At 30.6% G+C, this 65,676-nt stretch overlaps 5 protein-coding genes and 2 non-coding genes across 7 annotated transcripts; 4 read left to right on the forward strand and 3 right to left on the reverse strand.

Moving 5' to 3' along the window:
- Positions 1-18,208: 18,208 nt before the first annotated feature.
- LOC124935098 (vacuolar iron transporter homolog 4-like) lies at positions 18,209-18,925 on the forward strand. Its single transcript, XM_047475559.1, has one exon. The coding sequence runs from the start codon at positions 18,209-18,211 to the stop codon at positions 18,857-18,859; it is 651 nt and encodes a 216-aa protein (XP_047331515.1). The 3' UTR covers positions 18,860-18,925.
- A 2,558-nt stretch (positions 18,926-21,483) lies between these two features.
- On the reverse strand, positions 21,484-25,154 carry LOC124919168 (floral homeotic protein AGAMOUS-like). The gene is made up of 7 exons (XM_047459335.1): positions 24,887-25,154; positions 22,599-22,683; positions 22,433-22,494; positions 22,254-22,353; positions 22,144-22,185; positions 22,019-22,060; positions 21,484-21,943 (listed from the first exon to the last, which is right to left on the reverse strand). The coding sequence occupies exons 1-7, from the start codon at positions 25,120-25,122 to the stop codon at positions 21,758-21,760; spliced, it is 753 nt and encodes a 250-aa protein (XP_047315291.1). The 5' UTR covers positions 25,123-25,154; the 3' UTR covers positions 21,484-21,757.
- A 9,912-nt stretch (positions 25,155-35,066) lies between these two features.
- LOC124919170 (integrin-linked protein kinase 1-like) lies at positions 35,067-41,425 on the reverse strand. The gene is made up of 12 exons (XM_047459337.1): positions 40,975-41,425; positions 39,992-40,066; positions 39,779-39,874; positions 39,602-39,681; positions 39,393-39,513; positions 38,812-38,891; positions 38,659-38,721; positions 38,349-38,467; positions 37,134-37,219; positions 36,426-36,547; positions 36,190-36,301; positions 35,067-35,329 (listed from the first exon to the last, which is right to left on the reverse strand). Exons 1-12 carry the CDS (start codon positions 41,308-41,310, stop codon positions 35,270-35,272), a joined length of 1,350 nt encoding a protein of 449 aa, XP_047315293.1. The 5' UTR covers positions 41,311-41,425; the 3' UTR covers positions 35,067-35,269.
- Positions 41,426-45,255: 3,830 nt separating this feature from the next.
- Positions 45,256-47,872, forward strand: LOC124919169 (seipin-2-like). Its single transcript, XM_047459336.1, has 2 exons — positions 45,256-46,672; positions 47,247-47,872. Exons 1-2 carry the CDS (start codon positions 45,365-45,367, stop codon positions 47,724-47,726), a joined length of 1,788 nt encoding a protein of 595 aa, XP_047315292.1. The 5' UTR covers positions 45,256-45,364; the 3' UTR covers positions 47,727-47,872.
- Positions 47,873-50,962: 3,090 nt separating this feature from the next.
- Positions 50,963-54,684, reverse strand: LOC124919171 (probable alpha,alpha-trehalose-phosphate synthase [UDP-forming] 7). Its single transcript, XM_047459339.1, has 4 exons — positions 54,493-54,684; positions 52,262-54,295; positions 51,801-52,074; positions 50,963-51,711 (listed from the first exon to the last, which is right to left on the reverse strand). Exons 2-4 carry the CDS (start codon positions 54,244-54,246, stop codon positions 51,397-51,399), a joined length of 2,574 nt encoding a protein of 857 aa, XP_047315295.1. The 5' UTR covers positions 54,247-54,295; positions 54,493-54,684; the 3' UTR covers positions 50,963-51,396.
- A 1,933-nt stretch (positions 54,685-56,617) lies between these two features.
- Positions 56,618-56,701, forward strand: TRNAY-GUA. The gene has a single exon. It is a non-coding gene; the product is annotated as a tRNA-Tyr (tRNA).
- Positions 56,702-56,802: 101 nt separating this feature from the next.
- Positions 56,803-56,876, forward strand: TRNAD-GUC. The gene has a single exon. It is a non-coding gene; the product is annotated as a tRNA-Asp (tRNA).
- Positions 56,877-65,676: the final 8,800 nt, after the last annotated feature.

Consider the following 65,676-nt stretch of genomic DNA (forward strand, 5'->3'; position numbering starts at 1 on the left):
AACACCAATTTACGATGAATGTAACGAGGAGGGAAATATCACTTATGAAGATCATGGGAAAGCTTTAGTAATACGACGTATCCTCAACACCACTTATGTTCCAGATGATTCATGGCTTCGTAATAATATTTTTCACACTAGATGCACGTCAAATGGCAAGGTGTGTGACATCATTGTCGATGGAGGAAGCTGCGAAAATGTTGTGGCTACAGCTATGGTGGAGAAGCTGCAATTAAAAACCGAAAATCATCCTCGACCCTACAAACTATCATGGCTTCGTAAAGGTAATGAAGTTAAGGTAAATAATTAATGTCTCGTTCAATTTTCTATTGGAGACAAGTACAAAGATGAAGTTTGGTGTGATGTTATCCCTATGGATGTTTGTCATTTTCTTCTTGGAAGACCTTGGCAATTTGATATGAAAACGCAACATGATGGATTCAAAAACACATATACTTTTATAAAAGATGTCGAGAAAATAATTTTGGGACCTTCAGGAATGAAGGACATTGTTAAACCATCAAAGGAAAAAGGAAATAATTTGCTCGTCAAATCACAATTTGAGGATGTAATGAATGAATCCTTGGGGACATTTGCATTGGTGGTTTTAGAAGAAAACAAGGAAGATAATATCATTCCTCTACAAGTGTGGCCTCTTTTACAAGAATTTGTTATGTTGTACCTAAGAGATTCCTACGAGCCTTCCTCCCATGTGAAACATTCAACATTGTGTTGATCTAATCCCTGGTGGTCGATCCTAAATAAAGATGCTTATAGAATGAATCCTAAGGAATATGAAGAGTTGCAGCGACAAGTTGAAGACTTGCTGGAAAGAGGTCTTACACATGAAAGTAAGAGTCCTTGTGTCGTGCCAACACTTCTTGTGCCAAAAAATGATGGTTCGTGGCGTATGTGTGTTGATAGTAGGGCGTTAAATAAAATCACGATCAAATACCGATTTCCTATTCCTCGCCTCGATGATCTCTTTGATCAACTTCATGGATTCAAAATTGGTTCTAAGATTGATTTACGGATTGGCTATCATCAAATTCGAATGCAGCCTGGAGATGAGTGGAAAACCGCTTTCAAGACAAGAGATGGTCTTTACGAGTGGCTGGTTATGCCATTTTGACTTTCTAATGCACCCTCTACTTTTATGCGACTTATGAATCACTTATTTAAACCATTTATTGGGAAATTTGTTGTTGTCTATTTTGACGATATTTTTGTGTACAGCTCCAGTCCAGAAGAGCATTTAAAATCATCTTCGACAAGTTTTCAGGGTGCTAAAAGAACAGAAGTTATATGCCAATTTGAAGAAATGTCACTTCTTCACTAACAACCTCGTCTTTTTGGGATACAATATTTCTTCTGATGGTATCAAGATGGATCAGGACAAGATTGAAGCTATCTTAAGTTGGCCAATTTCAAAGACTATTTATAATATTCTGATTTTTCATGGCTTGGATTCATTTTACCGCAGGTTTATAAAATAGTTTAGCACTGTCATTGCTCATATAACTGAATGTTTGAAAGGTGGCAGTTTCAAGTGGACGGAGGAAGCATTAAAAAGCTTTGAACTTATCAAGAAAAAAATCACGGAAGCTCCAATTTTGCAATTTCCAGATTTCAGAAGGGTATTCGAAGTAGATTGTGATGCTTCTAACGTGGGGATCGGAGGAGCTCTTAGCCAAGAAGGCAGACCCATTGCTTTCTTTAGTGAGATGATGAATAACTCTCGGCATAATTATTCTACATACGACAAGGAGTTATTTGCCTTTGTTCGTACCTTGGATAATTGGTAACATTATCTACTACAAAAGGAGTTCGTTCTCATCTCGGATTATGAAGCTTTGAAGTACTGAACTCACAACAAAAGTTGAACCCGCGACATGGAAAATGGGTCGAGTTTCTGCAGACATTCAATTTTGTGATCAAGCACAAGTCTGGCGTGCTAAATCGAGTGACAGATGCTCTTAGTCAAAGACATTCTTTGTTGTCTACGTTGCGATTACAAGTGCTTGGATTTGAGGTTATAAAAGATCTCAACAAAGATGATTTATATTTCGGTAGAATTTGAGAGGAATCTTCAAAAGCTCCATTCAAGTTTTTCTTGATTGATGATGATTATCTCTTTAAAGGTACATTATTATGTATTCCAGATTGTTCATTAAGGCTAAAAATTATCGACGAAGCACATAACGGAGGTCTTGCGGGACACTTTGGAAGAGAAAAGACTCTTACACTCGTACAAGAAATTTTTTATTGGCCACGTATGGATTGAGATGTCAAGAAGTACGTGGAGAGGTACAAAGTGTGTCATATTGCTAAAAGTCATGGGCAAAATACGGGTTTGTACACTCCTTTACCAATACCATTATGTCCATGGGAAGATGTGAGTATGGACTTTGTTGTTGGGCTGTCACGCACTCAAAAAAACAAAGATTCGATTATGGTGGTCGTTGATCGGTTCTAAAAATGACACACTTTGTTCCTTGAATCAAAACAATGGATGTCACTCACGTGGCTGTTCTTTATTTTAAAGAGATTGTGAGGCTTCATGGCATTCCAAAGACAATAACCTCTGATCGTGATTCGAAATTTATGAGTCATTTCTAAAACTTTAATTTAGTTCTTCTCACCATCCACAAACTGATGGACAGAAAGAGGTTGTGAATCGGAGCTTGGGAAATCTTTTGAGAAGTTTGATTGGAAATAATCCTCGCCAATGGGATGAGGTTTTGGCTCAAGCAGAGTTTGCTTACAATCGATCATCGAGTCAAACTACCAGGTCGAGTCTGTTTGAGGTTGTTTATGGTAAGAATCCTATCACTCCCATAGATCTAGCTCCAATACCTATTACTCATCATATAAGCAAGGATGAAGAAGATCGTGCTAAAGATATTAAGCAATTGCATGCGAATGCGAAAGTTCGTCAAGAAATTATTAAGCACAATGAGAAATATCAAAGGGTGGCGAACAAGCATAGAAAGCGTTATGTTTTCAATGAAGGAGACTTGGTCTTGATTCACTCAAGAAATGAGTGTTTTCCTCGAGGTCGGCATGGAAAATTACAGCCTAGAGTTGATGGTCCTTTTAAGATTTTGAAGAAGATTGGTGATAATGCTTACAAGGTGGAGTTAGCAGGAAACTATGATGTCTCAACCACGTTCAATGTTTCTGATCTTTCACCATACATTGATGACGAACAGGTTCCATATTTGAGGTCGAATCTTCTCCAACCGGGGGAGAATGATGATGGAATTGGGAAACCCCTAGAAGTCAAAGAGATAAGATCAAATTAATGAAGTGTGGTGGAATTCAAATAGTCACTTTTGGAGATCAGTCGTCATAGTATTTAATTATCTAATATTAAAGTTTATTTACTTCTTTTTGGGAGTTGTTCCAACTTTCTAGTATTAAAATTTATTTACGTTTTTTTGGAGAGTTGTTCCAACTTCTTAGTTTTGCATATTTATAGGTCTTTTTGTAATCATGAAAGACAACTCATTTTGAATAATAATTACTTGAGCTCTTAATCTTGTTTGGAAGTTTGATCTTCTATTTCTCTTGCTCTAAACTCTTTTGATGGATTCCTAGAGTGATAAGTGTCAAGTGACTTCTTGTGTTATTTCATATCTCTCTAATTTCTCGTTGTCAAATTAATACGTGACACATGTGTAAACTATAGGTGAAATTTATTATATATGAGTTTAATCTAGACATAACTAATTAGTTAGATATGTATTCTTGTATCAAAATGTGTTACTAAATAGATACGTATTCTTGTATCAAAATGTGTTACTAAATAGATATGTATTCTTGTATCAAAATGTGTTACTAAATGAGCAAAATAAGCTTATTAGGGTTATCAAATAAGAACAATTACTTCAATTATCATTTCGTTTCCAAGCTTGATAGGAGAAGGGAAAACACGGTCTATGCTGCTAGCAGTGATGATTATGATCCACGGAGCGACATTCCTCACAGACGAGATGTTCCCAGCACTACAAGACACGACAATGTCACGTTTCTCTACATGCAAAGCCCCGATGGCAATGTAATCCTCTACACAAGCTCTCAGATCGAACGAGACAATAGATACACTCAATATGTCAACACCATCCGCTATGGCATCGTCGAAGGCGGTCAATATGTCTTCATCGAAGCACATGTTACACTCAACCTTCGGTCGACCAGGAACAACCAAACACACCTTGTAGATCAGTAGATGGCCAATCGAACTCATGAGGCACCTCCCGAGGCACAGCCTCGGACAAAAGCCACCGGAGAGTGACACGGCAGAAACCTTTCGGCCACCAACCGTTGAGGCCGTGTGTCCCATGACCATCCTTGACCTATAATTTTTTTATGGGACATCAACATCTATCTTTATATTTGCATCACTTAATTGTTGGTTATAAGGACCATAAAATAGTTTTTAAATAATACAACTTTCACATTTTTATCACTAATTGACATGTTACTATTATATTAAGTATTTGTTTTAAGACATAAAGTCTTCTAGTTTTGTTTGTATTTTTTTTTTCAAATTGTCAAAATCACCTTTCATCTTGTAACTATTTGTTAACTTTAGACTTTCTAGATGTAAAATATAATTTTGACCACCTCTTAAAAGTAAGTTTTTTTTTTATAAAGAGAAACCTGGACAGTTTTACGTGAGTCTCCCAACTCACAATTGAAAAATAAAATGAGACAAATTGGGAAAGTTGACATTTTCTATAGGAAAAATATTTTTTTAATTAGATTTAACCGGGTCAGGGTAGACATGATGGTGAGAAATTGTGTTAATTTCCTAAAAATAAATAAATAAAAATAAACTGACTACAAAAACTTTACATGCCTATAACAAATTGTGTCCCAAATTTGATAGAAATAAAAGTAACACGGTGTAGATAAAAAGAGACATCTAGAAACTAGCTAGGGGAAAAATATTATTTTTTGCTTAAAGTTTTGTTTTATTTTCTAAACTTGCATTCGACCAGTTTAATATATGAACTCATGGCTCAAATTAATTATATATTGTCCCCATTATTTTTTGTTATGAAATTTTGACAGAACTAGAAAAAATAAATTGAATTTGTTTGAAATACTTGGAATTAGAAATAGAGTGACGAAAAAACATTACTAATTTTTTAATATATATATATATATATAATATATTTCATAAATATTGGAATGAGTATTTAACCCACCCAAAAATATGTTTTCAAATATATATATATATATATTCAAATCCAAATTCATTCTAAACCATCTAGCTAGGTTCTTAAAAAAAAGGGTAAGAATCAATTTGAGCCATTTTTAAGAGGAATCATTAAAATTAGCAGAATCTAAGACTCCAACAAAGACATTGCTGTCATAATTAGCTTAATAAGACTTTGAATGTCGGCATGATGTTACATCTTCGATCTTCCTCTTAAGAACTAACGAAATTCCATGATCTGTAGTCTGCACAAGCTATTGTTTTTCCTAGGCCGACTTTTAAATACCATATCACATCTTCTCTTCCTATACAATAATATTAATTGAAGTTCATCGTGGTGATAAATGTAATAATTGTTGAAAATAATTTCCTCCTTCAAACTAAATCATAAACTGTAATGTCCTAAATCATAAAACTTGTTCCTGACCTATGAAAAACAATAGCAGAATACATACCTGTATCATTAGACATGATGCTTGGATGAAATGGTCTTTCAAAATGGAAGAAATCATTAGTTTCCTTTATTCTCCGATGATGGGGATTGAGAGAGAGAAAAAAAACTAATTGATCTATTATTTTATCACTTTATTTCTTTTATATTCTCTTCAGCCTTTTGAAACCATAACCACATTATTAATAACCGTCTTATTAATAACATAATGCTAATTTATAATTTGGTCCCTCATTAAATTAGAAATACCATAAGGTATCCATAGTTTAACATTCATGATAATAATGTCCTTAAGTCAAATCCCAAATAACATTAGATCACATAATATTGACTTATTGTATTCAATGACCATATATATCCATTTAAATATATAAATGTCTCATTAAATTCTAACAATCTCCCACTAGACATATATATTTAAAATGAATAATATACCTTATTGTGCACAATATTATCATTGATTCCGAGAGCATTAACAATCTCGTCCATTAGTCACATTAACGTCATAGGATCAAGGTGGTTCTCGTTGTATCAATCAAAACTAAACCTTCAATGGTCACAAACATTAATATGAAAAAATGACATAGATCAATCATGAATTTGTGGCATGAAAAATTACATGCAAGGTGCTCTATTTATGCCAATTTTCAACTGGTCTAACCTTAACTTTAGTGAGATCAAACTTTAATTTGATTGTACAAAATGCAATAAACTGAATAATATTTTATCTGATAAAAAACTGAATACATAATTATCTATAAAACAAACTGAAAGACAACTGAATTTATAAACTCCCACTTAACCTAGAGATCATTCATCTCTAAAACACTCATGTTAGTAGTGTGCTCAAGAAAGACATTAGGCGGCAAACCCTTTGTCAGGGATCAGCTATCATGGAGTTTGTAACCAAGTATTATATAGAAATTTGACCACTTTGTACCATTTCCTTCACAGCTAGGAACTTCATATCTATATGTTTTGACTTAGTCGAGCTCCTATTGTTGTTCAAATATAACACAACTGATTTATTGTCACAAAATAACTTAATGGGTCTTTCAATCCTTTCGAGAATGCGTAGCTCAGTGACAAAGTTCTTCAACCATATTGCTTGAAGAAATACATATTCATCCGACATAGTACTTCTCCCTACTCTTGTGGATCTCCACAATGACACTTGTTCCTCAATAATACTTTCTTCTTGAGGTTGTTGAGTTTGTATCTCTAGGAGATCAATATCGTCTTGATTTTCTGGAATTTTTCTAATATTTTCAATGACCAGATGAGAATCTTGATCATTATCCATACAAATCGGAATATGAGTCAACTTCTCATTAACCAAATTAGAAGTTGACTCTTCCTCAAAGACAAAATCCTTTATTTGATTCTTCACCCCCAAACTCAACATCCTCAAAGAATACAACTATACCTATCTCGAAAATTGACTTTAAGTTGGGATCATAAAATTTATATCCCCTTAATCGTTCAGAATAGCCAATAAAATAACTACTAACTATTTTGGGGTCCAATTTGTTCATATGAGGTTTATAAGGTCTTGCCTCCATTAGACATCCCCAACATGAAAATACTTTAGACTGGGTTTTCGCCTTAACCAAGCTCATAAGGGATTTTAGTCGTTGCTTTTATTGGCACTCTATTCAAAATGTATAATATAGTCTTTAGTGCTTCACCACAGAGTGACTTTGGTAATGATGAATATCTAACCATACTCCTCACCATATCCTATAAAGTGCGTTTCGTCTTTCTGCTACACCATTCATGCTTGGAAAGCCCAACATGGTGTATTGTGGAACGATACCACACTCCTCTAAGTATTTAATGAAAGGCCTCCGACGTTGTTCATCTTATCTGTCATACCGACCGTAGTATTCACCACCACGATTGGATTTAACTTTCTTTATCTTTCTATTGAGTTGATTTTCAGCTTCAACCTTAAATGACTTGAACACATCCAATATTTGAGCCTTTTCTTGAATAATAAATATGTGTGCATATCTAGAGAAATTGTCTATGAATGATGTTACGGTCCACGAATAAGAAACAACACCCTCCACGGTCCTATAGAACACTTGGGCTAGAGACTCGGTCAGGAATTCTATTTTCGTAGCATAATAATATTTTAATTCTATTTCCAACAAAACTGATTGTTGATTAAGTCCCTAAAAGTTGTTGTAACAGAATTATAACAAACTACTCTTGGGTAATTCAGCCGCTATATATGCTGATGCCCACCTCCCTTTTGGGTATGAATGAAAGATTTGTGAAAATTCTTACTCTTAATTATATTCCATGTCTTTAACCTCTATCTTGGACTGTTAGGTATATTATAGAAGTATTCTCTTCTCATCTTTGTTTCTTCTTTCTTTTAACCTTGAATTCTCTTCTCATATTACTTCCGCTGCGCTTTGATTATAGAATTCTCCACTCGGTCCCAGTGATCAAGAACTCGATTCTTGAAATAAAGAACTCGGAAAGCTAAGTTATAATTCAAGCCATAACATATTGGTATCAGAGCTGGACGGTTCTCCAAATGGTAAAAACCTGCCAACAGGCAGAAATGGATGCTCTTAAAATCCTAATTGAAAATTTGTCCCAACAAACAGCTGTTATGCAAGCTGCAATGGACCAAAGATTTGATGTTGCTAAAGAAATAATGACAGCCTTTGAAAGTGGGGCGTCTGGAAATGACCAAGATTCCCGCAACAAACCCTATGATGATCCTTCTTGCCACGGTCCTTCCCCGTTTAGGCCCTAACACACTGGCCAGAATCGCGACCCACGCTATGTTCCTCCAACCCGGCTAACCAAGGTCGACTTTCCTCGATTTGATGGGTCCGATGTAGAGGACTGGCTAATATCCGCTGAACAATTCTTCAGGGTGGACAAGACTAGGGATGCCACTAAACTAGAAATTTCTCCCATTCACTTTTCTAGTGAAGCAAGAATGTGGTATGGATCTTATCTCCAGAACCGCAACCATATGGAAGCCTTATCTTTTGACGTGTTCAAGAGAGACCTTATGAAGCAATATGGGCCCACTATACAGGATACCCTAATGAGACAATTAATGAATCTAAAACAGGTTGGTTCTGTTCACGAATACAATCTGCAATACATGTCGATCTCTCAAAAACTCTACAGCATGCCAAGGGAATACGTTATAGATTGCTACTTATCTGGTCTGAGGGAGGATATTGCAAACTGCATCAGATTGCATTTTCCTAAATCTTTAAATGAAGCCATGGCAATGGCCAAGGTTCAATAAGCAACATATAGATCCCTGATGAGCAACGTACACTTATACAACACTAAACCGCCGTTACTGTCCAATCCAATCAATGTTAAACCAAGTTGGCAAAGCACGAATAGAACTCCATACATCAAGCCGAGCTCATCTTATGAATTCTCTTCAAGTGAAAACTAGGGCCAAATTAAGAAATTAGATCTCGTCTCAATGGATGAAAAGAGAAAGAAGGGCATATGTTACACTTGCGATGAAAAATGGCAACCCAACCACATGTGTAAATCAAAGTTATTATTGATCTCGGCCAATGACCAAGAAAGCGTCCCAAGCTTCCAAGAACCTGCTCTAGAGATAATTTTTGATGACTCCCCTTTGCAGCTTGAAACAGGGGAAGAGTCTGCCATTTCGCTACATGCATTAAACAGTTCAAAAAAATTTCAAACACTCCAGATTCTTGGTAAGATCAGGAACCTGCCAGTTGTGATTTTAATTGATACAGTCAACACTCATAACTTCATTAATAGAAGGATAATGAAGAACATTAGCCATAACATCCTTCCCACCTAGGTGATATCGGTTCGAGTGGCAGATGGCTCTAACATTCTATGCTCTAACTTTTGCCAAGATCTGAAATGGTCTATGGAAGTTAAATTTTATCAAACAAACATGAATGTGTTAACCATGATAGGGTACGATATTGTGTTGGGCATCGAGTGGTTGATTACTCTAGGTCCTTCTAAATGGGACTTTGAAAAACTAACAATTTCTTATGAAAAGGAAGGATCAACCTAATACAGGGTGACCGCCTAGAGAAGTTATTAAAGAAAGGCAATGTTGTTGCCATGGTCCAAATAAGAAGTGAAAACGAAGCATAATTTTTCTCACTCACTACAATGACGCCAGAAGATATTCCTGAAGACCTTCAACAAATGCTAGATGACTTCAGCCCAATATTTCAGCAACCTGAAGACTTACCACCGGCCAGGGAACAAGATCACCGCATCCTACTAAAGGAAGGCACAGAAGCGCTCGCGTCCTTACCGGTATCCTACCCTGCAGAAGACAGAAATTGAACATTTGGTCAACGATATACTGGACAAGGGAGTCATAAGGAGAAGTCACAACTCTTTTGCCGCCCTTGTGGTACTGGTCCGAAAGAAAGACTTATCTCGGAGAATGTGTATTGATTATAGGCGGCTAAACTCAGCAACCATCAAAGATAAGTTTCCTATCCTGGTCATTGAAGAATTAATGGAAGAATTGCATGGGTCCAGGTTCTTTTCCAAGCTGGATTTGCCTTCACCGTTCCACCAGATAAGGATGCACCCAAGTGACTACCACAAAACAGCATTCTGGACTCACGAAGGCCTGTATGAGATTTTGGTGATGCCTTTCGGCCTAACCAATGCTCCATCCTCCTTCCAAAGCTTAATGAACGCAATCTTGAAACCATTCCTAAGGAAGTTCGTGCTAGTATTTTTTTGATGACATCCTAGTATACAGCCCAAGCTGGAAGAAACATATCCACCACTTACATAAGGTACTTTCAATATTACAACATAATGAGTTATTCCCTTAACAGGGGAAAATGCAATTTTGGGTGCAAAAAAATTCCTATCTAGGCCATATTTTTTATGAGAATGATGTACCCACTAATCTAGCGAAATTAGAAGCAATGAGCACATGACCAGTTCCAGAATCTACTAAGCAATTGAAAGGGTTCCTTGGTCTGACCGGATACTATAGAAGATTTATAAAAGGCTACGTCTTTATAGCACGACCCCTCACTGCCCTGTTGAAAAAAGGTCAGTTTGTATGGAATAAGTAAGTTGAAGATGCATTTCTGTTGTTGAAACAACGTATGCTTTCCCCTCCAGTCCTGGCGCTTCCCAACTTCAATATTCCATTTGTAGTAGAGACCGATGCAAGTGGAGCTGGTATATGGGCAGTATTAATGCAAGAAGGACGACCCATTTCATTCATAAGCAAGGCAATTGAACTAGAGAAGTTACCATCATCCACGTATGAAAAGGAGTTAATGGCCTTGACCTTTGCGGTGGAGAAGTGGAGATCCTACCTTAGATACAAGCAATTCATTGTGAAGACCGATCATGAAGCTCTCAAATATTTGTTGGAACAAAGAGTTCAAACCCCGACACAAGAAAAATGGCTTTACAAATTGGTGGGATACGATTTTGTTATTCAATATAAAAGGGGAAAGAAAACCTAGTGGCGGATGCTCTGTCCAGGCGGGTAGTGTGGGTCCAATGTGCAGGAATTTCAGTCTATCACACTACCATCCAAAAACAAATTCAGAAAAGCTATGAAGAAGATCCCAACTTAGCCAAAGTCATTTGTGAAATTCGTGCTAATGTTGATTCTCACCCTGAATGCTCATATGACCAAGGGATGTTTAGAAAAAAGGACCGACTAGTGGTGGGAAAGAATAACGATCTCATAAATACCTTAATTGCAACCATGCATTTGGGAGCAGAAGGGGGACATTCGTGGACACTGGTCACTCATAAAAAAATGCAGCTAGTTTACTCCTGGCCAGGGATGCTTAAAGATATTAAGAATTTGTTCGAACTTGTGAAGTTTTCCAAAAGAATAAATCTGATAACTCAGTGTATAAGGGTCTGCTTCAGCCCTTAGCAATTCCCAATCGATTTTGGGAATCGGTCTTCATGGATTTCATTGAAAGTTTGCCTAAGTCAAAAGGTAAAAGTGTTATATTTGTGGTAGTTGACAGACTATCGAAGATGGCCCACTTTATGAGTCTGCAACACCCTTTTTCTTTTCGGACCGTAGTTGATTTATTTGTGGACAACGTTTCCAAGCTCCATGGAATGCCAACAACCATCATCAACGATCGGGACAAAGTGTTTTTAAGCACCTTCTGGCGGGAATTCTTAAGAGTAAAGCAAGCTTTATCCACAACTTATCACCCCAGACGGATAGCTAGACCGAGATAGTCAACAAATGCTTAGTCACTTATCTACGCTGCATGATCGGCCATATAAAAGTGTGTTATAAATTAATGATAAATATAAGTTTAATTCAAAATTCAAAATTTTGTAATAAAATATTTAAAAATAAATAATATTCTTAAGGTAAGAAATATGTAAATAAAAAACTAAATAATATTTTACGCATTTATACTTTAAACTAAAACTTATATTTTATTTTATAGAAATCATATTTATATATTAATAATATAAATAAACAAAAATTAAAGGAATAGTTTTTAATTACTTCTAATGATAAATTTAATAAAATTTGATTAAACAAGAAAAATGCAATTTTAATAAATAAATACAAATGTAAATTTAATAAAAATATATTTAATACAAAATATAATATTGTATTCATGAATTAAAGATAAATATAAATTTAATTCATGATTTGAAATTATTAATAAACAAATATTAAAAAAATAAATAATATCTTAATACAACTTAATATATAGAGAGAGAAAGAGAAGTTCGATCATTTATGGATATGATTTATGAGAGAGAGGAAAAGGGATGGAGGGATATAAATGATATAAATTTAAAGAGTAACGATAGGGGTCGCGAAAAATTTGTAGCGAATGAGGCAGCGAACTAGTTGGAGTGATTAGACATGCTGACTCAACTCAGTATTTATTTAATTTTCTCTTTTATATTTATTAATAATATTCTCTTTTCATTACTTACATTTTCTCTCTCTATCTTAAATAAGACGTATTTAATAAAAAAAATCAAATTTTAATATTAAAAAACACTTAATAATTTATATCTTTAATTTTTATTATTATAAATATTTTTTTTTAAAATTATTGTAAATGTCACTATAAACACGCATTTTAATTATTTCTCTCTTTCAATAATTTGTTTTCTTTTATTTTTTAAAAAAAATAAAATTTATTTTCAATAATAAAAATGACTCAAATTAAAATAAATAATAATTAATTATGTTAATTAAAATTTATATATAAGAGAATAAAAAAAATATATTTTTTAATTCAATTAATTAATTCTATCATCTATCAATTTAATAATATATATTAATAATAATAAAAATAAAAATTATTAATCATTTTACTCAACAGATTAATTCTTTTTTTAAAACTCTTAAGTGTTATTTCTTTCTTTTCTCTCCTTAAAAATCTCTTTCTTTTAATATCTGTTAATCTTTTTAGAATTTATTAGAAACTCAATCAACAACATTCAACTAGCAATCAACAACATTCAACTAGCACACGAGGTTAGTTATTCTTACATTCAACTAGCACACCATTTAACTGGGTTTTCTTACTTTTGATCAAACAAGGGTTATTTAAAAATCAACTCCCATAAAACTCAAATAAGCCATTCATCAAACAAGATAAGTGGGTCGGGTGAGCCTAAAAGAATTGTAAGAAAATAATAGCTTGAAGTAGGTCGGGCCGTACAAGGCTAAAAGTATTGTAAAAAATAAAATCCCTGAATTGGGCCGGGCCATAATAGGCTAGAGGACTAATAATAACTAATATAGCATTAGCATATTGATAAAAAAAAAAAAAGGTTTGATTCATTGTTGGAAAACAAAATTTGTGATCCAAGTTTTAATTTCCAAGTCCTAGTCTTATTAATTTTAATTAAATTATACAAAATTAAAATAAAAAAATATTAAGGTAATCTTTCATTATATTTGAATTTTGTAATACTGATTAATATAAGTACAAGAATCATAATATATTAATGTGCGGTTCAATTTATCTTCCGATTTTGAATGTTAAAAAATATAAAAATACATTATTTTTTCTCCCTCGTCATGATAAATATTCTCACGCATTATATTTATTGTTATCATAATATAAGACTCAATAATTTATGTAAGTCTTTGTTATTGAGTTAAAAAAAAATCTCAATTAAAAAAAGTCATTTCATATTTATATGTTCTATAATCAATCCAATCACTAATTCATTAATTAAAATATTATTTTTTTTGTTAGGTTCCTCGTTAGTAGATCTTCAAAAAGAAAAAGCGCTACATATTGTCGAATCCTATTCGAAGCATTTACCGTCGTTTTGGAAATTCCATTTTCTCTACAATCCTTCTCTCCGGTTTTTCTTTTCATGTCTTCTATAAAAAAGTATAGGTCCCTACTCGAATCTTTCGTTGAAAAGGAGGCGGGGCTCACTCATTTTCTTTCTATAGAAAAGGGTTCAAATCCTTTGAATTATCCTTACTTTTCTTTTTGTTGGGGACGCCTCTCCGATTGCTGGTTAGTTCAATACTACCAATACATGTAATGTTTGTATCCATTAAGACAGTGCTACATGTAAAAAAAAAAATTAACAAATAAAGAGGGTGATGCTTTACTTTTTTTTTATATATATGTGTTATTTTATGAGTGGGATACATGCACTGCCTGTATGAGTTTCATTGAAATAACTCCAATTGCTCTAATCATAAGCTATGTGGTAGCTCCAGTTCGCAATGTTAGTTTGATGTTATTCATACCGGTAGTGTCTGTATTCGCGTCACATGTACAAAGAGAAAAAAAATCAACAAATAAAGAGAATGATACTTCACTTTTGTATATATATATGTCATTTTATGAATGGAATACAAGCACTACATATATGTCCGCCAAGCGAAATCAGAGTAGGGGCAGTGGTTTAAGTTTTTATAAAAAAATTTAAAAATTTAAAATTACTACCAACAAATATTTTTTAAATGAATTTAATTTATTTAAATACCCTAAACCAAGCAAACCATAATCGGTGTGTAATCAGTATTGTACATATTACTATGAAATAAACACATTGATTTTTATATATCTTTTAGCTTTAAAATTATATTTATAATTTATTACATTCAAATATTTAAGATCTTATTTGGGCGAAATTTTAAAATAAATTTAAACATAATTTTATCCACTCTCTCATCAATTATATTACTAAATTCATTAACCAAAATATTGATTTTTTTTATTATTATTTTATTCTTATATATTCTCATACACTATAAATTGTTTAAATTGTTTAAAAGATATATATATCCTCAAAATCAATACCATCAATGTGTGAATTATTTAAAATATCTCAATACTAAAAAAGTTTTAAATTATTTAAAAATCAATGTGTAAATTATGTGTGCTAGAATTATTTAAAAAAATCTCTAACCTAAAAAGTTCTTAAATAATAAAGCTAGAGTTGATTCAAATGTTACAAACTATGTGTGGATTCCACACTCTCTCAATATAAAATTGCTAGTTTTTCGTGCAAACCACACTCCCTTCATATATAATAATAAAAATAATTCTGCATATATAATAAACAACCCTAATTATCTTCTATGGTGCATCAAATGCTTTCCAATTCACAAAACCACCATCCTCAGATCATGTCTTGCCAATAAATAACACTTAGTACTTGTTTGGAATAATTTATTATTTAGATTTATAGTCTAAGTGTAAGAGTTTTATTGCAAATTAATGTGTGTTCCACTTCCATATACTTTTCATATTTTTTTCTTCTTCATTATTGTACCCTCCAGTATTTTCTGTCATATTTGTGATACTTATAACCTCACATATATGTTACATTACATGTAATTTTAGTAAGAATCTTTTTAGCTTACAAAATGATTGAATAATTTATTATTTGAAATTTGGTGTAAAAAAAACTTGTATATATAATTATTCATATATAGAAACTAAATATCATCTACAAGAATTAAATTAACTAAGAAAATTAATAAATTAAAAACAAAATAAATTAAAAAAATTATAATAATATTTATTCAATTTTTAAAATTATTAAAATAAAAAATATAACGCTTTCATTTCACATTTTATTCACTTCGATAAAACAACTTATTTTCTCACATGTTTCATCACATATTTTTTCCGAATAAATCTCTCATCTCCTGACTTTACACTTTCACTTTGTCAATCAAATATTTGATTCATATTTTTTAATAATTAGCATCATGACCTCACACTTTGGTCAATTAAATATTTGATTCATATTTTTTTAACCACTTTCAAATGATATCGGTCTATTATCTATCGGCAAACCACATCTCAATCACACTTGGTTAAAGATTGTACTTATTTTGTTAGGTTGCAAGTTCGAAACCTACAAATAACATTTTTAAATTAATTTTTAACCGTTTTAAATTTATGGGTGAGTCAACCCACAGTCTGACTCAAGTATTCATTTACTCTCAAATAAATATCCAAATTAACCACAGCTCTCGACCCGACAATTCAGACACTTTAAAAATTAAGCATCATTATATATATATAGATTAGTTAGTTAAAAATTTGAACTTTTATTGTTAACATGTCTCGCACTCATCAAATTTAGTGTTGAATTTTAAATATAAAGTGTTGTTAGCCTAGTTGGTTAAAGGGTTGTACTTCTTTTGTTAGGTTGCAAGTTCGAAACATACAAATAACATTTTTAATTTTATTTTTAACCGTTTTAAGTTTATGGGTGGGGGTCAACCCACAATCCGACCCAAGTATCCATTTACTCTCAAATAAATATCCAAATTAACAAACAGCTCTCGACTCGGTAATCCGAACACTTTAAAAATTAAGCATTATATATATATATATATATATATATTAGTTAGTTAGTTAAAATTTTGAACTTTTATTGTTAAAATATCTCGCGTTCATCAAATTTGGTGTTGAATCTTAAATATAAAGTGTTGTTAGCCTAGTTGGTTAAAAGGTTGTACTTGTTTTGTTATGTTGCAAATTCGAAATATACAAATAGCATTTTTAATTTATTTTTAACCGTTTTAAGTTTATGGGTGGGTCAACCCACAATCCGACCCAAGTATCCATTTACTCTCAAATAAATATCCAAATTAACAACAGCTCTCGACCAGACAATCTGGACACTTAAAAAATTAAGCATCATTATATATATATATATATATATATATTAGTTAGTTAAAATTTTGAACTTTTATTGTTAAAATGTCTCGCGTTCATCAAATTGTGTGTTGAATTTTAAATATAAAATGTTGTTAGCCTAGTTGGTTAAAGGGTTGTACTTGTCTTGTTAGGTTGCAAGTTCAAAATATACAAATAGCATTTTTTATTTTATTTTTAACCGTTTTAAGTTAAAAATTCAACCACTTTAAAAATATATATATATATATGATTTTATATATATATATATATATATATATATATATATATATATATATATATATATATATCACGTCAAATTTTAAAACTAAGTTAAAGAGAATAGGGATTGATAATTTTCATTAGCCAGTAGTAACTTCATTCGGTACACAAGCCTGATTATGCAATAAGAAATGGAAAGTTTGTTATTTATAGGTTTATTTAATAATTTATGAATAATTTAAAAAAGATTGATTGGAAAGTATTTTTTATTTTTTTTTAAAATGACCTAAATGTATTATTTAATAAACTAATAATAATAATAATATAATTTTTTTTTTAAGATATATGATATTTAATTTTTTTTATTAATGAATTAAGTATTATAATTGATGAGACGATAAAATAATATTTGATTATATTGTTAATTTTTTTTTTTTTTAAATTCCAACTGAATATATAAGTACTTCTTTGATTTTAATTATTTTAAAGAACTATATTATAATTTTAAAATTTTGTTGAATGAAAATGTGTATTATTTAAGTTAATTATTTAAATGTAATTTTGAATTTAAATTTATAAAAAATATATTTTAACTAATTATAAATGATACTTGAATTGAAAGTGGTTTTTAAATAATTAAATAGCATCGATCAATTACACTATTTAATATTTTATCAATGAATAATTTAAATCATTAATAAAATAATATTTTTTTCTATTGTAGTTTTTTTTATAAAATTTAGTTATTAAATACAAAAAATAAAAATTAACACAAATAGTTCTCTTTTTAATCTAACAATTTTAAAGTACATCATCCAATTTTTTCTCAAATAATTCAAGATCAAACATTTTTTTGTTAGGTATAACAAAAAAAAATACTATTTTGTATTTTTGTTTTCATACTCTAAGGATATGAGATGCTCTAACACAGAGTTATAAGGCTCTGTTATCGCCACTACTAATATTATATTTGTATAAAATTGAATAGCCTAATTAATAATAAAACAATTTTTCATGTCTACTTGTATTGGGTTTTACACCTATTTATACCCTTGGTGTGTGTCTTCCACATTCACTCGCAATATCCTTCAAGCTATAATATCTATATATTTCACACCATTTATATTATAGTAAGCATTGTAATATATGGCTACTCCTAATGGTCATCTCAATATCTCTATTGGAGAGGACAAACATGTTGTAGATGATCAAGAAGCACAAAAGATTGACTATTCCCAAAGATCCCAATGGCTACGAGCTGCCTTGTTGGGAGCGAACGACGGCTTGGTCTCTGTGGCATCGTTAATGATGGGTGTCGGTGCAATGAATCAAGATGTCAAAGCCATGTTCCTCATCGGTTTTGCAGGCTTGGTTGCTGGAGCATGCAGCATGGCAATTGGAGAATTTGTCTCGGTATATTCTCAGTTGGATATTGAAGTTGCCCAAATGAAAAGAGAGAAGAGGACTAGAGAAATGGATAGTGAAGGCCGAGATGAGACCAAAAAAGAGAAGTTGCCCAACCCGTTGCAAGCAGCTTTAGCATCGGCCTTGGCATTCTCGATGGGGGCAATTGTTCCACTCTTGGCAGCCGCTTTCATAAGGAACTATAAAGAGCGGTTGGCATTGGTGTCGGCTGCTGTGAGCTTAGCCCTATTGATGTTTGGTGTTTTGGGGGCTGTGATGGGAGGAACCTCCCCTGCTATCTCATGTGTTAGAGTGCTCTTTGGGGGTTGGATGGCAATGGGGATTACTTTTGGGCTAACTAAGTTAATTGGCTTAAGTGGATTGGAAATGTGATCATGTGTGTTTTGCTTTGTTTGCTTGTTTGATCTGCTTTGCTTTGTTATGTTCTTTGTAATAAAAGCTGTCAATGTAACAATTTCCAATAATGAATTAATCAAGATTTGTCTTTTCCAAAACAACTTAACATATAATTATAATATGTTTTCCTTTTTTAAAAAATATTTCCAAATAATAAACAGTTTGTTCATAACAGATAAATATGACATAAAAGAAATAAATAACTTACAGCAATAGACTTAATTAGAGGTAAGCAAATGAATGAAGTTAATCAGTTTTATCCTATTTATATTTACTTTAAATTATATTTGTCAATTCGCAATTTAATTTATTATATGGATTAATACAAATTGGATTTGAATTTGGATCGGATATGTTTAAATAATCCAATTTAATTTTTTTATCTCATTCTTTAATATGTTTATTTAATAATAAAAAACTACATCTTCTTCTTCTATAAACTACTAATCTCAAAAACAAAAATTGTTAAATTAAAATTTTAAATTATACTTTTTGTTATAATTAATATTTTATATATAATAATTATAAGATGATATTCAATAAATCTATTTTTTATTTATGCAATAGTAACTCTAAATTTATTTATATTTGTTAAAACTAACAATTCTAATTTGTTAATACAATCAATGAAGTATGTTTTAATTCAAATTTTGTAATTGACTAAAAAAACACTGTTGCATAATTGATGCAAATAAGAAAAATGAGAGAAAACAAACTATTTTGAAGAAGTATTTTTTTAAAAAAATTAAAAAATATATTTTTATATAAATAATATATCTAGATATCTATATCTATATCTCTATCTATATATATCTGTATTATATATATATATATATATATATATATATATATATATATATATTTATATAGATATATATATAGATATATATAAATATATAGATAGATATAGATATCTATATATTCTATAGATATTTAGATATCTATAGATATATAGATATCTATAGATATATATATGTGATGATGTTAATGTTCAGATTGTCGGGTCGAGAGTTGTGAGAGTAAATGGATACTTGGGTCGAATTGTGGGATGCTATAAGTATGTTTCGAACTTGCAACCTAGGAAAATAAGTATAACATTTTAACCAACTAGGCTAATAACACTTTTTATTTTAAATTTAACACCAAATTAGATGAACGCGGGATATTTTAATAATATTAGTTTAACTTTTTAACTAACTAATCTATATATATAATGATGCTTGATTTTTAAAGTGTCCGATTGCCGGGTCGAGAGTTGTGGTTAATTGAATATATATGTGAGAGTAAATGGATACTTGGGTCGGATTGTGGGTTGACCCGCCCATAAACTTAAAACGGTTAAAAATAAAATTTAAAATGTTATATGTATGTTTCGAACTTGCAACCTACAAAACAAGTACAACTCCCTAACCAAGTGTGATTGAGATGTGGTTTGTCGAGGGATAATAGGCCGGTGTAAATTGAAAGTGGTTACAAAAATATGAATCAAGTATTTGATTGACCAAAGTGTGAGGTCACGATGTTAAATATTAAAAAATATGAATCAAATATTTGACTGACCAAAGTAAAATGTTAGATCACGAGAAGAGAGGTTCATTCGAACAAATTTCTATTTTTTTATTGTAATATATTTTTCGTGATTTATTAAGAATTTTAAATATTGAATACATATTATTATTATTATTTATTAAATTTATTTTATTTAAAATTTTATTCATGTGCATCGCACGAGAATCTTCCTAGTTTTGATAATTTTAATCCAATTCAAATTTAATTCAATCCAATACAATTTTAATTCAAACCGGAATAGTTAATTCAAATTAGTATTTCGGATTCGGATCGATTCTAATTTCGGAATAATACTCAAATATTCGGCCCTAAATAAATCTTCTTAGGAGAGGCATAAACCATAGTGAAAGAGCTCTTATATTTTATAGCTATAAGGTTTCAACATAACAATCAAATCTATGACAAAGTAAAAGAAAAATTGAAACAAATTTCATCTAAAGTAATGTTTTCATTTTCTTTAAAGTGTAAATAGATCGTATTTCCTTGTTAGATTTAGAGATTTATTTTAGATTCGATGGGATGGTGATTTCATGTTTAGACTATAATTGGGTTGATTGTCTTTTCCTAGTCATTTAGATGTTTATTTTTTGTTCTCTGCCATTTTTTCTACTATATTTCTTTGTGATTGAGATCATTTAAGCATTATAGGTCTAAATACTCTCTTTTTCATTTTTTTCTTCATATTTTATCTAATTTCTTACACATTAGCTCTCTAGTTTTTGTTGATTATTACTCTTTTTTTTCATTATTTTCTCTTTTAATTACTTGTAGTTCTCAATATCTCAAATAGAGGTACTCAAACAGCACTAGCAACTGATTTCTAAGTTTTGCATATGATATGTTACTTCCAATTAGGTAAATGAGTAGTTCAAATTGCACTTAAAGGTAGAGAATTTCAACTGTTTCAAAAAATCACTATCAATGATGTCTATTATTTTTTCCAAAAGAAAAACATAATCATCAAAATTTGGACTGGTACATCATGAATTTGATAAATGAGATACTAAAACAAATGTATAATTGCAAAAACCAACAAGGAGATCCTACACCTATCTATTAAGTATTAAACACATTCCAAAAAGATTAGACAATGATATGTGTACATTAATCTTTTAAGTTTATATATAGCAATCATGAACCCTAAAGAGAATACAATATGTTTCACCTCTAAAAGAGGGCCGGGTATGCCTTATAGAGTATCATGCATGCATAAACATGTATATAGAAAAACAAACTAAGCAATCCATCAACCTTGTGTTATAGAGTACAAAAGATGAATTGCGTTTATTATTCACTCAATTGTACTTAAACAAGCTGAAGCGGAGTCTGATCATCACGAGAATACTGATTATCAGGTTGCAACGCGGTAACCTGAAAGAAGTTTCTATTGTCAAAAGATGACGGTTGAGGTTGAACGAGGTCGTAGTTAGATCCTCCTGGCATTAAACTCATCTGAGGTTGTTGTTGTTGGGCTCTCTCACTCTCGGATATCTATATTATAACATTTACATGTTTATTTAAATATAATAGTGTAAAAAAATGATTTCAACTATAGGAACATAATACCTTAGCTCTTAGGAATTGATTATTGTTATGCAAGTCAACTTCCTGGAAATTAGCACAATAAAATTAATTTGGAGATGAAAATAACAAAAGTAATAGAAATTTAATTACATTATTTATATACATACCCGTTTTTGCATGAAATCGATCTCAGCAAACAACAACTCATTCTGATTCATCAAAAATATCATGTGTTAGTTTTAGTTAAGATAAATTTTAAAATTTGTTTACAAAAAACCTTTTTGGAACGAATCTTGCTAATGCTTCTCTCTAAACGACTTTCAAGACTCTTAAGATCCCTAAGACTCATAGTGCTCAAAGATTCACCGAGAATTTGCCTGTCCAAAGATTTGTTAGAAAGAAATGACATAGTTAGCGAAGATAGATAAAATGAAGAAACAAAACGCCTATTTTTACCTGTTTGAATTCTGCAAATTGCCAATTTGTTGTCGCAATTTGGAGGATTCTTGTTGGTAAAACTGAGTGATTAGAACAAAACCAAAAAAGATCGAGTTTAAACCAAAAACAAATGAAAACTGGAAATTGCATTAATAAGGTTTATGTGTGTATGTGTTTTAATTACCTGAGCATTGGCTTCAGCTACAGAGCCAGCAGTATTTGGAGAATCAGAGGATGCTTTTTTGTACCTCTCAATTGTGCCCCTAACACTGCAATTAATTATATTTAAAAAAAAATAAATGCTTGTAAGAAGAAAATAAATGAATGGGTTTTATTTTTAGGTAAAATAAAAAAGTGTAAAATTAAACAAGGGAGATAAGACTGAAAATAATAATGAGGAAAACTGAAAAGTCTGTCAATCTGTCTAGTTGATTCCATTCCCTCGGTCTTGGTACCTTAATCTCCTCGAAGTTTTGATTGGCTAAAGTAGGGTTTACCTATTTATCCAGCAGGGAAATTGAAGGATCACCCATTAAATCCCATCAACTCTCTCTCCCTTTCTCATTGGGTATAAATATATATATATAAGGAACCCTAATTGAGACCTAGGATGGATGGCTATGAAGAAGACCAGTATGTATGATTCATTTCCAAGGAGCTTGTGAAAGTGGGTTATTTGGTATTTTTTAAAAATATTTTATTAATAAAAACATAATTTATTTGATTCATTAAGGTCTTGATCATATTTGAATTATTTAAATTATAAAAATACTTCTAGAGTATTAATATTTAATGAAAAAATATTTAAAAATAAATAAATAAATAAATAAAATTTTAATATTTTGATTGATATATAAATTAATTTAATTAATAAAAAGATATGTGAAAGAATTGTCAATTATTTAAATAACCAAATGGGTTATATTCAAAATCACCTCAAAATTATCACTACTCCACAACTTTTTAAATAAATCAATTTGTATTTGAATAACCCAACCCTATCAAGTTCCAAGACAATCCAAATAACTCAAAATTGACAAAGGACTAAATACATTACTTGAATTATTTATTAAAATATGTTTATTTAAAAATAATTACTTAATTATTCAAATAACTAAATAGATAATAAATAAATAAACAAGGCATTACAATAAGAGAGTCATTCTCCCTTCCAAGTTTTATGTTTCAATGTTAATCTAAATTTTTTTCATAGTTAAAATATTTGTGATCAACCAACCCCTATTACTTACCAAGTGATCTTGACACTTATTATAATGTAGTTAACCTTATTTTTATATAAGAATCACAATTTTCGCGAGTAAAATAGTTAACCGCAAGTAAGAGTTCTACCAAGAGGAGGCCAACTTTGAGCATTCCTATCAATAAAAAAAAAATGTTACCATGTGAGATCTAAATTTGCGGTACTTGAGAGGTTTAAACCTTTGGGATGGATGATCATTCTTCGAAGTAACATTATGAATTATTTCCTCATTTTAATCATCAACAACAACAACAAAAAAGTTCTTCTTGTTTGACATATTTTTCATTATATGTTTATACTTCTTCATAATATATAATTTTACCCAAATACTAACTTTTCAATACCATATAGACATATACTTACTTATACAAGAAAGAACAAGCTAGGCCTGTAACTTGACATGTGAATTGGTTGGGATGAGCTAGGTTCAAATTTGAAATCTTTAGTCTTTTTTCTGTCTCTTCTGTAAAAATGCCATTTCTATTTCACAGTTGCAGATGCTTTGGGAAAAGCTAAAACTGAAAGTAATACCTGAAATAAGCACTCTCTTCTGATGATGACGAAGAAAGAGGGTATCGATCATTATTATAGTTCTTCAGAAATTATGTGTGAAGAGAGTTATGACAACAAACCAACTTGGTCGGAATTTTTATTCAAGAACCTTAATTAAAAAGAAAATCAAGAATGGTCACTACCTGACTGACGTGATCAAAGATTCTTAATTTTCACTCTTCTTCTCGTTTAACAACCACCATTTCTCAGATCCCCAATCTCCTCTAATTAAAAACCCAATCTTTATTAGACAAATCTATCTGAAGATCGAACCCTATTTTCTATCAAGAACCCATTTTCAGAAACGTCGAAAATTAAATAACCGAGAAAGCCCTAACCTAATAATCATGTTACCAGATCCCAGTCTCCTAATTAAAAATCCAATCTTTACAATATATTATTATTAACAGTACACTTAACCCTATTTTGGATCAAAACCCTTTTCAGAAGCTTTGAATATTAAATAAAACCCAAATCCCTAAACATCTGAAAAGAAAAGATGAAGAGATTTGTTTTCTTAATTGATTGATTGAACCCTAGAAGAAATCAAATGGGTACTTTGAATCAACAGATCTGTGATTGAAGATGTTTTAAGTGATAACAAGATCATGGGATAATCATAAAGAAAGTATGATGATGATGATGATGATGATCTGTACCTGTTATTAGCATACTCGTAGAGACGACCACGGCTGGAGAAGACAACAAGTGCCACCTCAGCATCACAAAGAACAGATAATTCATAGGCTTTCTTCAACAATCCATTCCTACGTTTGCAGAAGGTAACTTGTCGATTGGTGGTGTTCTCAATCCTCTTAATCTCAATCTTTCCTCTCCCGTTCTTTCTCTGTCCAGATAAATCAAGAAGCTCCATAGATTCACTTGGCAAAGCCATTATTATATATGTATACCCAACAAAAGTACAAGCTGATCAAAACAAAACAAAACAAACAAAAACACTATTAGCTTCTGAAATGGGGATTTACACAAAGATTGAAGCTTTATATATATAGAATTAATGGATTTTGGAGAAGATGAAAGAGGGATATTATTGTTTCTACCTGTCTATGGTTTCTCTCTTTTCTCTTTCCAAGAATTTAGCTCAACTGGAGAGAGAAGCATGCAGAAAATGGAAAAGGATTGCACTAAGGGAGAGATGGGTCTTTATAAAAAGTAGAAAATGACCCATAACTTCTTACCAACCTCATAAGTCTACATTTTATTGTTAATAATCTTCCAAATATATATAATTAACCATCTTAATCTTATTTCTTACTTAAGTGATCACAACTCTTTTGTTGCTTTCTGACTGTCATCTAACAATTACTAAGTAAAATAGAACACTAAAGAGAGAAATTGAAATCTCTTTCCTTTGATCATATAGACCTATGTGCAGAGAGAGGGAGGGAAAGATGGACAATTGGAGCATAGAGAAAAGGACCTTTGAAAGTGATACTTTCATGGAGAAAAAATAAAAATCTTTCACAAAGAAGTAGACCATTTTACCATGTTGAAAAAATCTTAATCTTTTGAATATCCTCTATTGCATTCTTTTTAAATTGTCCACCAAAATATAAAAATACACAATTTCTCCATTAATGTGATACAAATCTAAAACATACATAACCCATTGGAGATTGAATATATATACTTTAAAAAAAGAGACTAAAATGTCTGAGTTGAGTCAGCAAGAAGACCTATTCCTAATTAACATATGCAACATCTATTGGCTATGTAACAAATCCTTCATTGTATATAATTAAGCTTATTAAGAGTGAGGACCGGTAAATAAAGAAATTAATTAGATAAAAATAGGTTTTTGAAAGTTAATAAATTTTTTTATATATTCATGATACACGCATTACACACTAGAATCTGAAAAACATTCTAACTAATCTATTAAAGTTTATAAGTATTATCTATTTAATTCATTGAAAATAAGTTTAAATCTATAATGTAGCACTATTTAAGACATGTTTGGAGTAAGAAAATTAGTGAACTTTTTTAAGTGATCCAGACATTTTTCATTAGTCTTGGGTTCTGTGATGAGTGCATGCATTTAGGAATTTAATCGATTTATACCATGAAATTTGTCATAAATAAATTCAAACAAGCAATGAAAAACAACAAAAAGAGGAGAAGACTTCAAAGCTAATAATATTATTAGTAGTACAAATTAATTCATTTCTAAAAATAATCAATAATTTAAATTTTACTTATCACACTTTAAATTGAAGTGGTGGTCATTATTTTAAGGATCATATTAATATTTTATATATTAAAAAGACTAATCTCTTTAATTTTGGTGAGTCTAGTTAGACTATCAACTAAAGACTAGTTAGGTATGTTAATACACAATCAAAATGGTATATTGATAGTTAATTAACTTTTCAATAAATAATTAATATTCACGAGGTAACATATTACTTAGTATAAACTAATTAATTTGTTTGTATTATTGTATAGTGACCACTTTATTTAATACTATTTTCTAAAGATGAAAACCTATTTTATTCATTCTATTAGTTTTGAAGTAAATTTTAATGATAAGTTTTAACATTTACAAAAATAAGTTAGTTTTAAATGTTTAATTCATTAAGTGGAAGTAGTTCGATCGTTTTGTATATTGAAATATACAATCAAATCATTGACATCGATTTGAGAATATCTCGGATCGTCAGTTTCAATTTATTGGTTGTTTAAAATATCAGCTTAATCGTTTTTATTTATTAATCAAAAAATATTACTAAGAATATAAAAATAAATATTTTTTTTAAAGTAGTAGTAATAATAAATTACATAATTTGTTTAGCATAAAAATTTGTTTTTATGCACAATGAAAGAAGTTAGAATTATTATTATAATATATTTTTGAAATATGTATTGTATTGTATTGGTTTGGTTAGGTTAGGTTTAATGGTTTCAAAAATTATATAATTTGGTTAAGTTCGATTTCACAATTAAATCCTTGTAGCCTTAATTTTAATTGAAATTTATTTTTGTTACATCATGTATATTTTTAATTAAGGAGAATTAACATGAAAATTTATCGTCATAGCCCTACAATTTATGTCTTTATTAGTTTGTGTTTAATGTTATTACTATTCGTAGTATAAGAAAGTTTGCAAGGACAAGAATCTTGATTTTCTTGAACTTGAAACTATATATATTCATCTTAAGTTAGAATGAAGCTAATGGATTGATATTACAAAAGACTCAACAAATACAAACCAGTTTCCTAGAGTCAATTTAATTCTATAACTCTAATTAAACAAGATAAAATTAATACTAAATTCATCAGATCAACTATTTGACACAATTCACTATACTTTATCCTATTATAGATTTAGTAAACATGGAATACACAAGTGAATTAAAAAATAAATTATAAATTTCACATATAATTACTTTTTTTATTACTAAATAGAAGGAATTCATTACATTATGATAGAATGAATATGTTGTTAAGAGCTAAATGTTTATGATTATGGTATGTTAGTTAGATGGAGAATTCTCAAACATTGCTATCTAGGATAACCCCGAAAAAAGTAAAAGGAACCACGTATTTAGAAATAAATATTATTAAAATATGTTGAATTTTTTTTTATTGTTATTGTAGTTTGAATACTAGAATGTTGAATTTTGGTGTTTGTAGTTTTATAGCTGGAATTTTGTTGGTTTTTTATACTTAAAATGTTTGGTCAATTAATTATTTGGCATTTCTTATTAATTCAACTACTAAAATCTACCATTTTGATAAATGGAGCTTAAGAAGGTTAAGGTTGTCAATATCGCAACATTTATATTTAATATTATGAATTTTTCAGTCTTTCTTATCAATCATGCTCTAATTTTGGTATTTTTTGAAACCTTTTTCATTGCATTCATATATGCGAGTCTCAACCAAGTATGTTAGGTGTGAAGTGGGAACATCGAACGTCGATGCAAGTATTTTGGTCCTCAATTTCCTTATTCGAAACCCAAGTCTTGTCTCTTCTTCTAGGGAAACAATAGAGTCAATGTTTTCAAGAGTCTTTGATGAAACCATGGGAGGTAATTAAGTGGAGGAGACAACATCGTACTAACCCCTTCTTTAGCTAGTTACTAACATTTCATATTAAAAAAAGACAATAATTTCTTCACAATGAATGTTTCGATTTATTAATAATATAAAATTGTAAAATGAAAAATATACATTTTGAATAGCTTATTTTAAAAAATAAACTATTTATTTTTTTATATTGTCTCAATCAAATATTATTTGCATGTTTATTGTGACAGTTAGACTTGTGATCTAACTATTTAATATTAATCTAAAGGTTACTTATTCACATAAAATAATTTACTTATTCACATAAAATAATTTTGTGAATTTGTTTCTATAAATTTGAGAATCCTGAAAAATAACAATAGATTTTAGGATTATGAAAGTTTTAAATTATAAAATAACACGTTAGAAATTACCAAACTCATGGTGATTGACCGTCATATATGGTCTAACGGGCATGTGATATATCAGACCAGACCAATGTACTAGACGATGTGGCACCATCGTGGAATCCCGAATAATGGTGCCAATATGCCTCGACTAGTAGGTGGCGTTATCGCAATTTAGTTTTCCACCCACCTCTCTGAACTCCAACCGCATCTTCTGCTCAATTGACAGTTTCCCGATAGTAGTGTTTTTGTTCTTCCCCATCCTCTCCTCCTTGGTGAAGACCCTGCAAAATAACAGTGAAACAACATTTGCTAAAATTTATATAATCATTTAAATATCACGTATAAGTTGTTATTAACTACATGTCTTAGTCTCCTCCGGGGTGACCACTACGTACGTACTCCTCAGGAATGGTGGAATCTAGATCCTCATTCCCTCAATGTCCGGAAGTGATCCCATAAAGGTCAGAGGATCATCGGATTATACGTCGTCGGTACAAGCTTGGAGTCGTCTATCTGTCTCGATAGGCCTCGTCGTGTACCCCGTCCCTTAAGTGTCATGATATCTGGAAAAAAATATATGTAGCGTAAAAATATGTTGTGCTCGACCTGCCATTACAAACGGATCACGAATTCGAGTTCTCAATGTCATGTTCACATTAACACTTACAAACTCATACTTATCTACTTTTATACCACGGTCGTACCTCAAACCATCTACACTTGAAAGAATTATTCGATTACCACAAAAATACTGAACTTATATGATATATGTGAGTACTCCATAGTAATTTATCGTATCGGCCCCATTGTTGTCAATTATTAAGACACCACTATTTTGTATGGTTAACCATTCGTCATACTTCTCGGTGTTGAACTTGTACCCATTTATTTTACAAGAGTTATATTTTTAGCATAAATTATTGGGACACTCCCAAAAATCTTTAGACTCAAAGTTCGATCTGATTAATCTATCAAAAGAATTTATTTCCCTGTGCCAACGATGATTAGGTGGAAGAAATCTTTGATGACTCATGTAACACTCTTTCTGACAGTGTACCAATCTCAGTGAAACTGTATTCATATTACAACACGGACATGTAAATTTTCTATTCGTACTCCATCCAAATAAATTTGCATATGCCGGCAAATCATTAATTGTCAAATGCCCGCATATTGAAATATTCTTTACGGCTCACGTCCTAAGTAATCACACCGATATACTACAACTCTTGTAACTCGTCAATCAATGATTGGAGAAATACATCAATCAAATCCCCGAGACTTTTTGGCCCGGAGATTAACATAGAAAGAATGAAGTTACTTCTATCCATACAAATTGTAGGAGAGACGTTGTAAGGAATAATAATAATAGGTCAAATGTTATAAGATGTCTTTCCGTTTGCAAAGGGTTGGAACCCGTTACTTGTGAGAGAAAACCTTACATTCTGAGGCTCGGAGGAGAAGTCTTTAAACTTTTCATCAAAGGTTCTCCATGTCACTAAATTAGTTGAATGCATTAAGACTTCATCATCAATATTAATACTATCTTTATGCGAAGTCATCCGAGGAGCGGTTTTGGAGCACATGTACAACCTTTGCAACCTCGGTACAAGTAAGAAATATTGTAACACCTTATTTGAAATTAATTTTTCATTCACCTTTTTTCGAAAAGTACTACTTGATTGGTTGATCTTCCATCTAGACACACCACAAACTTTATACTTCCAAATCTAATTATATTATTTTTGGAAGAGCATAAAATTATTTTTACAAACATCAATTTTATCATAAGTTAAACCGATGTCTATAATAAACTTTTTAGACTTAAAGTATGAAAGGATCGGTGTAATCAATAGAGATGGGATCTAACTATTGATGACAACTTCTTGAAAACGATTTGATAGAAATCTTGTTAGGAATTTATATCACTTTATATTCTTCACAAACCCTTGCAAACTCTTGAAGCGATTCAAGTGCATAAACATTTGCTCAGGTTTGAATCTAAGAACCGATGATAGAGAAGAAGACACAATAAAAAAGACACAACAAGTTGTTTATGGATGTTCGGAGCAAACTCTTCTACGTCACTCCTTCTTTCAACCAACGGAAGGATTCACTATACTTTCTTTGAATCAAATACAGTTTCCTTGCTAGCTAACTGTTGAACAGAACAGACTATGTTCAACTTACAGTATGTTTAAGATTATCACTCAACTAGACAATGTTTTGATTCTATCTCTCTCTTGATGTACAAAATCAGTAAGAAAGTAAGCAATTCGTAAGATAGTGTGTAAGTGCGGCTACTCGTCTGTTGTCCTTGAAGATCTTTAAATAGAAGACATGTACCAACAGTCGAATCTTCTACATTGAAACGTGGAAAGCACCCATTGGAAAGTTTCCATAGTACACGAGTACATCAGACTCTATGCACAAAGATCGTGGCCGTAGCAATCTGGTAGTGCGCTAAATATTCTTTTAGAATTGTTCTATAAGGAACAAGTAGTGGAAAGAATATTTACTTATGTGGCATTCATTCATTGGATGCAACTGGCTGTCGTACTAATCTGCACGGATGAGTGGAGCAGGAGTAGCGTACAACTAGTTGATCGTGGGTAGACGGATGTTGACTTCAAGCAACTACTGAAGCGAGGCATTAAACGTGCTCCATTAGACTGCCAAGTCTAATAAAGTTAGACGCATACGTCTAATAGCGTGATCCATTAGACCACCAAATCTAATGAAGTTAGACGACACGTCTAAGTACGGGTCACTTCAGACTAGTCTGAAGGAGTTAGACGCATTGCACGTCTAACTACGTATCTGTTAGATTGCACTTCTAACTACGTATCCGTTAGACTACACGTCTAACTACGTATCCGTTAGACTGCACGTCTAACTACGTATCCGTTAGACTGCACATCTAACTACGTATCTGTTAGACTGTACGTCTAGCAACCAACACGTCTAATAAGCTTGTTTCAAGCTAAGACTAACTTAGCATTTTTGATGCACCTGCACAAAAACAATTAGACGAATTAGTTTAATTTTTATTCAAGTTTTACACAAGTTCATCATCAAAATACCGTTAGTCAAAATAATTTGACCCAACATAGTATGAACTTGACAACTCATAATTAACTGGTAATATTTTCTCTTTAAGCAATTTTAACAAGTAAAATGACGTGTTGGTTTATTGACCAACATTTTTTATGTGAAGTAATTTAAGTAAGGTTGAGGCTTTTGAAATTTAGGATCCTTCGTACAAGAAAAGTTTCGAATCATCCAACAACTAGTAGAATGCATTAGCATCGTCAACAAGGCGTTCATTATTTGAGGCTTCAATGGTTGGATACAAATGTTGATAATATCTTCCATAAATTGATCATCTTGATCAATTTCTTCGTTAATTTCATTAATAACGTCATTCTCTCCTACACCCTAATTTTCATTTATAAGCTCATCTAATTCATCATCCGCATCATCAATACTAACATTAATACCGTCTCTTTCATTCCAAGATCTCGTTTCCATGAAAGTACCAAAAATTATAATTTTGACGGATCTCAAATAGATGATCTCTGACCACTGTTCTATTCTTATAAGTTCGATTTGCACGCTTTACACACGGACAAACAATCGAATCTCTGTTAGTAAACCTAATCGTGAAGTCTATGAAAATTTCAACCCTTTAAATATAATTTGTATCATTTCGTCTTAGAGTCATCCAACTTTTATTGGGGACTTCCATTTTAACTAGGAATTATTGGTTAGTTTTCACTTATAAAATTATAAAACATCAACAACAAATAATGAAATTAACATATACCTAGTTAATTCCTATCAACATATACCAATTAATTAACATACTAACCAATTAATGAAATAAATACATATGATACATATCAACTAACACTAAAACACAATGAAAAAATTTAATCTATAATTCCAAGTAAGTCATTTCTCTAAAATATGCAACCTTAATAATAAAAACTTAGGCAGATTTTGGAACTTACCAAGTGGAGAATGTTAACAAAAAGTAAATCTCGAATAGTTGATTCTGACCGGTAAAACTGAAAATAAAGAACAACGGATTGAAGTAAACGACAAAACAAGAAAAATTATCGGAGCAAAAGTCGATTTCATTACATGTGGAAGGAGCGGCGAAGCGGAGAAAAGCGGTGATCGGGAGAGGAGCGGCGGTGGAGGGAAATGAAAAGAAAGAAGAAAGAAAGAAGAAAAAAGTGTTATTTAACAGACCATCAGCGACACCATTGTCGTGTGTCGTCGCTGATATTTTAACTTATCAGCGAAGACCATAGCATAATGTCGTCACTGATAATCGTTCCAAAAATATGACGAAAAAACCTGAAAATTAGTGACAACACCTGACAATGCCGTCGCTGATATTATAGTTTATCAGCGACGACGATAGCTCGTCGCTGATAATCTTTTCAAAAATGTTGCGAGAAAACCAAAAGCCTCTCTTTTGTAGCGACGACGTTTATATTGAAAATCGTCGTTGATAATAATTAGTTGGGACGGCGTTACTTTTTCGTCGCTAATATTTCCTATCAGCGATAGTTCTTTGGTCGACGTCACTAATAAAAAAATATCAGCAACGACACTCTACCGTTGCTGATATAGGTCGCTAATAACCTTAATTTCACTAGTGATATGAAAGATTTCTTAATTAAAAATATATATATATGTGAACAATAAACATTCAGTATTATGACTAAAACCACATGTTGGTAGTCTAGTCAGATGACATCTAGCTTAACTCACGGAAGTCAATGGGTACTCCATGGGTTTGATCATATCGGATTTGGGTCAAGGTTGGGCCATGAGAACCCATATTTTCTTTTCTGATTAAGTTTATATTTGTGTTTTGGTCCATCCATTGAACACGTTAAAATTAGGAATGTGAGAGCACATTTTGAATTATATGGGTTACTTATAAAGTCCTAACTAGGGGAGATTAAGACTACGATGAGATCGAAAAAAAGACATCGTGTGACTAAGTTTGAGAGAGGGTAATGTTGCACATTAAGAAATCATAATAAATATGAACTCTTTATAAAAGTGAGACTAATAGATTATAAATATATTAATGGATACCTTTTGAGATTTGACTTTGGTGATTTCATTGTTTACTCGAAAGTATTTGTAATCTATTTCCTCACGAGCGTTACATACATATAGTATCAGAACCGACTTAGTGGTAAGAAAAAAGTGTCACGGGGAACACCTCTTAGATCCTACAGGAACAAAGTGTCACGTCAGTCACTTTTAGAGTATTAACCAGGAGAAACTTGACTACGAATAGGATCGCGACGAGAGATATTTTTATGGATATCTTTTGAACTTAGACTGTAGTGATTTAGTGGTTTGTTCAGGTATATTTGTAATTTATTTTCTCACGGTACTATTACTCGGGTTTAGGAACGTTGTGTTGATGTCTAAGTCGGATTGGACTGTAGATAAAAAAAAGTGTTGGCAGAGTTAGACCCATGAGTTGTCAGGCCGGGTCAATCCAAAAATGGGTGGGGTTTGCTGACCCTACCCATAAATAGACCTACTTAAACATTTACAACCCTCTTATTTTCCCATCATTAATTTATGTGGTTGAATAAATCTTGAATCTAAGATATATACTGAAATAGACCTTTAACTTCTACAACAAAATCAACATCAACACATCTTTTTAACTCTCTCTTTTTATTATTATTATTAATAGAACCAAAAAAGAAGTAATAAAATATAATTTTGAGAACTGACATGTTGGAGATACATTTTAAAATTTAGTGATTAAAATGAAATTTTGAGCATAATAAGTACAAAAGGATTAATAATGTAGTGCATATCAAACATCACTGTCATTGTTAGGTTTTGTTTGGCGATGTGTCACAAATTATGCACCCAAGCACATGTCTATGGAACATATTATCTTAAGAGAATTCTGGGATGTTTTGTTCAAAAAAGGCAAAGCAATCTCATTCTCTCATCAATTTTCACTCAAAAGTAAATAATAATAAATAAATAAATATTGAATATATATGCTTTCAATCTTAAATATTTAAGTTGCAATTAGGTGAGGAATAGTTATTACTAATTATTGATGATCATTCATATTCAAGACTGGGGACTCAAATGAATGAAAGCTACAAGACATTAAAGCAAGGGCCTAAATCCCATAAATGCACTATAAATTAAACCTATACATGTAATTAGGCTGTTCAAATGCCCACGAATTACTTTCAAACTCCTACCCTTTTCAAAAAATTCATTGACAGTTTCTCTAAAAGATCCGAATTCAAATTAACCGAATTTATTTTCCCTGTTAAAAAAGACACAAGATACTTGGATTTAATCTAAATCATACCCTAATCCCATCACCAATAAAACATCAACTAGACCCTTTATTTAACTTTTAGAACATTTTAAAATATTAAATACAAATGATATTTTAGTCATTTAATCATGTTTTCGTTACTTTTTTCAAATAAACCTAAATCAAACAAGCTCTTAATATGCATTACTATCATGTTGGAGAAAGAATAGTGGAAACAAGGGTCTCAATACAAGGTTCAGGTTGAATGAGATCAATGGCTCCTACTACTCATGCTTCCATTGTCCTGATAAAAGCATTTCAAGGTTCTAACCTGCAACATCATTCAACGGAAATTTTCAGAAGTTTCAGAGGAAATGGAAATAAACAGTGATATACATTGCATAGCAGAATTCTCAAGCAAAATGTAAGGGTTCATTGAAATATTTTGTTTGGCATTGTGCTTAAACGACTAGTTATTAACATGTAAATAGAGAATTTCGGAAGAAACTGAGCTGATTTGAGACAACAACGTTGGTCATTCAGAAACTAGATACTTTCATTATGTATAAAAGTGTGGTTGGTTTTGATTTGGATGAACCAACGTTACAAATGAAATAATTGTTGAAATCATTTTTGGCTCACTAACCGTTTCCATAAAGGGGTGCTATCAGATACCTATTATGAAATACAGAAGAATTAATCAAGGCCTAGGAGAGAAACCTGACTCCTAACTTACGAGTTTATTTCAACTACCATTAACCACGTATATATACCTTCCTTTACAACTCATAGCTATTTGTATACATGGTTATTTAATAACTCATTTCACCTTACTCCTGTCAAAACTAATAATAAAATCTTACATGAGTTGTCAAGTTTTCCTAGAGCATTCTTTTTGCTATCTTGTTATGAGAAAACTTGACAAACCACATAAGAATCAAATAAAAACAAAGCCTAGGGAGGATAGGAATTAAGAGAACATGAATGAAAGTAGATAAGGTGTTGGGTTTAATGAAAGCATGTGATCTTTTGATGATTGAGTCAGATTAAGTTTAATGGGAAACTAGGATGGTTTTAGAAGTTCATGGAAACTTATACTAGAAGTCTGGTGAAGATTTGGTGTTTTCCATAATCTAATAAAGAAGTAAGAGCTATGTTTTATAAATTATTTCAAAGGGAGCAGGATTTGACCTTCCAAGTCCTCTTGTGACCAATGCTTTTCTGAATGCTTTCCAATTTAAGGATGATTTTCTCAAATGCAGGTCTCTTGGCTGGGTTCTCATTCCAGCATTCCTCAATCAACCTTCAAAGATACAATAAAATAGTACTGAGTGGATAGAAAAAATAAATAAATTGAATCGTGTTCTGGCAAGAAATCTGAAACATACAATTAATAATAATAATAATAATAATAATAAAGGACTTACTCTCTGAGTCCATGTGAATAATTCTTAGCTGGAGCCTTAAATTTAGGGCGTTCTTTTGATGCATAAACATTAGGAACTTCATCGTCTGGTTTGTCAGTAAATGGAGGGAAGCCTTCAATCATCTGAGGCGTGGCACAATGAATAAAATGTAACATGATCAAGCTTTTATGACCAATTGTCTTTTCCATTTCTTCAGGAAGAGAAAGTTCCAATCCATATACATATCAAAATGGGTTTTGCACACAAAAGAAAGACAGGATATACTATACATAAATGGATATTATAAATTCCTAAAAATCTCATGATGCAATATTTGGGACGTTTTGGATATCCTTGAGAAGCTTATGCACTAATGTTCCAGAGCATTTTGACCCTTGGGGTTTCCTTTTATTTTTTATTTTTTTTATGTCTTGTCTGTTTTCCCTCCTTCCTCATGAAGGATTTTCTGTAACTTGATGCTTCCTCAGCATCTTTTTAATGAAATGGTCTTATTTTAAGAAAAAAGACAACTTACCTTTACATCACAATGAAGGAAGAAATAAATATGACTCTTTCAGACAGGAAAGATGTTGCAATAAAATATGAGAAAGTAAAAAAAAAAGAACAAAATCAGACAGAAAGATGAACTAATATAAGTGAACCATTAGCATTAGAAGAAAGTTATTTTCTGCTATTGCAAAGCTGGAATGTAGGATGAGAAAACCTTACCTCTTGTAATATTAGAGCAAATGAGAAAACATCTACTTTATTATCATATTCTTCATTTCTGAAAACTTCTGGAGCCAGGTATCTACCTGCCAATTAATAAATAAGAAATCAAATATAGGAACTGAATGTTCAAAAATAATAATGTATATTTTTCTAGGCTAGTTAATAACTTACTCTACTAATTACCATACTACCCTTATATACAGATGTGCACTTAATGTCATCCAAGTTAACATGATTAATTATTATTTTGTTCCAAATTCTCCCATGATATTACCTCAGGCCTGTGCCCTATAAAGCAGAAACAATGATGAGATTATATAGAATTCGGAGTATAATGTTCTTTTCTTTATGAGTTTTTAATTTTGCATTCTTAGAGAAGAAGTTAGTATCATGTACCAGCCTAGAGATCTAGGATTTGTGGAAGAAATATAGATGAACTAAGAATGACCTAAGACTGAGATATAATCCAGATCAATAACTATTTCAGAATACATACTCTTATTATTTATAAGCTACTAACCACTAACTTACTCTGTTAATTACTCTACTGCCTCTATACTACTACTACTAATATATCCCACTAAGCGTTACGTAGAGAATATCATTATTTTACATGAGTGGGTTTTATACAACTTTTCTTCAACTCATTTCCAGGAGGTTCTTCTTCCATGTAAAAGAATCGGCATATTTGGAATTTTTCTCACCAGCAAGAATCACACATGTATAACAAAATAATTACTTTTAACAAAACATAGGAATCTATAGCATGAAAAGTGAACATAAAATAAGACCCTATTGCAATGTCAAGCATATCATTTTCAGAAGTCATTTTAGTATAAATGACAAAACAGATCCTCTTTTCCCTGGCGCAGCTGAGTCAGCCATCCCTTCCCCTCATGTCAAGCTCACAGTCAAAGCTTTGAAACAGACCTAGATCCGAGGCCTAGGATTTAGTGAGAAATAGTGAAGAAATCCAGATGATAAAGGAATGTCCTAAGCATTATAAGAGAAAACCAGATCAATCAACATTATCCTTCATAAATACATCTACTACTAATACCCCTATACTGTTACAGTCTTACATACTACAACATGGTATAGGTAATGTGGGAAACCATGTGTCTCACCATAGCATTAAAAACAACTCAGACTCATCATGTATCAACTTTTTTGTGTATATTCAATAGTTAGAGAATGAAAGCTGTTACTCACAGGAGGTTTCATGACAAGCCAAAGGCTTATCTTCTTTTACTGTCCTTGTGACTCGTAATAACTTGCTAACTCCAAAGTCTGCAACCTTCAAATGTCCAGAGTCATCTAGTAAAATATTCCTATCCAGACAGAAAGAAGACAGAAATATATTTTTTTATACTAAGGTATTTTAGATATAAGCATATTGATTAAAAAAATACTTAGCAATTTGTAATATGTAATATGTATATATTTGCATAAATAGGGGACAAGGATAGCAGAATAAAGAATAAAGATATAAACAAATATCAATTTGGAGAATAGAGCTCACGAAGGCTCGAGATCACGATGAATAATTGCTTCTGGTTTACGCTCGTGCAAGTAGTTCATTCCCCTGAAAAACAATTAACAAATAGAAGATCAAGAACAAGTGGCTGTATCTGTTATTTTTACCAGCTAACATCTTCTTTAGTCAAATAAAAACCTGGCAATATCAAGTGCAAATCTAACAGCTGTCGTCACTTTTAGAGCTCCTTTAAGCTTCATGAATGCGCGGAGGTCACCCTACAAATCACATGGACAAATGTTAAAGAAGAAAATATAGATGCAACTTATAAATGCTTTTATCAATTTTGTATGAGTTTATAGTAATAAATGCATGGTATGTATTGCAAGGAAATGGTTAAGGATGCAGAAAAAGTCAGTGCAGTTGCTTCAGACTAGTTAACAGTAGAATTTTACAAAACAAGACAGCAGAAAAGGAGTGGGATCTTCTTCTTTTTTGAGACCAGGATTTTATTTTCACTGGAGGAGACTAGCACATCATCCCACCGCCATGATCCCCCAACTTCAACAAAGTGTTTTAAGTGGTAATCGAACCTGAATTCTCAGCCTCTTAGTTAAAGAAACTTACCACTTAGGCTATTCTTGGTGGGTGGAATGGGAAATAATGCAACACAAAGAAAAAAATAAATTAAACAGCATAAAAACCAGATTGAAAATCAACAGAACCAAGAGTAGATTAATAAGAAGGTTTAACTTATAGTGTATGTTTAATCAACCAACCTGGGGCAGATATTCTGTTACAATCATCATAGGACTACTCTGAGTGACAGCACCCAAGAATTGAACCACGTTTGGATGGCGTATCTTCTGAAGTAATTCAAGCTCATCTCTGAAAGCCTTCCTGCATTAAGTTGACCGTTCTTATCAGAAACAAGGGAAAATAGTAGTGGCACACACTGCATGTAGTAATAAACTGGGCTTCAACTCACACTTTATCCTCATCAGAAAAATCCTCAAACTTCTTTACAGCAACTTGAATTCCACGCCATGATGCAACACAGAAAGTTCCCTAAGATATGCAACAGGTTATTCATTTCTCACAATTTCCCCCAAGTAATGAGTAGAGTACATTATGCTCGAAACTAGTGACAGGAAATATGAATTACCTTTGTTAAATCAACACTATTTGTGAAGTCAAGTTCCTTTGGATCAATTTCATATTCTGGGATTTGACGAGCATTTCTTACATGCATGGATATCGCCTAATAGTAAAGTCATATAGTGAAAACAGAAAAGCAACGAACAATATAATTGTTGATTGTAGAACTCATTTATAAATAACAGAACATAAACTAAAGAGTAGCTAAATGTAGATATACCTGAGGCTTTGCGCCATAATTCTCCAAAAGTTTTATCACATCATGGTTTTTATAGTGCATGGCATCAGCAAGAGGCTGTTTACAATATCAGCTTGTCAATAAGTACATACAACTACATCAAACAAGCCTATTTGGGCATATGGACATCAATCGAGCTAGACATATAATAATACATGCAGAAGTGGACATGGAAGAAGATGAAAGCATTGAAGAATGAATGGATCAATATTCTAGTATTGAAGGGTCCATGGAAATATAGTGTTATGTAACAGAGATTAGGGTTCATAATCACACGATTATTATTATTATTATGTAAGATAATTATGTTAGCAGATTTATTATTTCATCACATATATTAGCTTATAAATACTTCTACTCTTATTATTCAAATATGACATTATTTATAATCAGTGTAGAAATAGTCAAACTAGTTGTTAGTGTGCTACCCACTAATTTTAGTTTACTCTTCATATTTTACAACACAATAAAATTAGAGGTTTTTAATCCCTCACCAAATCTCTCTCAAAAAACAATCAGTTAGATTTAACTTCATCTAACAATTCGATTCCATCAAAAAGCGTTTTGAGTTTAAGCGGAGAGTCATGGTTGTGGGGTGTTCTCCTTTAATTTCCAAAAAAACTTCATCTCTTTCTCTAAGGTCTCTCCAAATTATGTGTTTCTTTACACATCAATCCAACCCTAATAATTGGTGTCAATCACATAGTTTCCAATACATCAATTAGTGAAATCATCTAGATTAATGCACAAAAAGCCATGTACTTTGTAAACTAAAATCGATTCCAAGAGTTGTAATCCATTGCCTTGGTATCGCTACATATGGAAAGTAATTGAAGAAGGGCAAAGTGACCATTTGATACCAAGCTCTACTATACTAGAAGATAAGGCATTCTGGATTGAACTCAAGAGAAGAGAAGAGAAAAGGAAGGAGCAAGTTGAGCAGTGAAGTATGTATATATAAATACCGTGCTTCCCCATCGATCCTTGGGGTCAACATGGGCTCCTTTTTTGAGAAGCAATTCGGCGACATCGCTAAAACCCTGGCACGCCGCAACATGCAAGGCAGTCCGACCATCGATATCCTGGAAATTGGGATCCAAATCGGCCTCAAAATCTACGAGCTCCTGAATTCCCTCCAAATCGCCCTCGCTTGCCATATACATGAGCTTCACATTGGGATTAATATCATCTTCCTCCACACTTACTTGTTCGTAGTCATCTTCGGAGATTTGAAGATCCGGAGCAAACGATGACTTTCTCCCTAAGATGAACCTCATCGGCGTCAAATCATTCACATCCATACCTGATTGCAGCACGAAACTTTTGAATTTTAGCTGCCTAAATCGAATAATTTGAGAAGACAGATCTTGAAAGACTATGGAAATGGAGATGAGTTGACTCGAAACTGAAATAAGTCAATTTCAGATAATGAGTTTAGATACAGAAAAATACAATAATAATAATATATATAGATAGCATTTAGACAAATTTTAGTATGAATTGTCTAAGTACTGTAGTACTATTAAATTTAGCATTAAAAAAAAATGGTTGAGGAGAAGAACAAGGTTGTTTAGTTCCTCAATAGTATTTGTGATTTTCCAATCTGTTAATAGTGCAATAAATTGCTTTTCTAAGTAATGGTGTAATAAATTTGTTTTTGATAACTAATGTTCATGGTCTTTTCGCTTTGAACGAAGTCCAATATAAGCCAGTTTGATTTCACCGAAAAACGTTTTGAATTTAAACGGAGTCAGAGTTTAAGCGGGTCATAGTCGTGGGATTCTCATGTTAAAAAAAAAAAATCAGCATTCTTTTGAATCTTTTCTTTACTTTTCAAATGTTCCTAAATTTGTTTGAATTGACATAGTATTCACCGACACTTATCTCACATTATTCCCATTTCGTCTCATCAAATATATTTTCATTGGATATTAAATTTTTCAAAAAGATATTAGTGTTACTCTCTTCTCACTAAGAAAATATACACCACATCCAAATGTCATATCTAAGTTAAGCCATACGTCTTCTCCACCACCTCAAGAATTCCCAAATCTCAATCCAACTCAGGTTCATCCCATTCCTTCTCCACATCCATCCAAAACTTCAAAACTTTGGAACATCATCACATTCTCCTCCTAAGCCAACATTAGATCTAAACTTTGTATATCACTCAAATCTCCTACTAAGTAGGATCACAACGCTACTTTAGTCGTCGGGTAGTGAATAAGAGTAAAATAAATGATTCGTAATTATTAATATGAATGTAAGAATAAGGATGTGAAATGTCACAATAATATTTAGTAGGAAAAAATATATAAATATATATTTTTTAATATTAGTATAGTCAGGTATTAGAGTTTGGGTTTCGCATATTGTCTATTCTCAAACCCGATTTGGTACTTTTTTCACTGTCTATTCTCGAACCCGATTTAAAATATTTGAACATAACCAACAAGTACCCACGTGTATCGGACATACAGGTACCTATTATCATCGTTACTCCTAAGCCACCTCCATTTCAACGTTAGATTCAATGTCTATAAATTACCAAAAGAGAGCTCAAGCCTATATGGAGATTCTTTCAGGTCTAGACTAGGACACTCAAAAAAAAGAAAAAGAAAAAAAAAAGTAAAGTGTACAAATTTCATAAGTATGGACTCAAGCAATCCACACGTGCTTGGTTTGATAAGTTCACAAAATCAACCATTAACTGCAGTTACACTCAAAGTCAAAGTCATACCTTATTTATTAATGAAAAAAATGATTCTTTTATGTTGATGATAGCCAAATAATTTGACATTATAAATCTTGGACATATGGAAATGACCTGATAGACATGTTTCATGTCTCAATGTAAGTACTTACTAGACTTATGAAAGGAAACTAGGATTTTTTGGTCTAACTTGTAAGTCAACTAATGCCTATGGAATCCACATCAAAATAGATTTTAGAAAGAAAAATGTCTCAGTTACAAAGGGAGATATCAACAACTAGTGGGTCGTCTCATATATCTACCTTATACACGATCCAACATCAATTTTCCGGTAGGTGTGATTAGTCAATTCATGAATAGTCCTACTTAAGCTCACGTGGATGTCGTCTATAGAATTATAAGGTATAAGAGACTTCAAGGAATTGATTAATGTTCTTAAGACATTCAAGACGTGTCAGTCTATGCAAATGCAGATATGGTTTGTGATATCATAGATATATGGGTAATCTTATTATTATATGGAGAAGCAAGAAATAATCGGTTGTGTCCAGAAACAATGTAGAAGCCGAACTAAGAGTTCTAACTCTTAGATTGTGTAAAGGAATATAAATCTTTATTATGGATTATTAGAATTATGAAGAAACTTGGGTTATCAATAGTTAAGAATTTGGTTTAACCATGTAACTTAGTATATTGAAATAAACAAACACTTCATATCCGAAAAGATCAATTATCTCAACGAGTAGTTGAAATCTCTAACTTTCTATTCAGATTTCAAATTGCTTAAATATACACTAAAGTCCTACAAAAAAAAACAGTTTGAAAACTTGTGTGGCAAGTTAGAGATACTTAATATATGTACTTCCCAATTTGAAGTAAATGTGATGGATTATGTACATTATTATGCTTTCTAGGTTAATGAAAAAAAATAGATTCACACTTGTGACTTATGTATTATAGAAATTAACAATATTCAATTATTTGTAACTGTTTTATACGAATTATTTATTATGCAAATATTTTAATATTTTTGAATATTTATTCTAGAATGATTCCTAAAATATTAGGAGCTCGATTTCTACTTTAAATTGGAGTTGGAGTCATTGAATAACTTCTTTCTTGTTAGTTTTTATTTTAAGGTAACATGTCAAAATAGCCCAATGGTAAGAGTCGGTTTAAGACCATCTCCAACCCTTACCCCCATTTTCATCTCCAAAATGCAGTAAACGTCACATCAAAAAACGTCACATCAAACAGTAATTCATCTCCAAGCCAAAAACCCATTTCCAAACTCAAAAGAATATTCTTAGAATATTCTTTTTTACACCAACTTTTTAATTTTACTAATATTATTTATATATTTATCAACTTTATAAATTTAACCCTAATCTTTTCTCATTTGTTTATGAATTTTTTTTTATAAATTAATAATTCATACACATAAATATAATTTAATAATATTTTAAATAAACAAAAGTTATAAAATAAAAATTATATTAAATTAAATATTATTAAAAAAGAACTTACACAAGTATTATTAATTATTATATTATTTATGTTGTAATTTTAATTATTGTATTATTTATATTGTAATTTTAATTATTTTATTATTTATGTTGTAATTTTAATTATTGTAATTTTTATTTTTAAGTATTGTTTTAGTAATTTAAGTGTATTTTTTAAATTTTATAACATATAACGAATTATTATTATTTTATATTTTTTGAAAATTATTAATTTTTTTATCAATATTATTTATAATTATAAATTTATAATATAAATAAATTAAATTATTAAATACTTAAATAAATTATAAATAAATACAAAAAAATTATAAATATATATAATTAAATAAATGTTTAATATAAAAGAAAACTTAAAGAAAATTTTAATTAAAATAAAAAAGTACAAGGACCTTTTCACATATTTTGGATAATTGCAGGCATGAACAGTCTTCCGCCATATATGGCGTCTTCTTCCTCTAGATATGCCGGAACTTCATTTTGGCGGAGGATTTGGAGGCCGGTTGGAGGAGAATAGACTACTACAAACCCAGTTTGCAGTAGGGTTGGAGATGTCCTAAGAGTCCGGACTTACCTACCCTATGTATTCGAGGGGGAGGTTAAAACCGAAAAAGACCTAGTTCTCCACCGAAAATAGTACACTTCATCACTGCAACGTGCTTATAGTAGATAAAATGTCAAAAGTTTGATTGCATCTAGAAACGCTTTGAATTTAAGCGAAATCATACTTATGGATGTCATACTAGTATTCATTAAAATAAAAAATAAAAAAGTGATGATTTATACCTCATCCACAAAACCACATAGAATAAACCATTTCCTTTTGTACTCATTAAAATAAAAAATAAAAAAGTGATGATTTATACCTCATCCACAAAACCACATAGAATAAACCATTTCCTTTTGTATTAAATTTAATATTACAATTTATTTAGTTGAGTGTAAAATGTAAATACTAATTAATTTGTATAAAATAAAATATGTGATAGTCTTGCTAGCTGTTTAATCTTCTCTCTATTCCCCATTTAATCATCTCCTGTCTGTGTTTCATGACCACGAAGCCCTAATTCCCAAACTCCATATCCACACCTTCCTTTGCAAGAATTTGTACAGCTTTGCATGCATTTATCACTCGCACTCAATTCCAGGAAGGATTTTTTCATTCACATTTCTTCCATGGAAATCTCCAAATCAGACAAGAACGATGACGAAGACAGCCGCTACATCGACGCTCCCGATGAATTCCCTTTCTATGATGCAATCGAATCATCTTCATTGTCCGACTTCCGAATCGGCGAATCCCCAGCCGACGTTATAACAAATGTCAAAGCTTTACCTGATTTCCATTCTTCCTCTGGCCTCCGACGCCGGCGATCAATCTCTGGCTCTGACCCAGAAACCGGCTGGGTGGACGATGTTGATGCTCCTACAGCTGAGACAAGGTACGATTCTTCTGAGAATTTGAACAAAAACGATCAAGATTGTGAAATATCTGATTCCTTAGGCGAGGATAGAGGGAATTTAAGTTCCACAGGAGAAAATATTGAGAATCGAAGTTTAGAAGAGACTTCGATGTCTGCATCAACAAATGATGCAGAAGTAATTGAACAAGTAGGTTCCATGGTTGTTGCTGAAAGACAACATATAATACTGCGCAAATTGAAGGAAAAGTTGTCTGAAAATGGAACATCAGATTCTCTAGAGTTTCCTGAGGATATCAATTATGATGTGGAGAGTTCAAATATAACCACAGAAAAAGATGAATACATACCAGTTGATTTCAAACCTGAAGAAGTAGTAGACAGTTCGTCGCAGTCTTCTACAAATCTGCTGATGTTCTTAGCTGATCTAATGATAAAAGCAATCGCGATTCAGGTCAATTTGTTGGTTAGCTTCTTTACATTCCCGTTGTGGCTGTTATACTCCTCGTATGTGTTTGCAACTGATCCTTTTGGATTTATGAGGAATGTTAAAGGGTATTTTCTAGGCAAATTAACTAGGTTTTCAGGCTTTGCATACGATAGCACTGTATCATTCACCCTTGAATGGATTAAGGAACGAAAGTCCCTATTGACATTGGTTTTGAGGGCCAGTTGGGGGTTCATGTGGGCGGCTTATGTGTGTTTTGTTCTCATCAGTTTGATGTTCTCTGCATTTGTTGTTAGTGGTATGATAACGAGTCATTTGATTGAGGAGCCTATTCAAATGAAAGAAACGCTAACTTTTGATTATACCAAGAATAGCCCCGTTGCTTGGGTACCTCTCCTAAGTTGTCCAGAAGATTCAAATAGGCTAGATTTAGGAGAAACTATGCCAGTTAAGAAACTCAAACCGGCAAGGATCATACCTCCTAATCACAAGTTGCAGGCAACTGTCTCATTGACACTACCAGAGTCGGATTACAATAGAAATCTTGGCATATTCCAGGTAATATTTTTGTAACGATATAAGGCTTTATTTGGAAATGTGTTTATATACGTGTCTCGATAGGAAACTGTCAATAATTTTTTTGGATACAGATCCAAATTTGTGCCTAAATACAACCATCCAATTAGCCTTAAATTTGGACCTTTTTTCAGAACAGGGTTTATTCTCCTGACTTCAATCAAGGTGTTGTATGTATAGCACTTGAGCTACCCTTGGAGGGAAAGTTAACAGTTTATGGATGTCTTTTAAGATTTTTGTTTTGAGCCTTAAACAAGCTGGATATAGCCTTTTCTATATCGCAATTTGTAGTCAGGATATAGACAGAAATAAAAACTCAATACACCCTGTTTTCAAATGGGATTCCTTTCGGGTGAGAAACATGCCCAAATGATGTTTATGAAAGAATGTTTTATGTTTTGCTTTGTCATGTTGAGACTATTGGGAGTTGGTTGAATGCTTCTTTTGTTTTTGGTCTTTTGCATGTTTCTTCATAACCTTGTTTTATATGCATAATATATGTCTTGTTTCTTAATCATAACTATGTTTACCCTCATAGTAACTCATTTTGGTCCAGGTAAGAACAGACTTCCTATCGTCTAATGGCGAACCTCTGGCCACTTCTCGTCAACCGTGTATGTTGCAATACAAAAGTCAGCCGATACGCCTATTATCAACTTCCCTTAAAGTGGTTCCTCTCCTAACCGGCTACTCTGCTGAAGCTCAAACACTTGAAGTGAAATTCAAGGGCTTTACAGAAGGTGAATATACGCCAACCACTTGTATAAAAATAACCATAGAACAGAGAGCAGAGTTTCGTCCCGGTTCTGGGGTTCCTGAGATATACGAAGCATCTATATCCGTTGGATCAGAACTTCCCTTGCCCAAGAGGATCGTGTGGTATTGGAGAAAGACGATATTCGTATGGATTGCGATGATGATGTTTGGAATGGAGCTGCTTTTCGCACTTGTTTGTTGTAGATCAATCGTTATGCCCAAAGTGAGTACGGCTAGGTTTGGGTCGGTTATGAGTGTTCAATCGGTTTCGAGTGGGTGAGAATTTTACGGTTATTTTGACAGTTATAAAGTAATAATATAAATGTTTTCAATGTTGTTGTAATTAAGTAAGTCATATGATGGATTGATGCTTGTTTCATTTCCATTTTCCACACTGCAAAGTAGTAATGAAGACAACTTTGTATATATACATACTACTACTAGTACCAATAATTACAAAGCATTAACTTAATATTTTAAACTCATTTTTTTTTACTTATTTTTGTAGCTTGTTTTAGAATAGAGTATTTTCTTTGTTTCTCAATAATTTAAATCATTTCGGAATTAGGATAGGCTTGAAAAGAAGAATAGATACCTTCTTATTATAGTTCCTTTCATTATATGGTATTCTTTTTTAGGTAATTATAAATAAATAAATCTCATTCACATTTTATTTGTTGAGATATATTCATCTTTAGTACATTGAACTATGCTACAATTATTATATTTGCTACATTTAAAAATACTTGTTGTAGTTAAAACTGAATTTAAATATAAAAAACATCAAAAAAAATTCTAATGACAATTGTTTTTAAAACACTTTTTTGTAATCATGTATCACATATAAATATTAATTTAAATTTTGTAATCATCTATCACATATAAATATTAATTTGAATGAAATATTATCTTTAAACATTACTTATTTCCTTAGATCATATTTGACACAAATCAGAAAGTGTTTGTAATTAAATATATATTTACAAATTTAGTAAAGGTTATTAGTCCATGTCAAACCCAATCCAACTATAAAAAAGTATTTGCATATGAATCCATTGGCTATTTTTGAATAGGTTTTAACCTAAATCAAAAAGATGATATTTGAAACAAAATTGCTAGAAATTTATCAAATTTTGTATCACTTTGTGGAAAAGATGTATAGATCAAAAAATCAAAAAATCTATTACTTTATTTTTTATGTTTTATCAAGTATGAGTCATATAATTTGTTTTAAATTGTTTGAATAAAAAAGTAGAATTTGTAATATTGTGAATATTAAATTTTAAGTGTTACCAGTAAGATACTAATCACCACAAATTATTAGTGAAACATTGTAAGGTTAAAATTATAAAAAAAATGAAAATAATATATCGCGAACCTGCTGCTCAAGGAACAAACCCTTCATCTACCACCCGACTCAAAGGACATATATTTTAGTTATAATTATTAATTTTTTTAAAAGAATTATTTATAAAATCTATTAAACATTTGTAGATAAATATTATTTAGTTAACTCTAGATAAACTTTATCAACAAAATTCTTAACAATTATAAACAATTTAAAAAAAAACAGATTTAATAAGAGAATAATTTGATATGACACATTTTTTTCTTAAAGAGTTTGATAAGTGAACTTTTGAAATTTAAAAAAATAAGTGAAATATTTTTCACAATATGTAAAAGAAAATGTTTCCGAAAACATATGCAAAAAATAGGTAATTCAATGTATATAATTATTTACAACTACTTTTAATAATAATAATAATTTATTGTTAATTTGTATCTTTTATACTTATTTATATTTAAAAAGACATCACAATAAATAAATATAACTAAAATAAATTAGGTAAGATAAAATAGTAAGAAAAAAGTTTGTCAAAAAATTAAATACCAAATGAAAATTTATTTATTTAATCATATTTTTCTTTTATCAAATGACAAATAATAAATTTTATTTTGATAATTTTAAAAAAGAATTATGATGGTGATTATGCTTAACTTTCTAAACAAGCAAGAGACAAAAGGATGCCCATTTTAATTTGTAGGGTATCTTTTTAAAATAGAATATAATCTCGTTTAAACATATATATTTGTACATACAGTAATCCGTCCAAACTTCAAAACTTTTAAAATCTCATCTAAAAATATATACTATTGGGAGATGCTTTATCAGTTTTATATTCAAATCTTTAATCTCAACATCTAAATAGATCCTCATAAGGATAGGACCAAATTTTAATCATAATTCAAACTCAAAATATAAATTTAAATATGATAATTTGATTTGAGTTAAATTTGAATTGGGCAAAGTTATCCAAATTATTCAAATAAAATAAGGCCATGTTCGAATTGGTGTTATCAATGAAATCAGGTTATTTAAAAAATGAGATTATGATTTTGAGAAATGAAATTTTTTTGGTAAAATTTGTTAAAAGGTATTAATATATATTATAAAATAATAAATAATAATTTAAAATATATAATATTTTGGTTAATTAAATTAGGAGATGTAATGGATGAGAGGAAGTGATATTATGTTTTTTTTTTACCTAACTTTATTTTTAAAAAAACTTTCAACATAACCGCCTCTCTCTTATATTTACGGATATAATATTAATTTTTCAATTTGTATATTTAAGTGTTAAAAAATGCGAATAAAAAATATATCAAAATATAAAGACGTATTAAACAGTTGAAAAACATGTTAAATGAAGCTAAATGAATCAAATAGTTATTAAACATGTTAACAATTTGTTAAACAAGCAAAAACGTGTTTAACAATTTAAAAGAACGTTAAATATGACAAAAACAAATTAAATATTTGTTAAACAGGCTAAAAACGTATTAAATAAATCAAAAACATTTTAAAATATATAAGAAGTCAAATATTTGTTAAATGGATTAAAAATGTATTAAAACTGATAGATAGATAAATATATATATATAGATAAATATATATATATATATATATATATATATATATATATATATATATATATATATATATATATATATATATATATATATATATAGATAAATATATATATATATATATATATATATATATATAGATAAATATATAGATAAATATATATATATATATAAATATATATATATATATATGATAGTGTAAAAATATGTATTAAACTAGACAAAAATAAATAATAATAATAATAAATTAAATTATACAAATTCATTGCACCCTATTTAAGCATCTTCCTTGAAGAAAACTCAAATCAAAGAATAACAGAGATCTGCACATTTTACAATACAAAATACAGTGATTTCAGACAATTGATCTTGATGTAAAGAAGGATCAAAGATTGAAACTTTATCATTACCAAAAAAGAACGAATCAAAGTTAGAAAAACATTGTCATTTTCACCAAGATCATTCATAGCATGTTCTACAACATATTGTAGCCTAGATATATAGTAGATTGGGCTACAAAAAAGTCCAAACAAATGAAGTCTAGGGTCATGCAATGAACAAAGACAAAAAAATGAACAAAATGAATGTTTGAAATTGCTTTCCTTTCCTATATAATAATAAACCTTTACATGTTTCAACAACCAAATAATGTGGGGGAAAACAGACAAAATAAAAAACCTTCACTTAGAATATCGAGAAAAGAATGTCCAAAGCAGACTACTTCATAACCAACCAACCCACCAAACACTTCAAAAATAAAATTAAAAGTCAGAATGGCACCCTGTTCACTGTTAATCTATGTGCACCTTTTCATCATATTCTCTTCCACCACTTTCCTAATCAGCATGCAAAGTGACCTGAGCTCGAATATTCATCAATCAGCATATGAAATTATTTGCACAATTCGATACACTGAAAAGGGTCTTTTGATGTTTGTCTGTCTTCCCAAATAATAACCGACTCTCGGTTTCAGAATTCTAGGCCAGGCCATCGCCAAAGAGAATGGAGAGAACTTACTTTCAAGAGGAGCTTGAAGGAGATTCAACTTCGTTTATAGGTGGTAGATCGGATATTTCAGCAAGAGAATCGAGCATGGTGATAACCTCTGTTGGGTCATCCAGATAGTATTTTGCTTTACTTGGTTTTTGACCAACCGTACAAGCAAATACCGAAGCTTTTGAAGATAGGACACCGCTGTTCATTGCATCGCCAATTATTCCAAACATGTCCTCATCTGATCTGTCATCCCCAATGCACAGTACAAAATCTGCCTGTCTTCCATTATTAGCCATTGATGAAAATATCTTCTCTGAAACCGTGCCTTTACTTACACCCTGAAACAGATAATCGATTGTTTACTAAGCCATCAACAGCCTAAGAGTTTCTTTGAAATAATAACACGACCAATTAAAGAATGTCAAACCTGAGGTTTCACTTCAACGATAAATTGCCCAGTTTTAACTGAAACGGGTTCATTTGCTAGCACACTTTCAAGATGATCTAACATCTCCTTTGCCTGGCTTGAACCAAATCCAGGATCTGCATCTCTGTGGTGCCAAACTAAGGCACTCTCCTTTGTTTCAATGGAAGAACCATCCGTAGCATCAGTATATAATTTCATTACTGGCTCCGCTATCTGCATCCAACCGAAATCATGGGTTTGTCCGCATGTTTCCCATTCCTTATCACTCGACCACCTGATATATACAATCAATCATTATACATAACAGGAATATATTTATAAGTATCCCAAGATCAAACAAGGCCTGAATATTTGTACTTACATTTACAAATAATACTCAAGTAACATTAATAAAATTATTGGTGAATTAGTAAATGTATGATTTTCTGAATGTTGGGCGATAACTCTAAATATGTATGTACCTCATGAAATAGCCATGCTCAGCAGCAATTCCAATCTTCTTGCAAGGAGAAAACCATTTGCCCAAACTATCCCTTCCTCGTCCACTCACAATAAAAACAACATTCTTAACATCACCGCAAAGCATGGATATAATCGACATAACCTCCTGACTAGGAGCCTTGTTAATAGACGTTTGTGGCATCACAGTACCATCGTAGTCCATCAATATCGCCCTGTTTTTGGCTCTTGAATAAGCCGAAACTATGGCGTCAATAGACAACTTCTTAAAATTAGGATCAAGCGCAACAACCCTAAACCCAAAGCTCAAACCGATACCCCAACACCTTCTCCTAAAATGATCTTTACAAGTCCTTTCCAAATCTTGAAAGAAACTTCTCGACCAATAAGCCACGTCGTGGGTACTAACATACTTATAATGTTTCTCATGTCTCAACTCCTTCTCACCATCCGCCATCGAAATAGCCTCGTTCATCGCTTCGGCTGTCGCTTCAATATTCCACGGGTTAACCCTTATAGCACCGCTAAGCGAAGGAGAACATCCTATGAACTCCGAAACAACCAACATGCTCCTTTTCACACCGTTTGACTCCGTATTAGAATTAGTTGCAGGCGAACCCTGACGACAAACAACATATTCATACGGAGTTAGATTCATTCCATCCCTCACAGCTGTCACCACCACACACTCCGCGATGGTGAAATACGCGGCTCGTTCACTCGGAGATATTGGCGTGTCAATGAAGACAATCGGTTCGTAACCAGGCCTTCCGAAGCTCTCATTTATTCTCTTGCAGCTAGATTGTATTTCGGCTTGTATCTCCTCAAGATCTCTTCCACTTCCCCTAGCCGGATTAGCAATTTGTACAAGAACAGCCCGCCCTTGCCATTTCGGATGAAGCTTTAGCATATGTTCCATTGCTAAGAGTTTTAGATTGACACCTTTAAAGATATCCATATCATCAACCCCGAGCAAAACCGTCTTCCCTTCGAATTGCCTCTTAAGTTCTCCAACTCTCCACTCCTTATCAGCCAGCTGCAAGACAGACTCAATCTGCCCCATATGAATCCCAACCGGCATAATCTTTATTCCAACTGTCCTTCCGTAGTATTCCAACCCAATATAACCCCTCTTCGACTGGTATTCCAAACCGAGCATCCTTTGGCAACAGGAAAGGAAATGTCGAGCATAGTCGAAAGTATGAAACCCAATAAGATCTGAATTCAGTAGTGCCTTGAGAATCTCCTCCCTCACCGGAAGAGTTCTGTATATCTCCGATGAAGGAAACGGACTGTGGAGAAAGAAACCCATTCTCAGACGATTGAAACGTCTCCTTAAGAATGTAGGTAAAACCATCAGGTGATAATCATGAATCCAGACGAAATCGTCCTCTGGATTTATAACCTCGATCACCTTTTGTGAAAATATCTTGTTAGCTGCTACATATGCCTCCCACATAGACCGGTCAAATCGACCACCATGACTGGCTGAGAAAGGAAGCATGTAATGAAAAAGTGACCATAGATGCTGCTTGCAGAAACCATGATAAAATTTAGCTAAAATATCAGCTGGTAAAAATGCAGGAACACATTTGAATCTTTCCAACAGTAGCTGAGAAACATCATCTTGATCATTGGAATCAACATCAACTCGTAAAGAACCAACATAAATAACCTCCATGTCATCTGGCAAACCATCTTTAATGTGCAATAACAAAGAATCATCATCCCAACTAAAACTCCATCCTTTATTATCTGGCCTTCGTTTAGCTTTAATAGGAAGCTGATTAGCTACAATAATAACTCTGTCCATAGATATTGAAGATGGCACATCTGATGTAACACTGTTTGCCTGATCTTCATCAAGTTCTGATATAACCCCTGGAACTGTCATCACCCTTGGCAATCTCTTCTTCTCTTTCCCCATTACAGCAGGAAAATTCCCAGATGCTAGATCTAGTAAATTGGTATAAGACCTGGACATCATCTTTTTTTACAACTGTTTATTGCACAAATTAACTGAAATTGAGTTCAACCTGTCATAATTTAAAATGTCCAACGATTAAAAGATCGTAATGGAAACAAAACCCAGATCTATACTAATCAGATAGAACAGAATAGAAAAAGGTAAAACGTCTAAATCGACTATCTGAAATCTGATGAAAAGAAACCAATCCCTATCTATATATACATTTGTCTGAACATAAATGAAGAAGAAAAACACGAAACTGACCTGTAATCTTCTGTCTTCTTTCTTCTGTAATGATGATTCGAACTCAGGATCTACAGATCAAATCCAAAGATTACAAATCCACCTCTGTTCAGTCAAAACTTATCTAGGGTTTGCTATCTCTCTCTCTCTCCGCCTCACGCATTCCCTTCAATCTCAGCACCCTTTTGCCCTCTTTGTCTAATAATATATATATATATATCCTTTTTGCTCCATTTCTATCTCTATCTTCTGCGGCATAAAAAACAGAAATGTAAGAGAGAGAAAAGAGGATAAGATCGAGCAGTGTAATGCCAGCTGGATATTTATGTTTTTTAATGTTTTTTTAATAAACGCGGAATTTTCTAACCAAACGTACACCTGTCAACTTGTCAGCTATTCCACGTGTCGTACTGCCTCTCCATGAATACACCCATTACTTGTCTTTCCACCTCTGTCACTATTTCCAAAAAGGTTATGTTTTTTATTTCATCCAATCACGTAATTTTAAAATATTCTTTTTTTAATAAAAAGTTTTATTAATAATGTGAAAGAAAATTAAAGGTTTAAATCATTTTTTAATTAATTATGTTTAGATTATTTAGATAATTAAACTTAATCCAATTCTATCCGTGTATCAAAATAATAGTTATTTGTCTCATCTATTTAATTTAGGGTTACTTTATTTATTAATAGGTTAGGTATGTACGATAGCATCAAGTATATTCCTTAATAACTTTTTTTTTGTTTAATTGAACATATTCACTATGATTTATTTATTTAAGCTAGTATAATAATTTATTTTTAATTTAAAAAATAAATTTATAAAACTAAAATATTTTATGTTAAAATTTGAACTTACAAAATAAAAATTTATTGTTAAATAAAGTGTAAGGTCATTTTAATATTTTTTAAATAAATAAATTATTATTTTAAAAAATAAGAAGTTAGGTATAAATATATATATATATATATATATATATATATATAAGATATAATTTTGTTTATAGAATTAACTTTGGAGTTTATGAAAAAAATATTTTCCAACGTTTAGTTGAGACTAACTATATGTAAAAGTAATGAAGACAAAATATCTATTATATACTATAATGTTGATAATTAGTATTTTTATTGTTAATTATATATTTAATTAATTTTATTTTTATTAAAGTTGAAAGTTAATGTTACCATATTCCTACTTCAACTCAAGCCTTTTAAATTATTTTTTTATTTAATTGTCATTCTTAATTTATATTTAATTTTTATTATATTGTATTTTTTTATCTGTCTTATAATTAATTGACTATGTTCAGTTTTGTTCTGATTTTTTTTTAAATAATATTTTTTTATGTTTAGCTTTTTTACTTTTTTTTTTTTAATTTCAGTTTTTAAATTTTATTAAACCGAATAAAATAAATTTAAATTCTCTCTCATTTTTTAAATCAGTTTTTTTTTTTAACTGATCTTACAAAAAAAACAGTTTATTTTAACTTGGTTTTTTATAATTTCAGTTTCAGTCTGCATATAATTTAGTTTTTGTATTAAAATTTTGTTTTTCTTAAAAATAATAATATAATTGATTCATATTAACAAATAATATAATTGATTGACCTTTTTAATTTAGATGTATTAGTTAAAAGTTTAAATAAAAACATATTAAGTTATTAGGAAAATAATTAAATATATATTATTCTCAACAAATAATATTTTGAAAAAATAATAATTTTTATATGAATTAAAACTGAAAATAATTAAAAAAGAAAAAACTAAATAAGAATACAATTATTAAAAACTGAAGTAAATATATAAAATAAAATAAAATAAAATAAAATAAAATAAAAATAGTTAAAATAACTGACAAAAGAAATCAGTTTCAACAAATTTAACTTTTTTTTAAAATGGTCTCAATACTTCGTGGGGAAATTTGAGCAAATGACCCTAAAAACAGGGTGAATTGCGTTTGGTGAAATTGAATAAATTAAATAGCGCTGGTGACTCTATTTTTTTTCATGACGAAAATGTCCCTATTGCGTCACGCATTCTCAGGTTGCGTGACACAATTTTTTATTATTTTATTTTTTCAAAAAAAATTAATTAGGAAATTTTTTGAACGAAGGGATTCACAATAAGCCTAAAATGAATTCTTCCTGGGTCGATGCCCGAGCGGTTAATGGGGACGGACTGTAAATTCGTTGGCAATATGTCTACGCTGGTTCAAATCCAGCTCGGCCCAACAATTCGCGAATCCACCATCAGATGATATAATCCCTTGTTCTTCAGAAATACCTGCACGGGGAAAGAAATAAGAATTTCTGCTATATCCCTTATTTCCCTGGGATTGTAGTTCAATTGGTCAGAGCACCGCCCTGTCAAGGCGGAAGTTGCGGGTTCGAGCCCCGTCAGTCCCGACGGATGCGCAAAAGAAAATACTTTGTTGTACTCAATCTCTCTATGGGGTAAAGATTTAAAAACAATAAAAAAAAAATGGACTTACTACTAGTTGCGTTACGCAATCGCGTCACAAACTCCAGTTGCGTCACGCAATCACGAGACGAAAAAAAAATTGAAAAAAAAAATAAAATCAACTAGAGTTGCGTTACACAAAGGTACAATTATCATTAAAAAAAATGGTCATTAGCGCTATTTAAATTATCCACCATCACTTTCCTCATTTCACTCTATTTTTAGAGTCATATGCTCAAATTCCCCACTTCATGACCATGAGTCCATGACCATGAACATTTCAGCTAGTACCCTTTTTATTTAAATTCCGTACTTCAATTTTTAAAATTTTAATTTTAAATACAAAATTATTCTAAAAATTCATTTATTTAAAAACTCAAATAACTATGTTTTATTCAAACAAACAAAATTAAAAAAAAAATCTCAAATAACTAAGATATTGAATATTTTAAAATTAAGTTACGTGGTTAATGAAAATTTTATTAAATTGAATATTTATAAATTTGTTTAAAAAATATACTCAAATAAAGTCTACCTTTGATATGTGTTTTTTTTTAATTTTTTTTATTTTTATTTTAAAATTCTCTCTATTTAGTTACTATCATTATAATAATTAAATTATTCAATTCATTAATTTAAATACTTATATTTTACTTTTTATAATTTTAAATAAAAAAAATATTATATAATTCAACTAATTAAAATTTTAAATTTTTTTTTTTCATTCAGGTCTCAATAACCAACCTGAAACAATCTCTTAGGGTACCAATTTTCTTAATCTCTTAACTAATTTCACTATCATTATTTAATGTAAACTTAAGTTGTTTACTTGTACAAATAATATTGATGGCGGTTTATGATAAGATAAAATAATTTAAATATTGAATTAAATAATGTGATAAATTAACGTAAATGAAGTGATGTTAAATTCAATCACTTATTTAATCTATGAAAATTACTCAAAATTCAAACCCAACATCATAATTTGTAGCATTAATAAATTTTACAATAATAAAAAGTAAAATGTACAATATACCTCTAATTCGGATGATGTTTTAAAAAACCTATATAAAGAAAAATTATTAATTGACGATGATTTTGAGAAGATGATAATTATTTTTGATAAAAAAAATTTAAAGAGTATTGATATATATATATAAATAAAATAAAAAATAAAAATTTAAAATAAAAATTATAAAATGTTTTAATATTTTAGTTAATAAGAGTATTGATATATATAAATAAAATAAAAAATAAAAATTTAAAATAAAAAATATTGTAATATTTTAGTTAATAAAGTAGGTGATATAATTATTGAAAAATAATTAATTAAAAAATTAATTTTATTTGAGTTATTTTAAACCCTGAATTAGATAAATGCAGAGTTATAATTTGACATAAATTAGTAAAAGAAAAAGGAAATAAAATAAAAATAAAATGCAAAGGCAAAGATGAATTGGGACTCTTGAGTAGTATCCAACCAACCAGACATTTTTAGAACCATGAACGATGACGTGGCTGAAAATGAGTTAATTGGATGATATAGAATCCACGTGGCAACAAATGGTTGGTATAGGCCCGTTGTTTGGAACCATTTCCTGTACTACCCACCTTTCAAACAATTTTTCCCAAACTACCCACCTTTTCATTCACATTCCCAAACTACCCACCTTTCTATCTCTAGATCATTAATCAACTCATTAATCAACTCACTCTCTATCTTAACCTACTAATTAACTCTCTCTCTAATTCCATTAATTAATTCTCTCTCTTTCAACTATTAATTAATATCCTCACTTTTAAACTATTAATTAATTCAATTGAAATATATTATATAAATATTAAAATAAAATAACACATATGTTTTATTTTTATTTAAATCTATAAATATAATATATATAGTTCAAATTAAATACACTAAATTAAATAATTTAAATAGCTATTATAAATTAAAATAAAATAGAATACATTGAACTTGAAATAAAATATATTACATAAACATTAAAATAAAATACATTACATCACAATAAAATACATAACATAAACATTACAATAAAATAAAATACATAATAAATATTAATCACGTTCAATATACAATAAAATGCATATTTTATCTTTATAATTCAATTTTTTTTATTTGAAACTGCGACGTTTAATGACCTTCAAAATGGTCAAACTTATTGTCAAAGGTCAAGAGAATTATTTGAAACTGTTGAGAAAAAAGCATCATCACACAAATTATTCCATACAATGAACAAAGAGGAGTCTTCGAAATCGTTACTGCACATACAGAACCATAAATGGATATTGGAAGGGTGGTAACAAACATAATGTGTATTTATATAGAGGTTTTTGCTCTTGTGGAAAATGGAGTAGATATCATAAAATGAATTATAAAGATAAAATATGCATTTTATTGTATATTTAACGTGATTAATATTTATTATGTATTTTATTTTATTGTAATGTTTATGTTATATATTTTATTGTGATGTAATGTATTTTATTTTAATTTTTATGTAATATATTTTATTTCAAGTTCCCGTTTATGTAATGTATTCTATTTTATTTTAATTTATAATAGCTATTTAATTATTTAATTTAGTGTATTTAATTTGAACTATATATATTATATTTATAGATTTAAATAAAAATAAAACACATGTGTTATTTTATTTTAATATTTATATAATATATTTTAATTGAATTAATTAATAGTTTAAAAGTAAGGATATTAATTAATAGTTGAATGAGATAGAGGAGTTAATTAATGAGTTTAGAGAGAGAGGGAGTTAATTAGTGGGTTAAGATAGAGAGTGAGTTAATTAATGGGTTGATTAATGATTTAGAGAGAGAAAGGTGGGTAGTTTGGGAATGTGAATGAAAAGGGGGTAGTTTGGGAAAAATTGTTTGAAAGGTGGGTAGGACAGGAAATGGTTTCCGCTGTTTGAGTACAAAAATGTTGTAAGAAGATCTGGTTGGCAATGGACTAAATAGTAAATACATTATCCTGGTTTAGTCTTTTGGAAAGAGAATTGTGGGAAATGTCATTTTCGTCCCTTTTTTTTGACATGTTGCCAGCTTTATTTTGCATTTGGTTGGACTTGGGAGAGATGATTAGGTAGGGGTAAAATAGTATTTTAAGAGTAAGTGCATTAGTTACTCTAAACACAACCATTTATGTTATATTAGATTTTTTAACAAAAAAATCTTCCAAAAACACCATACATCAATTAATCTAAACATTAATTCTAAAATAAAAAATTTTGACTCTCCTAGTTTAAATTTAGCATACAAAATACAAATTCTATAATTTTTTAATAATTTTTTCTCTCTCCTCTCTCTTCTATAACTTTTTAATAATTATTTCTATCTCCCCTCTCTTCTCTACCATTTTTTATCTCTCCTCTTTCTCTCTTATTATAATAATAAATTTTGGAGAGAATAAATATTTTATAATTTTATAGGATAGAATTTTAAAATTTAGAGTATCTGATGTATTGACTGGTTAAAATTTGAGATGCTAAAATAGGTTTATATTGTTTTAATGTATTTTAGATACTCAGATTTAAAGTAGCTGATGCAGTTGCTCTAAGAAAGGAGACAGACAGTCACAATTTTTTTCTCCTTTGATCGGTTAATCGATGAGAGATACGTAAAGTTTTATTTTATTATATTTGTATATTGAAATAAGAGGAGTGATAAAGAGAGAATTTGGTGAGAGAATGACTTAATATTACTTTGGTTGGAAATGTAAAAGTGAGAGAAAAAAAAGAAAATATTTGATTTTTTCAGAGAAAAAAATTATGCCAGTCCATTCCCTCACCTAATCATTTTTCATTGAAATAAATATATTAAAATAAAATTTTAATTTTTTATAAATTAATTTAGTTCAATTACATTTTCATAATATTATTTTCAGATTCTTTGGATTTAAAATTTTATATTGAATTTTTTCAAATCAATTCAAACTAGATACTAATAACTTAGTAGTAAATAATAATAATAATAATAACTATTTAAACTAGAGAGAATATTTTTAAACTTAGAAACTAAAAAGTTAAATATTGCTATAAAGAGCTAAGAATTTAACATATTGTAACTTAAAATAATTATCTGAGATTAAATTTAATATAAAGGGTACGAACATACGTAATAATGCATCGGATCCCATAAGAACTTTACAATTAAACGTTCTTGGATGGGAGTAGTACTAGAATAAGAGACCTCCTTAAAAGTTTTTGTATCGACGATGTTGAATAAACGTGAATGTATCGCTCACTTTTTAATGTTTTTATGAAAAAGCGTGAAAATGGAATGCGTTTGAAATGAAAAACTAAAATTATTCCACTAATTTTGATTTTGAGGAGTGTACATCCAATTTTTCTGTGAAAAACTAAAAAATGATGATAAAGTGTTCAAAAACGCAAATAAAGAATGTTTGATTAGTGTTTGCGTTTAAGTATTCCCCGAAAATGTGCGGTTTTAAAATTAAAATAAATAAATATAAAATATATATATTTTTTAAAATTTTGAAATAATTAAATAAAATCGAGAAATTGGTTAAGAGCATGTTTGTGATTTAGAGTCTTCACCTATTTTTTTTCACAATAACACCTTAAAAAAAGAAATTTTTAAGAGTTCATTGTTTAATTACACGTGAGAAAGGAATTAACACTATGTCCACTAAAAATTATCTCTATTTGTTTAAAATATCAAGCTTACATTACTACTAAATCTAAGAAAATAATTTTTTATATTAAATAATTTTTTAAGATAATAATAATTATTTACCTTAAACAAAACTAATGCTCTAATTATTGGGAAAATGAGAAAATAACATGGAAATTAAAAGTTTATTATATTTATAAATTGATTTTATGAGTTTTAATAAATCAACACACAATTTTTCATTAATAGACAAGGGAAATTAAATGTTAAAAATTAAATGTAAATGAAATAAGAAAAATTATTTTTATTAAAAAAATTATTTTTAATTGTTTCCATATTTTTATTAAAATTGTTCAAGGAATTTTTAATATATAAATACCAAAATAAATAAAATTGAAATAATAAACAAAGATATTAGGCCACCAGAAGTTATTTACAATGGTCTCAAACTCCACGATCTTAAATTTTTTTTAAGAAAGAAATTTAGAGCAAATCCCCTAGTTTCCTCAAAGACATCTTTGTATAGTCAATGTTTATTTTTTTTCTTAACTCTTGAAAAAAATAAAATAAATCAAAATAAATATATTATTTTATTTTCCCTATTTATTTGCACAAATAAACCAACCTATTATATATGCAAATATTATCCGTAATTTAATTATTTAGAGGGTGAAAATGAATATCTATAGAATGTATATCTTATACAAAATTTGGATGAAATATTTGAGTTTTAGTAAAACGCATGTTTTAGCTTGATTAATAGTTACTTCATTTAAATCTTTCCAATTTATGATTTTCCCGCACTTGTTTTTATTTGCGAAATAATTAAAAGATGGAAAGATAAAACTTGATGACGTTCATATTCACAATATTTCCAACCTAATGCTCGTATGACATTTGTTAAAGAATCCAAATTGCAATGACTATCCATTTGATTCATCTAGAAACTTGGCAACTTTAGCTTTTGGACTCGACGATGGCGGCTTAGTTTGTCCACTTAAACTAAGAACTAAAAATACGTTGATGTATGCCTTATAACTTGTTTACTTAAAATAATAAACAAAAACACTTGTGTTTGACTTAGTTGTTCTACTTAAACTAAGAACCCTGAAGTGCTTCTTCCTTTGACCCGACTATGATTTAATTTGTCCCCTTACACTAAGAACCTAAAAGTCATTTAGCTCGTTCACTTAAGCTAAAATATTTTGTGTTTAGCATGTCCATTTAGGCTAAGATTTTAAAAAAAATATTTAGCTTATTCACTTAATCTAAGTATTTTATGTTCGACTTAGCTTGTCCACTTAAGTTAAGCATCTTATGCGTTTAATTTGTCTACTTAAGCTAAATCTTTTGCGTTTGACTTAGCTTGTTTGCTTAAGTTAAGAATTTGACATTTTTCGTCATTCAACATAACTTGTTCATTTATAAGAGGTGGATACTAACCCCAAGTTCATGGGTTCGAGTCCGTCAGGCGGCAAATTCTGCGACTAGTTAAATGGTTAAGTGTGTTTGTAGGCTACATACTTAATCCGTTGTCTCATTTTTTTTCTTTTATTTTTGAGAATTTTTAATGAAATGATGATAAGTCGTTTTTTCCAAAAATAATTTGTCCATTTAAGTTATGTAACTAAATACTTTTTGATTATTAATAAAATTCCCGTAGTATAGAGGGTTCCTTATTTTTTTCATCACTTGATTAGTCAAGCACATTTGAGAAACAAAATGTAGACCTTTTAACCCTCTAAGTATTAAGCGCTCTTTGCTTCCTCACGTTTTGGTGATATTTGATCAAAACATCTTTAAGAGTTAGTTCAATACATTGTGTCTTTAGTTGTTCAGAAGGAGGGACCAATCGTAAGTGCATTTCTTCGGTTCATAGTTGATCATTTATGAATTTTGACTTTAGTACGAATGATAGCGCTGATTTTCCTTGAATGATTTTCATAAGCTCGAACATCAATATTTGAAGTTCACATCAAGTTTAATCTTTCAATCACGTATCATGAGTTTAGATCTTGTTTCTCTTCTAAAAGTTATGTGTGCTTTGAGCTCTATGCCTCAAAGTTCTTTTCCTTAGATATACTCGGGGGTATATTAGAAGAAATCGTTACACTTTTGTTATTGCGTTTAACAAACCAGACAAAAGTCTAGGTGAACAACAAGTGGTTCCTTCAGTATCTCAACCACTATGAATCTATTTTTAACCGTCTCTTTTTATGTGACTATGATATATCTGATAGAATCAATACATTTTTTGTTCTTGCGTTTATCAATCCGGACAAAAGTTTTTGGTGAACAACAAGTGGTGATTTCAATATCTTAACCAACATAGTTTTGTTTAATGCAAGGTTTTTGTCTTTTCCTCTTCTCATTTTTAAAGGTCTTGATTTCTCATGCATAACGTACATTAGAGATTTAACGTCTCCGTTAGTAACAATGGTTTCGATATTGGGCATTGGCTTTTTCATGATCTTCCAAACACTTTGTAAGACTTTCGAGTAAGTTCAATCGGATAGTACTCTGTTCGAATTTCAAGAATTACTTTGGCTCTATTTGAGATAGTCAAGGAAATGACTACATTTCTTTATCCTTACTTGTTTTCTAAATCCCCGTCTCATGCTTCATGTTTCTTTCTTTACATTCTCTTTGCTAAATGGATCAAAATGGTTGCATTCGTCTCAATGTGTTTAACCCATATGTGATTTTAACAAAAACATGTGAAAACATTTAATCATGCTCAATGTCCCTAATTCAAATGTTGGGGTTTTAGATTCATCTGTACACCTAGAATAATCTTGTTTTCTCGTTATTATGTGAACAATGCATGTTTTCACCTTTCTGATGTATCTGCTTCCCAAACAAAGTAACTTTAAACGTGTTGACATCAAGGGCTCCTCGAATGTCGTCGAAAGGTTGATTGTGTCTATACGCATTTGATGATTGATGGTGCCTTTTCCTTTAGTGTGCCTTGATTCTGACTAATCGTGTTAAAAGGAAAGGTCTCCATGGTCGTTTTTTATTATCATTTTTATTTTATTAGTTTTATTTTTATAAAAATGTCTCTAGTGTTGACATAGAGTTTTTATTTAAATTTATTTAGACCGAGCCCGTGATAAGTTGCCTACGTATTTTCATACAAAGAGAAATTATGTTAGACATAGTTGCTAACTTACAAAAAGAATACATCTAAAATCTTTGTCATGGAGTGCCCTTAATGTTGACATAGAGAATTATTTTAGATATTATTTTAATTGAATCCTATGAAAGGCTACTTTGTTAGAATCTTTAGTCTAGATCTTTAATCCTTAAATCTATATTCTTAATTCTCTATGTCAATAAATCGAGATTAACTGTAATTGCGGAAACGTACATGGATCTTTAATGAAGAACGGTTCATTAAGCCGTTCTTCGTTATTCTCTTCTTCTTGTTCTTGGATCTGGACCTGAATCTGAATGTGGATCTTCTCGTTCTGGATCTGGACCTGGATCGGAATGTTTGATGTGGGTGGGGTTAAGTCTTCCAACCCTATATCGATAGCCTTCTTGAGAGTTCTTGAGAGATGAACTAAATCCTTATTGTTCGATGAGAGAAACAAATAGGCTGACTATCTATATGGGTTGGGGACCTAGCCCTAATATACCCATTTATTATTCGGCCCATCAACGAAATAATGAATGGTATTTCTGCTTCTACACAAATATGTCCCCATATTTATTATAGATGTCCAAATAAGCCCATAACCTTTATACTTTAATAGATCACTTTATTTGGGCTTTAATCTTTATTATGATAACAACTAATATACATTATTAAATTATATATGTACCCAAATATTGGAAATAATTCCAACAATCTCCCACTTGGGTCATATAATATTTCCTTCAATTGTATATTATAACCTTAAGAGCTCAAAATATTGTTATCATTACAAATACATCTATATCAATCTCGTCCATCAATTATAACAACATAGGATTAAAACGGTTTTTGTTACATTAATTTGTAACTAAACCCTCAATAGTCACATATGTCAATACAATCAAATGACATAGATTAAATATGGGTGTGTAGTG

This window comes from Impatiens glandulifera, chromosome 1, assembly GCF_907164915.1.
Source record: "Impatiens glandulifera chromosome 1, dImpGla2.1, whole genome shotgun sequence".
Taxonomy (NCBI): domain Eukaryota; kingdom Viridiplantae; phylum Streptophyta; class Magnoliopsida; order Ericales; family Balsaminaceae; genus Impatiens; species Impatiens glandulifera.

What these genes read in the sequence shown, in the direction of transcription:
- LOC124935098 (XM_047475559.1), top strand. Translation starts at nt 18,209, where the DNA reads ATGGCTACTCCTAATGGTCATCTCAATATCTCTATTGGAGAGGACAAA.
- LOC124919168 (XM_047459335.1), bottom strand. Translation starts at nt 25,122, where the DNA reads ATGGCTTTGCCAAGTGAATCTATGGAGCTTCTTGATTTATCTGGACAG. An exon ending in TAGCTGAAGCCAATGCTCAG is followed by an intron (nt 22,495 to 22,598) that starts GTAATTAAAACA and finishes CTAATCACTCAG; the next exon opens with TTTTACCAACAAGAATCCTC. An exon ending in TCGATTTCATGCAAAAACGG is followed by an intron (nt 22,061 to 22,143) that starts GTATGTATATAA and finishes GCTAATTTCCAG; the next exon opens with GAAGTTGACTTGCATAACAA.
- LOC124919170 (XM_047459337.1), bottom strand. Translation starts at nt 41,310, where the DNA reads ATGGATGTGAATGATTTGACGCCGATGAGGTTCATCTTAGGGAGAAAG. An exon ending in TTTTCTGATGAGGATAAAGT is followed by an intron (nt 39,514 to 39,601) that starts GTGAGTTGAAGC and finishes AACTTAATGCAG; the next exon opens with GAAGGCTTTCAGAGATGAGC. An exon ending in TTTGCACTTGATATTGCCAG is followed by an intron (nt 38,722 to 38,811) that starts GTTTTTATTTGA and finishes ATTGTTTTTCAG; the next exon opens with GGGAATGAACTACTTGCACG.
- LOC124919169 (XM_047459336.1), top strand. Translation starts at nt 45,365, where the DNA reads ATGCATTTATCACTCGCACTCAATTCCAGGAAGGATTTTTTCATTCAC. An exon ending in GAAATCTTGGCATATTCCAG is followed by an intron (nt 46,673 to 47,246) that starts GTAATATTTTTG and finishes ATTTTGGTCCAG; the next exon opens with GTAAGAACAGACTTCCTATC.
- LOC124919171 (XM_047459339.1), bottom strand. Translation starts at nt 54,246, where the DNA reads ATGATGTCCAGGTCTTATACCAATTTACTAGATCTAGCATCTGGGAAT. An exon ending in GAGCATGGCTATTTCATGAG is followed by an intron (nt 52,075 to 52,261) that starts GTACATACATAT and finishes TGTATATATCAG; the next exon opens with GTGGTCGAGTGATAAGGAAT. An exon ending in TCGTTGAAGTGAAACCTCAG is followed by an intron (nt 51,712 to 51,800) that starts GTTTGACATTCT and finishes TATCTGTTTCAG; the next exon opens with GGTGTAAGTAAAGGCACGGT.